Here is a 72,089-nt window from a genome sequence, read left to right on the forward strand (position 1 = left end):
TTGCATAAAAGCGGATATTTTATCTTGTGCGCACTGAAAGAGTAGCGGCCTTGAGTTTCTCTTGTCGTAAAAAAAAAGAAATGCTCACTCTCTAATAATAGTTATCTACTATTAATAAAATACACCCAAAATTATAAATTATTTCTTAATTTTATAAAGCGGATAATTATTAGTTCCACATTTTGTGCTAACAAAAAAAATAAAAATAGTGTCGGCAAGGTTTCAGTTTCAAGAATGATAGAGAGACGAGAAAGAAAGTGACAATTTAATGGAAAAAAGTTTCAATCTTTTTGGCGTTAAACATCATAAAAATCAATACTATCGGTTACTAGTAATAGTGCATTAAATGGGGAACCGTTTCTCTCACAGCAAACATCATCATCATAATCAACAAGGTCCCCCATTTTCCTTACCTACACAACAAACCCACAATACCCAGATGGGGTTGGCTTTGCCTTATGCTCATGTTGATTCCAACTTGCGTGGTCTTGCTGGTCAAGCTGAGGGTTTTGGTGCTTCTTCCATTGGTGGTCGTGATGGTCATGTTTATCAAGTTGTTAATCTTAATGGTTAGTTCAATTTTAATTTGATTTCTTGTTTTTGGGTATGGGGTGATAAGTTATTTTTGGGTTGAAATTGGTTGTTGTAATAGGGGTGTGTTTGGACCTTAAATGGAATACTGAGGATTCATATAGATGATTTTAATTTGTTTTGAATTGAGGTGTAGTTCTTGTAAGTTACACTATGATTTGGTGTTAAATGGAATAGTGATGGTTGATATAGCTGACCCCAACTTGTTTGAGGTTGAGGTGTAGTTGTCGTTGTTGTTAGTTACACTATGCTTGGCGTTAAATGGGATAGTGAGGATTTATATTGCTGACCTTAACTTGGTTGAGACTTATGCACAGTAGTAGTAGTTATTGTTGTTGTCCTAAGTTACACTATGCTTGGGTTAAATGGAATAGTGAGTATTCATATAGCTGACCTCAACTTGGTTGAGACTTATGCATAGTAGTAGTAATTGTTGTTGTTGTTGTAAGTTACACTATGCTTGGGTTAAATGGAATAGTGAGTATTCATATAGCTGATCTTAACTTGGTTGAGACTTATGCATAGTAGTAGTAATTGTTGTTGTTGTCCTAAGTTACACTATGCTTGGGTTAAATGGAATAGTGAGTATTCATATAGCTGACCTCAACTTGGTTGAGACTTATGCATAGTAGTAGTAATTGTTGTTGTTGTCGTAAGTTACACTATGCTTGGCATTAAATGGACTAGTGAGGATTTATATAGCTGATCTTAACATGGTTGAGACTGATGCGCAGTAGTAGTAGTTGTTGTTGTAAGTTACATATGCTTGGCGTTAAATGGAATAGTGAGGATTTATATAGCTGACCTTAACTTGGTTGAGACATATGCATAGTAGTAGTATTAGTCAGTGCCGGCTCTTGCCTATAAATTTTTAGGCCAATGCCAAATTGGGGGCCTCAAACTTTTATAAATAAAAAATCATGTTTAATTTTTTCATGAATTTTTTTTATTTATAATAAAAAGTACATATTTATATATATATATATATATATATATATTATATTTTCTTCGCTAACACTCACATTATTTATCCTTTTTAACTCCTTCTGCACTCTATTTCTTCAAATCTTTGATAGTTAGAGTAATATTCTGTCAAAAATATGAATCAATAACCGAAAAGTGTTGAACAAAGTAAATTACAAATATTCTCTTATTTCTTCGTAACTTTTCATATTAAAGTAGGGTATACTAAGTTATCAACTTTTTGAATCAGATTCTATGATTCTGACTCTTATCTTTATTTAAAATTTATCAACTTATTACTTATAGAACTATATTATCGATTCATATAATAATTGTCTCAATAATGATGTTTTTCAATGTTGAATTGAAAATCTTGTTTAAAAATAATAATTTAAAAAAGTATTTGAAAAAATCATTTATAAAAAAGATATTAAGTAATAATTTACATCTAAAAATTTAGAAAAATAAATAAATACAGATAAAATTTATTTAAATTTTAAGCCTCTAATTAAAATTTTGCTTTAGGCCTCGAATTATGTTGAGCCGCCCCTGGTATTAGTTGTTGTTGTTGTTGTTGTAAGTTACACTATGCTTGATGGAATAGTGAAAGATTTATATAGCTGACCCCAATTTGCTTAGGTTTGAGGCATAGTTATTGTTGTTTTTGTAAGTTACTCTATGCTTTGACCTTAAATGGAATAGTGAGGATTCATATAGCTGATCCCAACTTGTTTGGGACTGAAGTGTAGTTGTTGTTGTTGATATTGTTTACACTATGCTTGACCTTAAATGGAATAACGAAGACTCATATAGCTGACTCCAACTTGTTACTGAAGCTTAATTGTTGTTGTAAATTACGCTATGATATCTGAAGTTGGGAGGGACAGGTTCTTTCTTGCTTAATCGAAATATGCATCAGAAAGTATTCGATTTTGGATTTTGATGTTGTTCTTAAGTAGTTTGGTTGGTTGAGAGAAATATTTTGAATTGGTTTGACACAGCATGGACTAGCTTTCCATTTCTAAGTTATTCCCCTTGATAAAAACTTCAGCTGATCAACCAATTATATGTCTCGATCCTAAATTAGTTCTGATTACCTATTAGAATGCTCTCTATCACGGTATCACCATTTGTCTCTATTCATGTCCACTTCAGAAATGGTAAAAAATTTCCTTTTAAGGCAAATCAGGTGACTCTATATCTCAAACTTTTCCCGGAGAGTTGTTTAATCTGGTAGACCTTTTTGGTAGACTACAACATTGTCACATTAATCTCCAGGCAGCTGATAAGCTCAAATGGGGACACCAGAAAGGAGTTTATACAGTCAAGGAAGGGTATCAACAGTTGTGCTCTAGAAACCCCGTGATAGCTAACTGGCCCTGGAAACTCATTTGGAGGACCAAGCTACCACCTAAGGTAGTTTTTTTTGACCTGGATAGCTCTATATGAGTCATGTCTCACCCAAGACAACATAAAGAAAAGAAAAATCCAATTCCCAAACAGATGCTATATGTGCAAAAAAGAGGCTGGAACCCCCAGACACCTTCTTCTTCATTGTGAGGTGGCCTCAGAATTATGGAGCATGTTTTTTTGTCTCTCTGGCATCAATTGGACCACACCCCTCACTGTTAAGGATGCATATGAGAGTTGGAGTCCATGGAAAGTTGACAAAGCCATCAAGAAGATCTGGATTATGATACCTGCTTGTATTTTTTGGTGTATTTGGTTAGAGAGGAACAAGAGATGTTTTGATGGAGAGTCAACTGCTTTAGGCATTTTGAAGACTAGGTGCACTGAAAATTTGTTTAGTTGGACCAACTTGTATCCTGCTGTTAATGCAGAACAACTTCAGGATTTTACTAACTCATTAGCTCTGGCTTAGATAGTTAGTATAGTTAGCTAGAGATTTTTTGTAAGCTCAAATGCCATATCTTGTAAATTATGCATCTTCCTGATACTGTTATTAATACCACTTATCTTATCAAAAAAAAAAAAAGTCTGAACTTGTTGGTATGGTGGCCATTTTCTTTTATTGGGTTTTGTTCTTAGCTAAATATGCACTGTTTTTAAAAAGAAGTAGCTAAGTTTGCATTGAACCAATAGATTCATTTGAGGCAACTTCCCCATTTTCTTTTATTGGGTTTTGTTCTTAGCTAAATATGCACTGTTTTTAAAAAGAAGTAGCTAAGTTTGCATTGAACCAATAGATTCATTTGAGGCAACTTCCCATTTTAGATTATCTCATCCCTTTTTTCACCGTCAATCATCATATTATCATGCTTCTGGACTGGTGAATATGCACAATTCATATAAGGTCTTCTGAGACAACTTCAATTACTTATGCCTCATTATTGGACAAAATTTATATCCCTTCCTTTTCATTTGCTACATTAATTATTCCATCTGTGGTACTGTCTGAATAAGTTGTACTCTAGGTTGGATGTTTGCAGAACTGAACTCACTATCATCATCAAGCATTAGTGAAAAAACAATTAGAAGATCATCACAAGTTGGAATCACTCCATAAAGAAAGTTTTTTGGGCAAGACAAAAAAAGGAAATCGGCCTTTGACACCAAGGGATAAGAGCTGATTGTTGGCGATGACTTGCTGAAGGGAGTCTATAGAAAGCTAACAAGCTTTCTTAAACGGGAACCCTGATCTGGATATATTAGAAGCAATTGAATTAGCAAATCTAATGTGCGTACATGCATCTTAATACTTTTATTTCTGATCTTTCTAAAAAAAGATTCTTTCTTTTCATTAAAAATCGGAGGTAGCACCAGTGAGGATTAATTTTTCGATTCATCCCTAGCCTCATTCAAAGTATCACTATCCTTGCGCATGTGCAGTCAAAGTCAATTAAATAACTTTCTTGTCATTCTATACCAGTACTAGAAAAATAATGGATATGTAAGTAAGCTTTTGGCTTTCCCTTTGTTAGTTTGGTGTGTATTGGGATGTAATTTCTTTTTCGCAAAGCCAGCTAACAGCATTATTGCCTGCTTATGAACATGAGCAGCTTCTTCTATGCTTTTGCTCTTGGCTTTCTTATCTTTCATGTTTTCCGTTCCACATCTTCCCTTGAGCCGAGGGTCTATTGGAAACAACCTCTCTACCTCCCAAGGTAGGGGTAACGTCTGCATACACTCCCCCTCCCCAGACCCTACTTATGTGATTATCTTAGATTGTTCAGTGCCTCTCATAATACTATTGGACTTATCTTTCTCATATTATTGTAGATGATGGGCCAGGATCACTTCGAGATGGATGTCGTAAAAAAGAACCTTTGTGGATCGTCTTTGAAGTTTCAGGGACCATTGAGCTCCGTTCTCATTTGAGTGTGTCCTCTTTCAAAACTATTGACGGGCGAGGCCAAAAAATCAAACTCACAGGGAAAGGTTTGAGGTTGAAAGAATGTGAACATGTTATCATCTGCAATCTAGAGTTTGAGGGAGGTAGAGGACCTGATGTTGATGGCATTCAGATTAAACCAAAGTCAAGGCATATTTGGATAGATCGTTGTAGCCTTAGCGATTATGACGATGGTTTAATTGACATCACAAAAGAGAGCACAGATATTACTGTTTCTAGGTCAGTTGAATCAGCTTTATCAGATATCTTTGTTATGACATCTATTTTTTTTTATCTTGAATGTTGTTTTTGCAACCAGGTGTCACTTTTCAAAGCATGATAAAACAATGCTTATTGGAGGAGATTCTTCTAATTGTGGTGACAGATGTATGAGGGTCACCATTCACCATTGTTTTTTTGACGGAACTAGACAGCGGCATCCTCGTGTTAGGTTTGCCAAAGTACATTTGTACAATAATTACACCAGGAACTGGGGAATTTATGCTGTTTGCGCAAGTGTAGAATCACAGGTAGTACTGCTTTTTAGCAACATTTTCCTCTCTCTTTTCCTCTCGTCTTTTTGAAGGGCAGAGAAATAGGGTTGTGTAAATTCAGTAATATTTGTCTATGCTGTCGTTATTGATGACTTAAATCTCTCTCGTGTCAGATATATTCACAATGCAACATATATGAAGCTGGACAAAAAAAGGTGGCCTTCAAATATCTAACAGAGAAGGTAAATCTACTAACTAATACGTAGGAGTATTTATTTGCTTCCAAAAACTATGTAATAATCATCTATTCTTTTCTTTAATGTAAAAACTACCAATTCATTCTCTTAAACAGCAACTTGAATTGCACAATAGATTTGAGCAGTCTTAACCTTTAAATCCAAAACTGCAAATGAAATTTTATTAATTCTGCTTCATGTAAACTCTGCCAATATGGAGTCACAAAATATAGTCCGTGGTGTCAATCCTTGTTATTTGAGTGTTATGGTAAGAAAATGGGTTAACTTTAAATAAAACTATTCCATCTGTTCGTGATTATAATCAAAAGACAAAGATTCCGACAATGAGATTGAGGTCTCGTAGGTAAACCTTATTTGTCATTCAACAGGAGGTAACATGTGTGCGCTTCTTTGGGAATGAATTGTAATGATGAAGCGCCTTTGGTTCCAATGAGTCTTTGGGATGGCACAACTTTTTGAGATTTTCCTGCTCTTTATGCTACCCATCTTAGAGGTGCTTGATGTGCCTGGTCCGTTTGGGTGCAGTGCCTCTTAGACTTAGAGTGAAGAAGAGAGGGGATTTGTATAGACATTATTGAGCCATGTTCGTGCCCCTGGCTTACCATTATTTCATTTATAGAGGTAGTATTCATAGAGATAAATAGGTACCCTGTGGAATTAGTCGAGGTGCGCGCAAGCTGGCTTGGACACCTAATTCTTTAGTTATATTTTATATTAGTTATTGGACTGGCTCAGAACAAACTTGTCCCTCTTTCTTCTCCTTCATCACTGCTTCTTTTCTAGTGGACTTCTATGCTTATGGACTATGGTTGCTCGTCAAATTTGGAGAAAAAGAACTTGATGTAAGTAGAGCAAATCCAACGTCGAGTTCATTCCACACCCATTTTCTTGTTATATCTAAAAAGTGAACCAACGGCCTAATTAAAGGGTCAATTGCATGTCCTTTGTAAATCAAAATTTCTTCTGGCTTTTCCATTTGAGAGAATTAGTGATCAAACTGATGGAAAGTTATCTCTGTTTGAGCTGAAAACTTCCTGTTCCATATTAATCTCCCTTTAAATTTTTCTTTCGTAGTTCTGTATATGCATTTAGTTATACGTGTGTTTCCCTTCATTTCAATGCCTCCCTCCAAAATGTCAAAGTGGGGACAGTTAGAGAAAGAGGCATTTCATTCTCCCCCCCTTTCAATAAATGGCACATGGCTTTTTGGTGGTTATCCTGTCTCTATCAGCCAGTTGTATAGAACACCCTTTAGGGGCCCTTATTAGGGGCCTAGATGCTTCATATTTGTATCAACATTATTAATGGAAGTGGAAGTCATGTAAGGAAAGCTCACGGAACTTTTAAGCGTCTATTCTTTGATAACTGTTGTGTCTAAGCCAACTTGCGCGTACCTCGACTAATTCCACGGGACAATTGAGAAGAAATCATGTAGTGTTTTTTCTTTTTGTCTCTGCTCGTATTTAAACCTAAGATCTCATGGTTCTCACACACTTGATTGACCACTATGCCACACCCTTGGGTGCACTATTAAAGCGTCTTTGTCACATATATTCTAAACAACAACTTATTGATGTTTGAAATTTTCTTTGCTTATGTACCATCAACTCTTAAATTGCTAATCTTTAATGATCTCTTGAGCTGAAATAGTCTCTTTCACTACCTAACTGGCTCTTTATGTCATCCTACAGGCTGCTGACATGGAAGAAGCATGTACTGGTAGCATTAAATCTGAAGATGACTTGTTTGTTTGTGGAACTCAGGCTGGTTTATTGTCTACTTGCAGCGAAAATAACGTCTTCAATCCATCCGAGTTCTACCAAACCTGGATTGTTGAACGTCCCAGCGATGATCTCAAACACTACCTTCAACATTGTACAGGATGGCAGTGTATTCCGCGGCCAAATTGATCAGCCTTTCTCCAGATGTTTAGGATAACGTAAATGAATAGAGACGATTACTTAAATGTGTGAGCATATACTACTACAAGTCTACAACCTCATATATCGTCGATTTGTTGTTACTATCATCTCCTATCTTGCTTTGTAGTCTATTATTGTTGTCATTATATCTATGTATTATATATGTTAACATAAACTACAATCAGTGAAGTAAGATATTCCTACAATTTCTCATGCTTCTAGCCTCTTTTGGTATTATGAATCATTGCATATAAACCAATTCGTTTACTCAATGAAGTTGGTGATAAGACCAAAGTTCAAATCCCACAACTAACACCAGGTGATTTCTTCTCATCAGTTTAACCCTTGATGCTACTCATTACCATCACCTTGTATGTGTTTTTAAATAATACCAAATAAAAATAAAAAATATATAGATTTTAGACCTAGTACATCAAATGAGAAAAAATCTCATAAATAGTCCATTAACTATAGAAGTAAGTCTAAAATGGTCCTTTAACTATACTTTTGTTGGATTTAGTCCTTTAACTATTCAAAATTTTATCGACTTTGGTCCCTTAACTATATACTTACCGGTTTTAGTCCTTTAAGTATTCAAAAACTTATCACCTTTGGTCCCTTAACTATAGACTTAACAATTGTAGTCTTTTATGTATTCAAAAACTTATCAAGTTTAGTCTTTGTCCATTTTTTTTTTATACAAATAGCTTAGGTTTATATTAATGGAACTCTTCGTGAAATTAAATCTTTAACCTATTTTTAAAGTTATTTCTCTATCACTGCTATTTTACTTCAAATTACTCTTGTGAAAATAACAATAACCTCAAAGATTCAAAATAAAATTAATGAGGACAGAAGATATAAGTCCTAATTTTATTCAATTGAGGATAAAATGAAGCATACAAAATTTTATTTTATTGAATCGTTGAGGTTAAGGTTCTTTGCATAAAGGTAATTTCAAGTAAAAGTGGTAGGGACCAGGGAGAGAGAAACAACTGAAAAAATGGCTTAAAGATTTAATGTCTAAAGACATGAATTCCATAATATAAACCTAAATTATTTGTATAAAAAATGGACAAAGACCAAACGTGATAAGTTTTAAAAAAAACTTAAAGGACTAAAACTGATAAATGTATAGTTAGGGGACTAAAATTAATAAATGTATAGTTAAAGGACCAAATCTGATAAGTTTTTTTGAATAGTTGAAGGACTAAATTAGACAATAATATAATTAAGGGATCATTTTAGACCTACTCCTATAGTTGAGGGGCTATTTATGACATTTTCTCCATCAAATGAGATGTGGTATAATCTCAAACTTGAAGCCATAGTCTATAATGCGCCTTTGTGTGTTAGTGGGAGACAACATATATGTTATGAAATAGTCAAGCTGTGCGTAAGGTGATTCAGACATCGCCGTTTTACTTGCATGACTTAAGAGAAAAGTTACCTAGAGTTTTGATTGTTGGTCCAATATGGTTACATAGTATTTTGAGTTGTTCACGCTTTATAGTGTTGCACAATGCATTGGAATGCTTGTACATTACATGATTCATGATTCCCATGATTAAATGGTTGCATTAAATAGTTGACAATTTCACAATGCATGTGCACAATTTACCTCTTGGTAAGGTCTTTTGCAAGGAAAGTTCAAATGTCTAAACTCAAAACCAAATAATTGAACAAATCTTATCAAATGACTTTTGCCAAAAAACATGAAGTTTTCAATATACAATCCTCAAGTGGTGTAGGAATTAATTGAGTTAGGGAAATAACACATTAAATGGTTGACTGACTTGTTCTTGAATTCCTCCATAGGTAGGGTACCCTTTAAATGAGTTGTGATACTTTAAATGATCATAATAAAATGCTAGGTGTTGTTTTTTTTTTCTTTTTTAAATTTTAGAAACAATGAAAAAATTAGCTCATGAAAATATGATCTCGTTAACTTATTCATTTGTTAGTCCAACTTATTGTAAAACTACTCGATGGGGCAAGTGCATAGATACTCGATTTGGGTATTATCATGTAGCTATAACATAGTGCGCAAAAAGAAAGTTTGTCATTTGCTAGTAAAAGAAAACTTTGAACTACGATTTTTTTCTGAAGTTTCGTTTGAGAGTCTTATACTTCAAACCAAAAAGTCTAACTAAAGTTTGGCTTGGAGGGTAGGCGCAAATTTTGAAAAGGCGAGTTCGAATTTTAAATTTTAAAATTGATTTTTATGAGAAATTCGAAGCGAATACTGTTGTTTAGGTTTAATGAAAATATCTTTGAAGAAGATTGTTTACAAAAAGTTGGAGCGAGTACATTTTTTTCACCGATTTGTTTGACCGGCACTGCTAAATACTCTATTTAAAACAAAAAAAAAAGTCTCTTCTAATTTATGGCCAATAATACTCATAAATTGACATGCCATGTTCCAAATTCACAAATTTAATGACCAAAGTCATGAAATAATTTTTTGACGGATTTAATCTTTATCATATTAAATATTTTATCATGGATTAGTAGAATTCATTTGATAAATATTTGTTAGCTTATGTACCTCTTTAAAGCGATAATTTTTTATTCATCATATATATCTATTACAATTTTTGATGATCATCGTGAATCCATTAATACAGGACCTGTGATGATTGATAATAAGATAGATAAAACAATTGATGTAAGAAGGATACCTGTGTTTATCCCATTCACACACCAAACAACCTCTAAAAGTCTATATGATATTGAATTTGTTATCGAATCCGTAATTTGTGTTAGAATGTTAAATACTAATGTGATCAAATATTTATACGTGAATATTTTTGTGTAGATATAAGGTTATTTAATCAAATTTGTTCAAATCTATACCTAATATTGATGCTCCGCTCTTGTCCACAAGTGCTACTATACATATATTTTATACGAAAAATAAGGGTAAATCTAAAAGGTTGCATTTGGAGTCAATCGAATTTAATAATTTTAGTTTAAACTTTGAATTTGTATTAAAAAGCCAACTAAATATATACAACAATTAAATTCTGAATTCAATTACTAATTCATATTTACTATCCTAAAATTTGAGACACTAAAGTTTAAATCATTGCTCCGCTCTTATGAGATTCATATTTTTTATATATACGATTAGCAATATAATTTTTTTTTGAATTATAATAGTATAATTTAACTTCTCATAGTAAGTTAGTACTTATCTTTTTTTCCACTTTAAATCCTTATCAGACAAAATTATCTATCACCATTTTATAATCATGGGTGGATCTACAATTTCAAGTTAATACTTAAATGATCTGATTTGAGCAAAAACTATTAATTTACGTGAATTTATAATGAAAGTCTCTTAATCTGCCTATGTTTATAATGATCTAGTTATGTAGATAATATCTACAATAATAATAGTTTCAGTATAATTTTACAAATAAACTTTAAAAAATAAAGGGAAAAAGATCAAAAATACCCTTCAACTTTCATTTATTAATTGACTTTACCCTTACCGTTAAAATAAAGTTATTTTTACCCTCGTCATCTACAAACTTGTCACTAGTACCCCTCAATTGGATGGAAACACCTAAATCAACAAAAATAACACATTTATTTAAATTACCTAATTTTAGCCTGATCCGACCCATCTAATAATATAACCCACATTCCTCAGAATTTAGTCAATGTTCATGACTTCTTAATAAAGAAAAAAGAACAAATAATTTTGTATTGACTTAGATATTGGCTTACGCTGGGGACGGTCAGTTATATTGACTTTTCCTTTTTCAGAATTAAAAGACAAAATAAGATTAACAAATCTTTCTGTTCCATCAAAAGTAACTAATCATATGTTTAACAAATTCACATAATTAGGCTTATTTATTACTACTCATTATTATTAGGAAAAAAAGCCTGATATCTCCCTCAATTTTGCTATTTTGATCTGATATATCCCTCGTTATGAAAATGACTCATATATACCCAATACTCCTACTGTTATACAACTGACACACATATACCATTTTCTTCTAACGGGAGTGAAAAAAAATAATTTTAATTTTAATTTTTAAATATTTTTTTAAAAAAAAATATAATCCATATGAGATATATTTGATCTTCCTCACACGTATTTTTTGACTTTTTTTTCAACAACTAATTTAAATTTATTATTTTGATGGTCAAATTTATTTGTGTTTCACTGGTTTTCTTGTAAAATTTTATTATAGATGTCCCAGTTTTTTTTTTACAAATAGAAAAACTAAATTAAATATAGTTGCAAAAATATTAGTTTTAATTTTTTTTCTTTACACTAAAGAATGAAAGAAAAAAAAGAATACGAAACTCAAATAATAATAATCAGAGTAAAAAGATTATTTATGTACGAAAAAATTAAAATATACCTTGAACTCTGTTAGAAGGATCATATATACCCAACATTAATTTTTTTAAAATTTAAAGTTAAAAAATAAATTTAAAACTATTTTTTTCACTTCCGTTAGATTAAGGGTATATGTGAGTTCCTAATGTAACGGTAGGGGTATATGTAATCGAGCCCATTTGTATAACGATAAAGGCATATATATATGAGTCACTTTTATAACGAGGGATATATCAACTCTAAATGACAAAATTAAAAAGTATATCAAACATTTTCCCCATATTATTATTATTATTATTATTACGGTCTTTCTTAATATAAAATATTGAAGAGAGTAATACTCAAAATAACTTATCCATAGAAAATTGCATAAAATTTGACACATGTGTTTTGGTGTGATAGGTTATCTTTTTTAATTATTTATTCGATATTATTTACATTAAGATCCTATCAATCAAGATTAAGGGTATCCTTTTATAACCGTTGCTTGCAGAGGTTATTTTAATTAAATATACCTAAAGGTAAAAACTCCATTATTTCATTGATATTATAACAACGTCAACAACGTAACAATATACTTCGTAAATTTTTAGAAATAGAGTCGGGACATAATGAGATATACGTGTACTATATCTTTATTCTTGTGAGGTAGAGAGAAACTGTTTCTGCTAAATCCTTCACTTATTATTTTTTTCCAGAAAATGATTTAAAAGAAAAACAAAACTAAAAACCTAAAATGAAAATATGGAAGAAAGAAATATAGACGGTAAAAATATCAAAGATAACCAAAATGAAAGAAAAAAACAATAATAATAAAATCAAAGCATAAGATAATATAAGCATAATAGCAAATCTCCCGAGTAGAACCCTCTCTACCATTCTATACAGAAAAATGCTCTAATATTTACTAACTATCTACTCTAATCCTTGACTTATTCCATTACTTCATTGATAAATATGTAGAGTAATTAAATCATATTCCAATTGTAAAAAAATTGAATTTTGAACGTCTATTGCATGAGTTTAATGTTTTAATAAATGGCATCATGATCACAACCATTAATTCAATGGGATATTATTCTTATTTCTCTCTGACAATGTGAAAATAAAAAGAATATATTTTGTAATTAAATATTGTCCTATATATATATATATATATATATATATATTATTTAATCAAAATATTGACCATGTGACAAAATTGAATCTCAATTAATGAGATGTACGTCTATCATCCAATTTATCAAATATATTGAAAAAGTCAAGCCGAGTATAAGGGATAATAGCCTCATACTTTTTCAATGAAAAAATATTTTACATACATTTTTTTTAATTATTATTTAAAACAGAAAAGAAAAAAGATAATAACTCCACCTCTAAACTACGTTTCTAATCATATTATATTCTCTCGTTCCCACAACTTGACTTTACCCTAAATTATTTTAAAAAAAAATAAGATAACTCATTTAAAATGTCAGAAAAATATATTAGGTATATAAGTTAAATATTATTTTGTATATATAATATATAGTTAATAATAGTTAATGTATACTTTTTTCTATCGCTATCTCTAATTTTAAACACTTTTAATAAAAATTTAAATTTCATTACTAAGCTGATATGATAAAATAACATTTAAGGTGGATAAGTGGGATATGAATAATTCAAATACTTGTTAAACAAGACACATGATCATTTAGCGTGTGAGTGTGATTTTTTTAATCACATTCCAAGAGAGCAGCACGTAAAATTAGTAAAATAAATATAGTATTAATTGTTTGAATTAGGTCTAAGTTCTTCTTATAAATTTCCTCGTTATTATTAGAAAATAATTAGTTATTCAATTATGTTGACCTTTAAGAGTCCGTTATTTCACAGTAATTCTATATGCCTAACACGTGTCAGCTATGCGGTCCATTGTGGACTCCAAAGTCCCAAGGCCCCTGCAATTTGTCTTTTCTATTATTATATTCAATAAAATCCCAATTAATGCCAAACAATTTGATCCCATATGGATTATTTTTTGAATTGATTTGATTCAATATAGTTTCAAAGATTAATCAATGCCTTCTGAGTAGACTCTGTCGCATAAGACTTGCCTAGTGCAATTTATATTCCTTGTGTGATTTGCATGCTATTACATAGTGGAATATTTACCCAATGTGCACAAAATGCTCACCCAAAGGATAAAAATTACTACCGAGGTTGTAATAACTTGCGGGTTATCCTGAAGTTTTCAAAAAAAATAAAATCAATTAGATAATAACATTTTGATCCTTTTAAGTATTATAAGTCATGAATGAATTTTGATTTTGGTTCTCTGTAATATATATGATTCAATATATTTATCCTTCAACAAATTAAAATGTGTTTTAGATTCCTTTATAAGAGAAATACGTTATATTTGAACTATTTCTAGAAGTATATTATTCTCAAACATGAAATAATAGTATTAGCCTATCATAATACACAGATAAATTTGTGAATGTTCACGAGGAAAGGGATCAAAAATGTATATTTTTAGAAATGAAGATTAAATATGCTTAATCAAATATAATAAAAATTAAAATTAAATTTTTTTAATATATGTGTAAAGAGTGTTACGTAAATTGAGATAATGCATGTGAATGGAATCAACAATAACTATATGAGAAACTTTTTTTGTTTTACCCGTATCATCAAAATGTACGGCTTGCTATTTTCTCTTTCTATATATATCTTCTCTGAGTCTCCATTGAAACATTTAAAATCTCTATTGAACTCTTCTTTCTTCATTCCAAAAAAAATTAAAAAATCATACATACCTTGACGATCGATCGATGGCGCGGCGGCGAATAGGGATGAGAGAAATTTGTTGTTCACCAAAAAGTTCATCAAAATCTGATAGTCCTAATTCTCCATCTACTTCACTATTCTCTTCCCCTTCGCGTTTCTCGTTTTCGCCATCTCGTCCGAGTTTTTCCGATTCAGTTATGAATCGGACACTCGAGATGGCGGAACCGATGATCATGAAATGGGACCCTAACACTACTAACTATGCTAAAGTAACTTCTCTTTTCTACGAGAGTAGAGGAGAAGCTAATGATTTCATCAAGTGTGTGTATAATTTACAGAAGGCGATGCACTTTCATTCCATGGAAAATTCAAAATCAGATAAGCTTGTTCGTGCTCAATCGTTGATGCAAGTTGCTGTGAAGAGACTCCAGAAGGAGTTTTACCAGATTCTATCGATGAATCGAGCTCATTTGGATCCTGAATCAATAACTACAGTTTCTTCTCGAACTTCAGCTCGTTCGAGTTTGTCTGAGTTTGAAGATGAGGAAGAGGATGATCGTATTGTTGTTGTTGCTGGTGAGTCGATTTCTGAAGTAGAGGATGTATCGAATGTTGCAATGGCGGATTTGAGATTGATTGCTGAGTGTATGATTTCTTCTGGATATGCGAAGGAGTGTGTGAAGATTTACAAAGTTATACGTAAATCGATTATCGATGAAGCGATTTATAGACTCAATGTTGAGAAATTGAGTTCTTCGCAAGTTCATAAAATGGATTGGGAAGTTTTGGATCTGAAGATTAAGGATTGGCTTCGAGCAGCAGATGTAGCTGTGAAAATATTGTTCAATGGAGAGAGAATTCTCTGCGATCACGTTTTTTTGTCCAACGATTCAATAAGAGAATCATGCTTTACTGAAATTTCAAAAGACGGATCCATGATTCTGTTTAGCTTCCCGGAAATTGTAGCGAAAAATTGTAAGAAATCGCCGGAAAAAGTGTTCCGTCTCCTCGATATGTACACCGCCATCTCTGAACACTGGCCGGAAATTGAAGCTATTTTTTCTTCCGATTCAGAATCTGTTATCCGATCTCAAGTGTTAACGTCACACGACAAGCTCGGCGAGTCTATAAGGACGGCGTTAGCTGAGTTTGAGACAGTTCTCCAGAAGGAATCCTCAAAAACACCGATCGCCGGCGGTGGAATCCACCATCTCACCGTCGATGTAATGGATTACGTTACTCTACTTGCCGATTACAGCAACGTCCTCTCCGATATCCTCGCTGAATCTCCTCCTCCGGCCAAAGGTTCGTTGCCGGAATCATACTTCGGTATAGCCGATACCGATGAATCTCCGGCACCGGCAATCTCACTCCGATTCGCTTGGCTGATTCTCATTCTTCTCTGCAAACTCGACGGCAAAGCAAAGCACTACAAGGACGTTTCCTTCGCGTACCTCTTCTTAGCCAACAATCTCCGGTACATCATCGTAAAAGTCCGTTCATCGAATCTCAAATACTTGCTAGGTGAAAATTGGATATCAAAACACGATGAAAAGGTGAAGCAGTTCGCGTCAAACTACGAACGGTTAGGATGGAGCCACGTCATTGAATCTCTCCCGCGAGAACCAAATGCATCAATGGCTCCCCAACAAGTGAAGGAAATTTTCAAGAGATTCAATTCATCATTCGAGCAAGCTCACCGAAAGCATTCAATGTGTGTGGTAAGTGATAGTTATCTCCGCGATGAATTAAAAATATCCATCACGGAGAAAATACTACCAGCTTATAGAGAGTTTTACAATAAACATAGAAATACAATAATAAAAGAGAGACATTCAGCTCATGTGGTTAGATTTTCTCCGGAGGAGGTAGGACATCAGTTATCCGATTTATTTTTCGGACCGATTGAATTAGAAAGATGTTTATCATTCGAGTTTTCTCCATCGAGATAAATAAAGAAAAAATATTTTATTTGTTTTTTCATGCTATGATCTTATATATTAAGTTGTAGTATATATACATGAAGATCATATTACAGATGTATAGATTGCACAACATTTGTTGATGTGTTCAGAATAAAACAGTAAGTACATTTGATGAATGATGATTTCTTTTTCTTTTCCATGAACTGGCAAGCCAGAATGAAGAGCGAATCTAGCATGAAAAGTACAGTTTCAGGTAGAATCAAAAGTCGAGTCAATTAAATTTCTTAAAATATACAAATATAGAATTCGATTCAAAGCTATTAGGTTTTGTGACTTTATCAAACCGTTAGCTATTCGTCCCTAGTGCTAACCTCCCTGGGATGGAACTCAATATATAATTATAAAGTTCAAAATTCATAAAACTTTATTCTATCTCGAAGTGATGATGCTGTCTTGGACTGATATTTTATGTTTGTTATAGTCATATTTCAACAAGTCTAAAATCATGTTTTAATATTAGATAAACAAAAGAAGCTACACATAAGATACAAATTTTTTAATCATATTGTTGGAGAGGCAAATCTTGTTAATATCTTTATATATTTAGAAACAATGTATTGAACTTATACTATGGTGTATATTTAAGTGAAAAAAATACTAGTTATTAAAGCAAATCATGCAACTATATATCACGTTTTGTTTCACCAATTATTAAGAATTAATAATCCCCTTTGTCCATAATCTAGAAATCTTTTCTACAAGATGCAAGGGTATTCTGTATGTGAACTCTACCCGTTATTTTATATGGAAAAAAATTATATTTTTCAACGCTCATAATGATGTCTTGTTACACTAAGGATTAGGATTTAGAAGGACAAACTAACAGACTAACAAACTTATTAGTGGATCGGACCCGAAAGCTATTTCGATCCATTTTGCTTTACGATTAGCTCTTGTATCCCTTTTTCTTGCCTTTTATCAGCTCGCTAGAAGGATAAATATAATTCTTTACGAAGTGAAAAATGAACACTCTTTCTTATCAACGAGGGACACTCCTTAATGAAATAACTAGTAATTTCTCCAATATTTACGTAGTATACTTTTTTAATAAAAAGAAATTTCAATTGAATCTCGTTTTACTAAGCTAGCTCCGCCCATGCATCCATCTGTCAATACTCAATGCCCACAAGGTCCACAAACGTCTAACCTTTTTTCTATTTTCCTTCTTGGAAATTTTCTAAAAGTTATAGAAAAATTCGTGGAAAATTTATGACAAACAATGACATATATATGTTTAAATTCATGAATTTTGAGATTACGTGATATGAAAGTAGAGTGTAAATATAAAGTTCTTCATCATTGAATTTTAATTTCTTCGTCATGATTGAGAATAATAAAATTTTCTTCATAAATTTTGGTATATTCTAGAACGTAACTTAAAGTTAAATTAAGAAAAGTATAATAATTCTATGTAGACACATAATTATATTCCGAAATACAATTCTAAAAGAAAAGTGAAAATTATTCGTGATAAAACGAACCTAAGTTTTTGACCCCATTGCATGATTTTTTGAGATTACGTTATATGAAAGAAGAGTGTTTGTATGAATTCACATTAAATATAAGTTGATATTATTATTACATATATAAAGAGAAGTCATCATATTATTATTAGTTTGGTTTGACCTAATAAAAGTCATCATAATTTTATTTGTGGGATCTTTAATTTTTGAGACAAAAAAGCCTTTACAAAAGTCCCATTTGGAGAAAGTTCTTTTTTGAACTTTTGTTAATGTCTTAGATTGCCATAAGTACAAGATTGAAAGCTCTAATTTTCCTTTTTTTTTTTTTAGTTAAATAGAGTATCATATTTTATTTGTAAAATTATAAGTTCAAACATACTACTTGGGAATTAATTTTATAGGTGTTCACATATATGTTATAAACAGCGCTAGATCCACCAACTTGAATTAGAGGGGATCAAATTATTATGATGGTGAATTTTCTTTTTCTTTTTTTGAGAGTTTACTCCTTTATATTTTGAATTCACTTAATGAAAATTATGAATCTGATTTCTTTAGTTTGTTTTGTATAACAATTACACTATTACCAGTTGAAGAATTCAGCAATGTCCATATTGATGATACTTAATAGTAAAACTAAACTTAAGTCTTGTCCACAACAATAAGGTCAATAACAATTTGAATTTTGTGGTATTAATGATAGCAACTATACATTAACAAAGTAAACAAAATAATTTAATATACATATGATAAATAGCCACAATTTTGGTTATTTAAACCTACAAGTGAAAGAAAGAGTTGATATTCATTTCTTCATGTATATTATATTTGAGTCTAAAAAAGAAGGGACCAACCTAGTTGTGGTTATTAGAAAATACATCTCATCGTTCACCTCTAATGTAACACGTTTCTTCTCATTTTATAATATTTACAATAAGTATATGCATTGCTCGAATAATTAATTAGAAAAAAAAAGTGTTATTTTTAGTTTGTTCAATATTTCATTTTGATCAATCAATTTGTGATAGAAACTTGAAAGTGTCACATGACCCAATTAGAGGTCAATTTTAGCAAAGACAAACAATGTTAGTTCAGACTTAGGAACGGAGATGACATTTTAAATTTATGAGTTATGAATTTTAGAAAATGACGATTTACTAGATTTTAAAATACAAATATAGAATCAGACCTAAAATTATTTGATTTTACCAAATCGATATTCTGATCACTATCGTTATTAACTTATTATTAAAAGAAAGAAAAAGACTACTCCTACTTTATATGAGTATTACAAGTCAGTCAACTAATAAATGTACTCAATTAATTTCATTTCAAGTAATAACTAAACGACTTGGGCATTCTATTGAGAAATTTGGTATACTAGGTCTTTGATTTGATTATGTATTCCCAAAAGTTGTTAGATTAAGATTCAGTCTCCACAATACACATACGACTATGTAATAAGTCACTATTTTTCGAGCCTCGAGAAATGAAAAAAATTATGTTGAAAACACTGCTTAGTTTCAGATATGAGTTCTGTAAAGCGCAAATTTAAATTTAATCGAATTACAATACGAATATCAAACATCGAATGAAAAACTAAAAGAGAAAAATCACGTTTTTCTAAGTTAATATTATTACGTACTAGCTAAATATTTGAACTAATCATACAAATGATTATTCAATCGTACTTAGAGGTGGACCCACCTTTATCACTGGGGGTGCACGTGCACCTGTTAACTTCGGGAAAATTTTTGTTGTATATATGTATATCTATGTTGAGAAACTGGCAGAAACTAGGATATAATTAACAGTGCACCCATGATGAGTATAGGAGTGTTCTTGGTGTCGTTGGTACAAGGTAGAGGAACCACTCGCGAGACCAAGGTTCAAACCTAGCTAGAGCACTATTTCATTATTTTATTTTAAGTTTAACTTAGAAATCATATTTGGTGCATGCACCCTAAGTCTTCAAATCCTAGTTCGCCTCTAATTCGTACTTAGGAAGAGATACGTGGTGGTAGGATCTTTGAACATCTGCGAAACATAAGGAGAGAATTCAGTGACGTGCACAAAGAGACAAATTAAAGAGAAGAAAAGCACAAACGAGGTTGTACGAATCACTTGATCATGACAAAAATATTAGCTGACACCACTAACGACATTAACAGGTGACCCACTGTCATTGGTCATAGTATAGAGGTAAAACATCAATCAATAGAAAAGCTCTACTAGAGCCCTAAAGTACCATTAGCATGGATTGTTGGTTCTACATGTCTGGTGGCCAATTTTTTTTTCTCTCAAACTTCACATTTATATTATCATTATTATCATCATCATCATCATCATTATTATTATTATTATTATTATTATTATTATTCAATAAATAAATAAAAATGATTCAAAATTCATAAGTTAAATATCACCTTCATCGACTTTGACAAAATTCAATATTTTCATGGTCGTGAAAAGGAACCGCACTAATAGATATTTGGGGAAAGATAAAAGCTAATCTGTAGGGTCTCCTGACCAAATGGAGACCTAAATCTTGTATTTGTTTTCAAAATATTTATTTAGTATATGTAAATAAATATTTAAAATTTAATAATTTTATTTTTAAAATTCATAAATTCAAAATTCTATTCAAATACGCAGATTGCTAAAATAGTCCAATGCGAGAAAGGGAAGGAGAAGAAGATTCGTTAAATAGACTTTTACTTTTTCTAGAATGAGATTTTTCAAAGGCTTTATTTTTTATTTATATTATTATCTTAAAAAAAAAAAAAAAAAAAAAAGGACCACAGAAATAAGTGTACATCCCTGACCTACACATATATACATATCAAAATAATTATTTTCTTGTTTTTATGTAATTTGATGATTGAGTACAAAATTTATAAAATTTAAGAAGATTTTGTAATATTTTGAGGAAGTTTCGCAAATAGCTTATATTAACTAATTAATTAGTATATATTTGTTTATCCGCACAATTTCTCTATTTTTAAATTATTCTAATAATAAATAAATCTCTAAATAGAAAAATATACATTTGTTGACTTTTTTGTCAAAAAATAAGTGATATCGACAAAATATTAAATATTATTAATAATGTCATTAAATGTTTGTAAATAAAAAATAAAAAATACGTCATTCTTGTGAACTAATTTAAAAAACATATTACACACACTGGAAGTCTGGAACAGAAGAAATAGTAGTTTAAAACGTGTTTTTTTTTTAAATCATATTATACCATCTCAAAAAATTACATATTCAAGAATATGATGTATATCAATTGAAAGTTGTTTTCATTATTTCATACGTATATATATTCTAGAATAAGTAAGAAAAAACAGAAGAGATTTTTTATTTTATTTTATTTGGGAGGAAAAAAAAAGCAAGAGAGCAACTTAATTCAATTTTAAATAATTTGTGGATAGTCGACAAATATCAATCAATATAAGTTATAACCATAGGCTTACATTAAAAAAAAATACTAAGTATTAATTTTAGCACAAATGAACCCCTTCTGTAACATATTCCACCCTAACCGAAACCCTCATCATAAGCCTAAAAACTTGTCCTCGGTAAGTGGATCGAGGAAGCATGGAGTGTGATATATATTTTTGACCGATAAAAAATATTTTCGGAGATTATGAGCGTTAGAGAAATCTTTATTTGAGTCGAAAGTTTAATCATTCGACTTTTCATAAATGATATTGTGATCAATAAGGTCATCCTCAAAATCAGAAAAGAAAAGAGACATAGAACAAAATTACTTTATTTCATTAACCTAATTATTAAGTAGTACCTTAATTGTCTCTTAAGAAACAAAAACTAAAATTAAAATATATATCACTACCAATTCCCTTCCATTTTCATTTTGGATAATTCACAAATTTGAATAAGTGTAATTTTTTGGTTTATGACTTTTATATATATATCACTACCAATTCCCTTCCTTTTTCATTTTGGATAATACACTATTTAACATACACAAATTTGAATAAGTGTAATTTTTGGTTTATGACTTTTATATATATATCACTACCAATTCCCTTCCTTTTTCATTTTGGATAATTCACAAATTTGAATAAGTGTAATTTTTGGTTTATGACTTTTATATATATATCACTACCAATTCCCTTCCTTTTTCATTTTGGATAATACACTATTTAACATACACAAATTTGAATAAGTGTAATTTTTGGTTTATGACTTTTTTTTTTGGTTAAATAACTAATTTCCTTTTAATACAAAATTGTCACTTACTATAGTCACAGTGACATGTACAAAATATGACTTTGTACCGTTTTTAGTTATTTAGTAAATGAGCTACAATCCCAATTTTAATTATATATATATAAAAAGTTATAGTGAAATTTTGAAATCAATATGGACTCCACGGAAGTCCATGATTGCAGAGTGCTTCTCCAACTAGGGAACACCCTCATCTAACATAAGATTCAAGAAGAAAATCAGTTGAACACACAATAGCTAAAGAGAGATCTAAAATGCAACAAGCAAACTTTTTTGTGCAAGGGACAGTTTCACCTTTGTTTGTATTTAATGAGGTGAAATCAGATAAAGTATGAACTCTTTTTGTTAGGTTGAAAAGTTGTCATGTCATTCCCTTGTAATAATACATATTAATTTGTATTAATATGTTATCTCCGTTTAACCCAAAAAAATTTACAAAACAACTTCTAATTAAATCTATTATTGTATTTGTATACCTGATTAATATTATTTTTGGATCTACAGTAATAATTTGCTACCGGAAAAGTGGCTTGTTGAAAATATTTTTGATAGACTTCCCTGGAGAGATTTCATTTTTGGCAGCCTGGGTGCCATATCTACTTTGATTGATAAAATACTTCTTTTTTTTTTCTTTTTGTCTAGACCTCGATGAATTGAAGTTGTGTTATGTCATGTAATTACACCTCTGCCTACTCCACAATAAGGCATTATGAGCTCCTATTCTTTATATGTCTAAACCATATCAATCTCGCGGCTTCTCTCATCTTGTCCATCATTGAGATCACTCACGTACATCGTTTCTATTCTTATCTCTCCTAGTATATTCACACATTCATCTAAACATTATCATACATATTCTTATCTCTCCTAGTATATTTACACGTTCATCTAAACATTATCATACGTAACATTCATAATCGTTTCCATTCTTATTTCTCCTAGTATATTCACACATTCATCTAAACATCATCATCTCTGCAACATTCACCTCGTTAAAGAAAGGGGAAAGAAAGGGAGACTAGGGAAGTAACATTACAAGCCAAATAACAATACAAGAATATAATTTCAATAATTAACACTTGAAACGAGCATAACTCTTTAACTTCTAATTAATGTGCTTATAGATTGGTTAAAGTAATTAATTAAAAAAAACATGAATTAATAATTTAAATTAAGTACATGCATCACCAATCTAATAGAAAAAAAATTCGATCTATCTCAGTTCGGATCATCATTGCCAAATCTTCTCTATCGACTTCCACGTGCTCATTTTCCGAAATAAACTTGAAAGCTTTTAATTGACTCGAATTCTTTAAACGGTCCATAAAGCATGTAATTGTTTCAACCGCAGAGAGTAGGTTAAGTCTCTTGGGATGACAACTCCATAGCAAAGCATCCACAAAATTAGGGCACGTCCTTACATCATTAAATCTCATATCTATATCTAAAACAAGCACTTGAGGAATAGGGTGCAATCCCAAATCTTTCATGTTAATTAATGTCATTGCATTTGCCAATATGAAGGGAAACTTGAGACCAAGAGGTCAAGTTTGATAGAAACTTTCTCAACTTACAAAACCATTCCTCATCATTGTAACAACTAAGATATGTTTGTGAGTTCTTCAATTGATTAGACACATTTGTAATTTTAAGCTCAGGAATTTCATATCCCACATAATCAAATGATACCAAATTCGAAGCATCAATCTCCCCTATGTCCTTACAACCATCAATCCTCAAAACCTTTAGGGATTGACTCTTACAAATGTTAAATCTTTCATGCAACTATCCATAAACGAAATCTAATATCAAGCTCTCAAGGTTTTGGGATGTAGAAATAAGGTGCTCGAGAAATCCTTGAGATATGGACATATGTGATAGTTTTAAAGATTTTAGATTCTGACATTCAATAATAACAAGTGCAACAATACTCTTAGAAATTGACAAGTGTTCTAGAGTTGGTGTTTGAATTTCAACACTCGAGATTTGGCAAGTTGCTGAAATATAAATTACCGACTTGATGTTTTGAAGATTCCTCAACTCAATCTTTGTCAATAAAGAACACTTCTCAATCATCAAATCAACAATCAAGGGACAACAATTAACCAGAGTTTGAAGCACGTTGTGGTCTAAACGAACATTACTCAAAGAACGACAATTCATCCGTTGATGATCACTAGATAACGAAAGACTCATTATATCACAACCCGTTAGAACCAATTCTCTTAAAGATTTTGATGCCAAGAATGCGGAAATAGGGAAAGGGTATGAAGGAACCTTACATACCACATCTTTTACACCATTCTGCAAAGCAATGTCAAGCCAATTATCAATTCGAGGAAAAGCAAGAGCATGATGATAATGAGAAGACGTAATATCAAGTTCAAACTTGTCTATAGGATATTTTTCTTCCTTATATCTCTCCATAATTTTGTCCACTATTTTTCTATTATTATTGCCTTTGCCATACTCAACTTTGAACTTCAAACTAGGTTGAGTCAACCATGCTTGTTGCCATGTTTTAGATAAAAGGCTTGAATTGGCTGCATCTTCATTACTTAGGTAGGAAAATATTTTGTGAATGAGAGATTCAGAAAAATTGTCACCTATTGTCATGATGTAAAATTGTTATTACGCAAATATTCTCTAGAAGGATAAATTTATAGAATACGGATTTTTGTAATCACATTCCCATTAGGAGATAACTAGATTAAACCTTTTCCTACTCGATATCTGTTATTTGTATTAATTTATTTGTATTAATTTGGATTCGACCGAAAAGTTTCTTTATTTTTTTATTAGATACATGACAAATATTAGGCACTTTATTTATTTGAAAAGTTGATTCATTGGTCCCACAAACTTTTTAGAAAAAAACATAATTATAAAAAAGGCAATATTAAAAACGTGTTTTTTTTTCCTAATTAGTTGGGTGGCTTAGCTAGAGAAGAATAAAAGAAAAGAAATTAAAAGTAAAAAAAGATCTTAATAATAGGCTATTGTGAGAAATGCGATTGAATCTCACGCGTGACACGTAGGATTAATGAGGAGTTTGAATTATTTTAAAAGGCTTATTATTCACACGTGCTTTTAATAATATTGAGTTAAATTATTCATATATTTGCAGTTATTATATTTATATTATAATATAATAGTGTTTTCTTATAAGTTATAATAATGTCTTAATTCAATGTATTTAAGTTTAAGATATTGAAATGATCTAGCAATTACCTCAACTTGTAATATATTTAAAATACTTTGTGTGCTTTGACTTTTTGGTATTTATTTCTAGTCTATGTGAGATATACGTGCATACAAGTTGCTTATGAGATTATTAAAAAATGTGGTGCAGTGAAAATAGTTATTTCTTTATTAATCAAAAGTTTTGATTTCAAATTTTGGTTATAATTTTTTTTTGATAGATAGTGTTTTCTTATAATAAAACTTTTATAACGTAAATCTAAATTAATCAGACTTCAATACAAATACGCTATTTATCAAAATAATAGTAAAATTGATTTTGACACATGATAAAAAAACAAATGAATACTGTAAAAGTCAAAGTGTAAGCACAAAATTCATATGTTATTGCTTACCTCATCTTTTTAGCACCTTGCTTATTAGCCACCATCATATTCTAGTAGTTATTTTCTCCCTTCTTTCTTTTTGTTAATGATGATGGCTCATGTGAAATTAGTTCATAAGGCAATATCACATCGTTGAGAAGTTTCACGTTGGAGGTAAAAAAAAATTAATAATAAAAATAATTTTATATTTAAGAGGATTCGAATGTGAAAATTTTGATCTTTAAAACTCTTATGTATTAAAGATAAAAAAATACTTATCACTCTATCACAACTCTTAATCCGACGTATAACACTACCCCAATAAAGATATTTCTTTTCTTATAGTTAGTATTTGTTTTTTCTTCACGACTATTATAGTATTATTATTCATATATATATATATATATATATATATATATATATGTATGTATGTATTATAAACACTACATTCCTAGTTTTTTCCTGAAATTTTCTGAGTTGGTTCGTTTTATTACATAGTTATTTTTTATTTTAATCATTGTCCTTAAGGGTTTTTTGGGTTGATGTCATCATCGTGATTAGTTTGCTTCTAGCAACTCCTAATAATGCTTGCTTTGCTTTGTTCATCTATTGTCCCTCTCTCCGTTTAAAAAAAAAAAGTGATTTAATTTGTTTTGATACGGAGTGTGAAAAAATTAAAGAAGACTTTTCAATCTTATGGTTCTAAATTAAAGTTATTTCAAATGTATCAAAATATTCTTTAATTTTGTGGTCTTAAACATATAAGTGGAAAGTTGAAATTAAAGTGTTGCCAAAAGAAAGAGATATTTCTTTTTTAAACATACTAAAAAAAAAATAGGTCATTCTTTTTTTATCGGGAGACCGGATAAGAGCTTACTCTTTATAATCCCCCGAAACTAATGGATAAATTATCTCAATCTAAAACGTTGAATTTTTATGTTATTTTAGTGCAACTTGACTTGTAATTAAGTAATTATGAAAAAAGAGCAAGTTGAGCATATCGTTGGTTTGAACATTCTAAATAAGCAGATCATAATATATATATATTTTTATTTTATTTTTTATTTTTATTTATTTTTATTTTTTTCTTTGATTTTCTAACTTTTCAATGTAAAACTAAAACACTTGTTCACATGTACGTCAAATTTTCTTATTCATGATTTTACTTTTATAAATTTATTTCTAGGAACATTTTGAAATTCAAATATAACTCTAATACTTATTGAATACACAATTAAATATTTAGCAAAATTTTTAATGTATGTATAATCTTTTCATGAACATTATTAGGAATAGAAATATTTCTGAATTTAAAATGAATGATAGAAACGCCTTCCATCTCATATGAATTTATTAGGACCACAATTATTTTTAAAGCCTTACTTTCCGTTCGAAATTGACATTTAGTTTATATTACTCTAAAACAAGGCTACCTATTTGGACACTACCCAAAAAATTAGTGATTCCTTATATGGATATGTTGGAGATTTGGAGTACAACAATAATTTATCTTAAATCTTTTATATATATATATATATATATATATATATATATATATATATTTATATGAAAAAGTCAATAGCAATTTATAATTATATGCAACCGATGAAAAAGAGAAAGTTACCATTGAAATTTAGAAAGTCTTATTAAGATTAATAATAAGTAATCTTTAATATGTCAATTGACAATGAATTTAGAATTTGAAAATTGAAGGTATGATGCCACGTCTTTAATTATATAAATACAATGCACTAGCTCTAAAAATAATAATAAGAAGGACCGGATCAATCATTTTTTGGTTAATTCCTTTAAATCTATTAGTATTATATATATATATATATAATTTCTTTGATTTCCTAGAAGTGGATTATATGGACATAATTTTTCAATACTCTAATAAATATTGAATACACAATTAAATATTTAGCAAAATTCTTAATGTATATATAATCTTTTCATGAATATTAATAGGAATAAAAATATTTCTGAATTTAAAATTAACGATAAAAACATCTTCTATCTCGTATGAATTTATTAGGACCACAATTATTTTTAAAGCCTTACTTTCCGTTCGAAATTGATATCTAGTTTTTATTACTCTAAAACAAGGCCACCTATTTGGAAACTACCAAAAAAACAAAAGTGATTGTTTATCATGGATAAGCGTGTTGGAGCTTTGGAGTACAACAATAATATATCTTCAATCTTATATTTGTTTATGTTTTTATTTTAAAAATATATATATGAAAAAGTCAATAACAAATTATGGTTTCCACGTAAGACGATATGTAATCGAGAAAAAGAGATGAAGTTACCATTGAAATCTAGAAAGTCTTAAGACTAATAATAAGTAATCTTTAATATGTCATTTAGTCATGAATTTTCTCTTATAAATAAGGCATGACAAAAATATATTTGCGAAAGTACAATATTGGCGCAGGGGAATTCCATATTGGTAAAGCATTCTCTAACAAAGGCAATTTCGTATCAAGGGGGTACGAACCCGAGACCTCTTGGTTAAGATTGAAAGAGTACTTACCACTTCACCACAACCCTTTTTGATAATAATTGTGATTTTGAATGTCAAAACCTTTGCTTTTGCGGGCATAAAATTAAAGATATGTGTCACTTACCAAGTGTATGGCTCATATTCTCTTCTTCCAAACAGCCTCCATCAAAACTCAAAGTTTTTCTTACTATATAGGCGGCTAAACGATTTCTCATTCATTATTTGTGACTCTAACCCCATATTAGTAGCCGAAGTAAAGGTCAGTATGAGATCAAAGTTACTTGTCGTCCATTTGCTCTCTGTTGAACAAATTAAAGGCCATCAATATTCTCTTCTAAAATTTTAAATTTTATGAGCCCTCGATTGTATCTCATAATCAAATCTCTCTAATAAATATCTTAATGATGATTCGATTTTCACATATTATGTACTTCTTTCTTCATTCGCACACTATGAAATCCAATGCGTAAACTGGAAAAAATTATACTTAATTCTTCAAGAAAATCTTACAATACTCATTAAATTTAAATTCTAAATTTGAGAATATTATATAAATTCCATTATTAAAAGTTCATAGTATAAATTTCAAGGTTAGTCTTAAATTTATTATATTTTAACTGAGTTTATATATACAATTTTTGTAATTTTTTAACCATAAATTAATATTCCACGTCAAATATATCAAATTTAAATAAACCCAATATGGTATTGGATCCACCCTCTCTGGTTTAAGGGTGGATATTAACCTATCAAAATTATACCAAGAAGCAAAAAAAAAAATTTTTTATGGAATATTCTTATATGTCATCTGTTTTAAGCACACCAAAAATCCTTTTATTCAAATGTACACTTTTTAATATGAATCATATATATCATACTTATAAATTACACATGAGATAACAAAAGAAGAATAAACAAATACTCTATTTTTTTTTCTTCACTGCAATTGTGATGGTATTGTACGTGATGGGGATGACTCAACTGACGATGAACTTCCCGATTCGATCGGTCCGAAAAATAAATCGGACAAATAATGTGCTAAATCTTCCGGAGAATATTTGATCACATGACTCGAATGTCTCTCTTTTGCTATCGTATCTCTATGTATATTGTAAAACTCCATATACATAGGAAGTATTTTCCTTGCAATTGATACTTTCAAACAATCTCGGAGTTTACTATTTGGTACGACGTAGAGAGATTGCTTCCGATGAACTTGCTCGAATGATGAATTGAATCTCTTGAATATCTCTTTCACTTGTTGTGGAGAGATCGAGGCATTTGGTTCTCGCGGGAGAGATTGGATGACGTGGCTCCATCCTAGCTGTTCATAATTGGAGGCAAACTTTTTGATTTTTCCCTCTTGTTTTGATATCCAATTTTCACCTAGCAAGTACTTGAGATTCGATGAACGGACTTTTACGACGATGTACCGGAGATTGTTGGCTAAGAAGAGGTACGCGAGGGAAACGTCTTTGTAGTGCTTTGCTTTGCCGTCGAGTTTGCAGAGAAGAATGAGAATCAACCAAGCAAATCGGAGTGAGATTACCGGTGCTGGAGACTCATCGGAATCAGCCATACCGAAATATGATTCAGGCAATGAACTTTTAGCCGGAGGAGGAGACTCGCCGAGGATGTCAGAGAGTACGTAGCTGTAATCGGCAAGTAGAATGATGTAATTCATTGCGTCAATGGTGAGAGGATGGATTCCACCGCCGGCAACCGTCGTCTTTGACGATTCCTTTTGAAGAGCAGTTTCAAAATTCAGCCAAAGCCATCCTTATAGACTCGCCAAGCTTAACGAGAGACGTCATAGCTTGAGATCGGATAGCAGATTCTGAATCGAAGGAAAATGTAGTTTCAATCTCCGTCCAGTGTTCGACGATTGAAGTGTACATATCGAGCATACGGAACACTTTTTCCGGCGACTTCTTACTGTTTTTTCGCCACAATTTCCGGGAAGCTAAACAGAATCATAGCTCCATCTTTTGAAATTTCAGTAAAACACGATTCTCTAATTGCATCACTGGAAGCAAAAACGTGATCGCAGAGAATCCTCTCACCGTCGAACAATGTTTTCATAGCTACATTCACTGCATTAAGCCAATCATTAATCTTCAGATCCATAACTTCCCAATCCATTTTATGAACTTGCGAAGAACTCAATTTCTCAACACCGAGTCTATAAATCCCTTCATCGATAATCGATTTACGTATAACTTTGTAAATCTGCAAGCACTCTTTCGTATATCCAGAAGAAATCATACACTCTGCAATCAATCTCAAATCCGCCATTACAACATTAGAAATATCCTCAACTTCAGAAATAGATTCACCAGCAATTGCAACACGATTATCAATATCATCATCCTCAATGTTGAACTCAGAGGTACTCGATCGAGTACTTATCGAAGTACGTGAAGACACAGTGGATATAGATTCTGGATCCAAAAGTGCTCTGTTAATTGATAGAATCTGATAAAACTCCTTCTGCAGTCGTTTCATCGCGATTTGCATCAATGATTGAGCACGAACAAGCTTATCGGATCTGGAATTCTCACTAGCATGAAAATGCATCGCCTTATGTAAATTATTCACATATTTGATGAAATCCTTAGCTTCTTTTCGATTCTCATAGAACAGAGAAGTCACCTTAGCGAAGGTAGTAGTATCAGGATCCCATTTCGTGATCATCTGCTCAGCCATCTCGATCGTCCGATCAATCACTGCTTCAGAAAAACTCGGCCTGGATGGCGAAAAGGCAAAACGGGAAGGAGAAGAGAATGGTGAAGTAGATGGAGAATTCATATCACTTGCTGAACTGTGTTTTGGAGAAAACCAATTCAGAGTTTTCATTCCTTTTCTTGGCATGATTTTGTCTTATGTTTTGAGAAATAATTGATAAATTTTGTTATCGCAATAGCGAAATAATCAAAAAAATTTGGATATATAGTTTTTGGATGAATAAATGAAGAGTAAAGTAATATGATTGATGTTTTTTTGATGGGTTTTGATGGGTGTTAAATGGGGTATTTATAGAGCTCGCAAAATTGTATTGGACTTTTAGGAGTCAATAATAGATGCAAAATTGAGTATTCAAAAGGTGTTTACTACTATTATTCACACGTTCCTTCAATAACAAGAAGTTTTGAATTATTCCAATTTTACACTATGGTTTTTATGTTGCTTAGGAAACCAAAAGTGTGTAACAATGTTCGATTTGACACCTAGACCATGGTATATAAATCTACCCCAATGATTTTTTTTATTATTACTTCCTCTGTCTCGATATATATAATACTGTTTGACTTGACATAAAGTTTCAGAAAGAAATAATCTCTCGAAAATTGTGGTCTAAAATACTTATTTCATTAGGGTAAAATGAAAAATAATAAGTATAAATTAGGTCCAAATTATTGCCAATTATAAAAAAGATGATTTTTTTTTTTATTGATTAAAAAGAAAAGTGTGTCACCACACAAAACCAATATAGTATATTTGACTTTCTAAAGAGTGTGTATCTTTATTATTATTAGAGGCAAGTATTGAAAACACACATGAACGTAGCATGAATAATTAGTTTCTTCCCCGACGTATTGACAGCCTTAAAAATACTCGTCTACTTAACTAACTGAACTTAAAACACCCCCGGTTTGCCACATGACATAGCAAGTTGTCTCAAATTGTATTATAGGAGCATAAAACTCTTAATAAAAAACTGAGAGAAATGTTGAAAACACCCCTAAACTTGGCGAGAATTTAGGAATGTATTTCACTAATGTGGCAAGATTAGGGGTATATTTAAATGTAGTTGGTCAAATAAATTAGTGTTTTTTTAAAGTTGTCAATATTTCAAAAATAAAACTAATAATTCGTACCAAATTTAAGAATATTTTCAATATTTAGCTTCTCCCTTATACTTATTATGTTTAATATTCTTCCCTAAATAGGACCTAACACAAAATATATGTGTCATGGAAAGTGAAAGCACAACTAAACTTCATATGAAATTGCTTACCTCATTACTTAATTAGCGCACCCTTCTAGTTATTTCCTTAAATTTTCTCAGTTGTTTCCTTTTGTTACATAATTATTATATTTAATTGGTCATTAAGGGTGTTTAATTAGGTTAGTGATGGGAGTGGTGATCTCATCATTAATATATATTCTCAATTATTGACTTTTTAATTAGCATATTTATAAAGACACAATATTTAATTAGCATATTTTATATAGACACAATAGTTTAAAATTAAAATTTAAATAATTTCAAAAATTATACAAAAAGCATAATACGTTGCAATTTTTTCCAGATAAAAAAAAACACATCTTAAAATATTAATCAATAATTGTGACAAGTAAAAATGAACGGAGAAAGTACTAATATACTAATATTTTCTTCTGAGTCATAATTAGGTTGGAGTCGTAATCATTTAACAATGCATTACTTGTACATCATTCTACTAAAATCATTTTAATCCCTCCGTAATTATTCTATGTACATACCTTTTTTACTTTTTAATTTCTTAAGAGGTTATTAATCATGCTCCCATTGTGTACTTCTAGAAATAGTAATTTCAATTCTCAGTTATATTGCTCCGATTCTCTAAAATGTTGTAGCATCTTTATCGGATTCTCAAATATGCATTGTGTTGACACCCAATTTTGACCCTCCACAATATAAATTAATCATTTCGAGCTTCTTCAATTTCAAATGATTTAAAATAATTAGTTTTATAAAATTTCCAAAAAAAAATAATAATAGTTTGCAAGATTTTTAAATAGTTTGGTCACTTTTCGTAATTTTTAGATGATATATACGTTTTACATAATTATGTATATAATTAGTATATTTTATGATTATTCAAAAATCGTCTCAGAAAGATTTTATATTTTAAATATTAGGGATGGTTATAATTTTGAATTAATAAGTTTTATGAAATTCAAAATACTTTCAAGTTATTTTGAAGTAATTTTATCATTTTTATTAATAAATATGTATATTTTTGCAATCACTTTATTTTATAAATATTTGAAAAAATCATCACAAAAGATTTTACATTTTTAGTTAAATATTTTATTAATTTGATTTAAGTTATAGCTATAATTTCGAGTTAATTAGTTTTGTATTTGAATTAATTAGTTTATAATTAAATTCATTATTTATTTATTTTCGTTGAGATTAAGAAGTTCATTAATTAATTTATATTAACTCATCTTATTTAAATTTTAGTTGAATTCACAATTAAATTCTATTAGGCTATAATTGAAATCCATTATTTAATAACAATTCATCCCATCTTTTAAGATTAATTTTGGGCCCTTTTGTTTCACTCCAGCAGGCCCAACTTCCATTTCCAATCACAAATAAATTCCCAGCCCATTATACTCCCTCCAGCAGCCCAAAACAATTACCCCCAGCCCACTTCTTTTCCAATTCTTTTCCATTCCAGCCGACCCAACCCAATAATCCCCTCAACCCGGCCCAAATCCATTTCTCCTTCACAAAAAGAACCCAGATTTCCAGAGACATCTCCAGCAGCCCAAACAAATGACCCTGCGTCCTCTCTCTTCTTCACCAACACGTGAGTACACTGCAAAAACCCAGAAAACGTCAACTCCCACAGCTTCCTCTGCAATTGCCGCCCCTTGATCTTTTCATCCGGATTTTAGGGGGATTTTGTTTGAAATTTTTGTACAAAGAACAGTTCTTCCCATCCTTGGGAAGAAAAAATTTGAATTTGGGGGAGTCGATTGGAATTCCTATTCTACCCTTACCCTTTCCGATTTCCACCCCTCCAAGAATCGAATCCCAATTTTTCCCATCTATAAAAACCTCTTTATTTCACTGGAAGAAAAAAGGAGGAAGGAGAAAGAAAAAAAAAAAAGATTTTCACTATCTAAAAAAAATATATATATAGAGGTTTCATACATTGAAAGGACGAAAAATAAAGAGCTAATTTTCTTGTGTATCGATTCTCTGCTTGTCCGGGTTAAGCTCACAGTGGTGGAATCACTCTTCTCGTTGTCCAGGAACGCTGCTTCGGAAAAGGTAAATTAACATCGTTTTATTTAACTCATTGTTTATTTTCAATGTACTGATCAATTTGATATTATTAGTGGATTACTCTGTTTTACTTTCTGTTGAAAAATTATATTTTTTTTTATATAAAGTTTGATTCCCTTTTTTTTTAGTATGTGAATCTTCATGGGATTAGCTTTGTCTCTATTTTGGGCATTTAAAGGATTGGTATTCGTATGTTATTTGTGGTTTTCTTGTATAAAAGTTGCTATTGTGTTGAGCTTATTTGTTGTGTCTGTTATTATGCTGAAGTTTGAGTCCTTGTCTTGGTTTTTAGTCACCCATTTCATAGAATCTATTTACATACCTTCATGTGCAAAGATTTATTTATTTTTCTTTTTTTTTATTTTTGTGTCTAATCCGATCCCATTAACTTAATTATTTTTATGTTTGGAAAAGAAGATTTCTAATGTGAGCATTGTTATCTCAAATTTGCTTTCCAAAATGTTAAGTTGGAGTCATATTCCCAACTAAGGCAAAATTATTATTTCCTCACTGTTCCACTCCCCTAAACCACATTAGAGATCTTTGTTTTTGTTACTTTTTCAGTAGTATGTTTTGGTGCTTAAGTCCCCATCCATTCCTTTACACATACCTCTATGCAAGTGTTAAAGTTCGTTTGTATATATGTTGCTTGATTGAGTTGTTTTATTATTGTTTTTTTTTGTTTAAAAAGGTGATGAATTAAAGTGGGAATTTCGAATGTATTTTCAGTTGATTTGGCATCATTGTTCTACCATAACCATAGCATTAGTATGATTCTCTGTCACAAATATGTCCAACTTATGTACTAGTCTTTATCCTTGCTCAGCTAATTTCATCTCATCAAGACATTGTTTCTTTCACATGTGATTAATTTGTTTTTCTATGATTAATCTTACTATCTCATTTACACATAGTTAATCATCCACATAGTCCTTTATATATGCTAATCTTCTTCTTCTTTTATTTTCTGTTTTTTTTTATGCATGGACTCCCTTGGATCGAGTCCATTGGACTCCCCTTTGTCCCCTGCATTTCTTCGAGTCGACCCTCCTCGCTGTTCGAATTTCAGAAGCTGAAACAGACCTCAGAATGATGAAAAGTCGGCTGATATTCAGCCTGTATACATTCAGTATACGTTGTATTTCAATATACATCTATATACAGGTCAAAAAATGCAGGAATACAGGGCTAAGGTGAAATATAGGTGTTCGGAAGCAAGAGATACATAAAAAGAGCCTACGCATACGCTGATATACACTGATATACACCAGCTGTATACAAAAACGGGATTGGTTTGAAGGCAAAAAATTTCAGCGAATTTAGGCCCAAGAGAGGCCCAAATTCAATTTCTCCTACCTAACTTATTTAATTATGTGATTATTCATTTATCTACTTTTTTTTTATTTTTTTTTATTGCAACTTAATTTAATTAAATTCCCGAAAAGATGAACCATATTCTCTATGTTAGTCCTTCTTTAAAAATAATTCATTCTTATCAACTCTCATACTTGTTCAAATATTTTTTTTAAGTCAAAACTTTCACGTATCTTTAATTAGATTAAGATAATTTTTTGGTTTATCTACCAAGTTGGTTCGAATTATTATTTCTAAAAAATGACGTAAATAAATCTTAATTAATCTAGTTTTGTTAAAGTCCTAATTGACCAAGTTGTTTCAATTAAGATCCAATTTTTCAAAAAAATTAAAAAAATTATTCTTTATTTAACTATTTTTATCAATGTTAATCGAATATCGTAAAATATTATATATTTTATGTCAAATTATTTTCCTAAATATTTTTTTTAAAGATATGTTTTTTTTAAGGGTTTTCTTCATTTAAATCATTTTTTTTTTCACTCATTTCAAAATTGTTCTAAGTTGAAGTATTTTTTTTTATTCTTTTTAATTTTAATAAACTTTGAAAATGTGTTAGTCAAAATCTTTTCAATTGATTAATAATAATAAATAATAGTAAAAAATAAAAATAAAATATACTTACTTAAGTCATTTTCTTAAAAAAAAAAAAAAAAAAGGAGGTTAATCAATTAATAAGAAATGGTTTTCATGTTTTAATTTATCAAATTGGTCCAAAAATGAATTAATCTAATTTTATTAATATTCCAATGACTTGTATTTCGAGTCGAATATTTTATTTTTGGGATCCCTTTTCTCTAAATAATAAAATAATATAAAATGCATCTATTTAATTATTTTCTCAAAGTTAATCAAATATTGTAAGTTATTATTTTTTATGTTAAATCGTTATTTTCCTAAATATAGTCAAATATATTTTAGTCAAGTCGCAGGTCATCCGCATGTTAGCGGACACTTCGAATGCTTAAACCCTTCTCGAAGTGTAAATTGAACCCCGAACCCCCTTTGGTATTTTCAAATGATTTTTTCTGTTTAAATCTTTGAAAATTATAAGTTTTCTTAATTTCTTTAAAAAATTAAGTGGCGACTCTTTCTAAGTATTTTTCTTAAAATGTTTTATACTTAGAACATTTCAAAAAAAAGTAATTTTTCTAAAGATAGGACAATTACGACACAACACATTGCTTATATAGGATCATTCAAACACACCCCTTTTGATATTTTCCCCGCCTAATCAGTGGAACATTCACTGGGATAGAAGGTTGGTCCCAACCCGTCTACAAAATGGGGTTAATGTTCATTCTTGGTTAGTAGTTCCACCTCTTTGCAGGGTGATGACACAAATAGTTATGGAGCACATATGATCATTTCTATCACTATTGAATTCCAACTTTGAAGAATCTAAATATTATAAATTTCAATCATATCTGCAAATTATTCAATAGTTAATTTTATACTTTAGATAACAGGTAAAAGTATCAAATATATTCCTGAACAATTCAAAATTAGTCAGTTTTATCTTTTGTTACGTCTTTTTGCTAAAAAAATACACTTCTTTCAACCGATTGCTCCAAAAAAAAAAAAAAACTTGGTTCTACTTTAATTCTTCTTCGTTAGTTTATTGCTTTATAAGGCCTTTTCTTTCTTGTAATTTGTCTTTGAAACCGTGTTCTTCTGGATCGAATTTTTTATTATTTTATTATATGTTCTAAAGTTGTTAAAAGCATAAGAAAAAAAAGATGTGTTATATAATCACCAGAAATTAATGGATAAATTATCTTAATCTAAAACGCTGAATTTAAAGTTACTTTAATTCTACATGTAATTAACTAATAAAAAAAGAGCAAGTTGATCTCATATATGTTTGAATATTCTGAATAATAAGCAGATCATAATATATCTCACAAATAAGGATAATTAATGTGAACATGCATGCTGCATTTGAGGAATAATCACACTTTTATGCATTTGTAGACTTAGAAAAAAAATTTGTTCGAGTGTTATTTATTAAAAACACGTATAATAATAAATTCAGTGTAATTCTATCGATAAAATTGAACTAGGAGGACACAATGTATGCGAACAATGAAAAATGATAGACCTTCGATTGAATGAACAAAAAACACGTATATTTCATAAACAATTAATGAAAATGAAAGAATAATATAATTATAGTCCATCTTAAATTATTTCCTATTTTAAAAAAATAATAATTAAAAAAAATAACTATAAAACATCTATACATATATTTTGAGCACCCAAAAATGGACCATGGGTTTGAAAAACTTGCAAATGAGTAAATGAGTATTGTAGACAAGTCTATTTTTTTTATTCCCAAAAAGTGTATTATATGGACATATTCTTTCAGCGTAAAACTATAGCACCTGTTCACATTGAAATCTTTATTCTTTTAGGTCAAAGGCTTATCAAGAATTTCACGTTTATGAATTTTTTATAATAATTTTAAATTAAAATATAACGCAAATTTATATATAAATGCGTTATTGACTTCAAATGAACTCGTAGATTCGAATGATGCACACAAGATTTTATGCAAATAATTAATCACCAGTCTTTTGTCATAATATTGGCTCATAACTCATTAGTATATATAGTTAATTAGTAAGTATGAATTTAGGACCAAAGTTACTTTTAAAGCTTTACTTTCTGTTCCTAATTGACATTTAGTTTATATTACTTTCAAATCGTATCTGTCTAACGCGTGCGTATATATATACGTGTAAATATTCATTAATAAAGAGTGTTAAACTTCTATCAATATTACTGTTTTTAGTGACATTTATAAAGAGTGCAAAAATGTAATTGTTACCAATAATTGTCTCTAATGAAACATATTTGGCAATAATTAAGCTATTATCATTAATTAATTGCCGCTAAAAAATATTTTTGATATAGTGTCATATTATTTTCTTTAAAAAATATCTTTAACATATGAGAAAAATATACAACAGAACAACATTTTATTACTTATTAATTAGAATATTGATTTGGTCACATGGTCAAAACTTAAATAACATACTTTGAAGTCAAAGAAATTTATAGAATGGTTTAATTGGTGAATTAATAATATAGGTTGATATTTAATACTATAATGTTTTCAAACTAAATAAACATTTGACTAACATTTTTAATTGTATTATTCTTTTTCCCATTTTTTTTTGTGGTTTCTGAATTTCTATATTTTAATTAGATACTGAATTTATGTAGGCCTTATTTCACTAAGAATTGGTCAAGTTGATCTTCAATAAGGATAATGTGAGCCAAATAAACCGAAACAAATAAATATTTATATATTCACAAATCACAAACATATTTAAATCAAGATGCATATTCTTAATTTTATTATAAATTCAACTATACTGATTTTCTGATAAACAATTTATAATTTTCAGGATTCTTTTCCTTTATTGCTGATTTTACAGGTAATCCTTTTTAAAAATTTTCTTTTATCGAGTGAGTTATATCACTTTGATAGGAATAAAAACAAAGAAAAAAGTTGATACAACAGACAAGGCTAATTATTTGAAAATGACATTTAAAAAATTGTTCATGGATAAGGGTGTTGGAGTTTTATGGAGTACAACAATATTTCTTCAGTCTTTTATTTTATTATTTTAAAAAAAAATATATATGAAAAAGTCAATAGCAATTTGTTTTTTTTTTTTTAGACGTAAGCCGATATTTAAGAGAGAGAAAAAATTTAAATTTAGAAGTTTCAAATAATGATAGAGAATACGCAAAGGTAGAATGTTATAGAAATTTCGCTAACTTTATCATCAATTTTAATTCAACACAAAAACCAAGAATAGCAAAAATATGTTTATGCCTGTATTTTAAGTGTGCGATATATATCTTTGCAAAAGTAGAACATTATGAAAATTTTACTGACTTTATCATTAATTTTAATTTTACTACGCTCAATAAAAACCTAAAATAGCATAAATGGGTTTGTGTCCTCTTACAAAGTCATTTGACTGCAATCACACTTGGAAAAACTATATAGAAAAATCGATAAGTCGAAAATTCAGATAGTAATAAATTAATTAAGTTACTAAAATTTTCGTGGTATGCAAATACATTGCTTTATATATCATGCATCTTCTGTTGACTACCAAATTTCATTACTATGATATTATTATTATTATTATTCAATTGAATAGGACCCAAATACTGTCTCATGTAAAGTGTAAGAACAAAATTCATATGAAATGGCTTACCTCATGTCTCTTTTACTGTCTTGCTTATCAGCCACCATTCTATTTATTTTCTGATATTTTCTTAGTTGTTTCCTTTTGTTTAATTACATAATTAATATTTAATTAATTAGATTGTATTTTAAAAAATATTAATTTAGGGTGTTTGTATGAAGAAAAAATATTTGATCAAAAATATATAAAAACATTTTGTACCATTTAGGTAAATATTATGAGAGCTATATAGGGTGAAAGATTGAAAGGTAGAAAGTTTTCTAAAATATTTTGACCAACGAAACATGAAAAAATAGAAAAATGTTCTACGAGAATACATATCCCTTGGTATTTTCCTGTTTCATATCATTGAGAACTTTATAATTAAAACATTACGATAAACACATTTTTAAGTAGTTGAAACTATTTATTCTTGAGAAAATCTCGTTGCTAACCAACTTATTCCTTCATTCTATTTTTATTTATTTTTTGGTTATTTAATTTGTTCCCTTCTTCTTGTTCATTAGGACTATTATTTACCCCTTCATTGCAATTTATTTGTTCTTGACATATAAAGTACACAAACCCCAATAATTTGGATATTAATTACATCTAGTAATGGTAAATGGACGAATTAGGTAAAATTTGGGCGGGCTAAAAATGTGTTACAGTTCAATCAGCTCATTTTAATATGGATAAAATATGAATTGAATAAAATACTAGTTATACCCATTTGAAGAGTATCAATTCTCCAATTGTTCTCTCATCTCCGAGAAAATGAGTTGAAACAGTTTCATAACTCTGTTTCTACTCTATAGTTAATGCATCTGCTCTGCTCTCCATGCTTTAGTTGATTAAAATGGACCCCAAAGTAAAGAAAATCACTTAGCAAAGTACAAGTATAATGTAAAAAACAAAAAAAAATTGTAACAAAAGAGACAAGTATTATCAGAAAGCAACTTACATAAACTATTATACAATTACACCAATTTCCTTTCTTTTCAACACAGAAATATACAAAAACACTTCATACCCATATATGACATGTAGTTTATCCATAAAATATCCATATTTTAATCGGTTAAATATGGATATAAACCATATTCTCTATATTTAAAAGTTACTCTCTCAACCCATATTTAATGGGCGGGTCAGTGAAAAATGACCTAAATTGCCAACACTAATTACATCATATTTTGAAAGTTTTCCAAATTACATTAATCTCAGATTTTTTCTGGATACATTGCTCCTTTGTCCAATATATAGAAATGATACATACCTTATGTATTAGATATATAAGTTATGTATCAGATACATAACTATAAATCAGATTCCAACTGATTTAGGTTTGAAATAATTGGGGTTATGTATCAACAATAACATGTGTACCAGATATATTGTATATAAACAAAGTTGTAATGTATCAAGGTGAAGTGATGTATCCGGATGTTAAGAAAGAGAAGGAAAAAGAGGATATTTGTAATTAATTCAAATCGTGTAATTACGTCATTTTCCCTATAATTTAATGTTGTAATCTTAAACATGTTATGTGAAAAGCTAAAATTAAAGAGCTCTAAAAAAAAGGAAAACAGTGTTCTTTTTAAATGAAAATAGGACAAAACAAATTGAAACGGAGGAGTAATATTATATTCCCTCCTTTAATTTCTTTTGATCTTGTCTTTGAAACCGTGTTGATCTGATCTCCATTCCAGAAAAGTTGGTTGACTTATAAGTATCATAAGAAAAGAGATGTGTCATCTCCACAAATTAATGGATAAGTTATACCCTAGTCTTAAACTATGAAGATTTATTTAATTAGCGGTAAAATCAGAATTTTTATTTAAAAATTTAAAGTATGAACAAATAAATATACGACGAAGTTAAATGGATTCAATATCAATATATATTAAAATAATTTTAATCATATATATATAATTGAAATTTTCTTATCATAAAAAATGCAAATGAATGTCCTGCTCGATTATACTTGACTCTGCCTCTATTTATGCTATTTTAATGCTACTTGTAACTTTAGAAAAAGAGAGAAGAAAGTTGATAATAATATATATTTGAATTTTCTTAAAAAGCAGATCAATTCATTATATTGTAATATATATTTCTCTAAAGTCTTTGATAAGGATATATGATGTGAACATACAAGATGCAATTATTTGAGGGAAATCATATATAACTTCATGCATTTATAGACTTAGAAAAAATATGGTTGATCAAGTGCTACTTGTTAAAACACTAGGTCCTATATCTCATTGGACTTCTTCCTTTTTAGTGAACATGAAATGGATGTCCTAATGAAAAAAATATTAATACGGTGATTAAAAATTTTCCTTCTTTATAGCTTTATTTTACTGTCAATTGATTGGTGCACTAATAAAATTGTGATGAATTATGTATGTGATAATTACATTTTATACACCATTGAGTCATTCAAATGACATATATCAATAGGTAAATTTATTTAGATTTTGAATTTTAAATATAAAATATATTATTTATTATAATGGGCAGAAATGACTTGATAGTACAAAAAGATTACAAGTAACAGTGTAAAATTTAATTTTTAACCCAATATGGTATTGGATCCACCCGCTCTGGTTTAAGGGTGGATATTAACCTATCAAAATTATACCAAGAAGCAAAAACTTTTTTTTTTAATGAAATATTCTTATATATCATCTGTTTTAAGCACACCAAAAATCCTTTTATTCAAATGTACACTTTTTTATATGAATCATATATATCATTCATATAAATTACACATGAGATAACAAAAGAAGAATAAACAATTACTCTATTTTTTTTTCTTCACTGCAATTGTGATGGTATTGTACGTGATGGGGATGACTCAACTGACGATGAACTTCCCGATTCAATCGGTCCGAAAAATAAATCGGACAAATAATGTGCTAAATCCTCCGGAGAATATTTGATCACATGATTCGAATGTCTCTCTTTTGCTATCGTATCTCTATGTATATTGTAAAACTCTCTATAAGCTGGTAGTATTTTCCTTGCAATCGATACTTTCAAATCATCTCGGAGCTTACTATTTGGTACGACGTAGAGAGATTGCTTCCGATGAGCTTGCTCGAATGATGAATTGAATCTCTTGAATATCTCTTTCACTTGTTGTGGAGAGATCGAGGCTTTTGGATCTCGCGGGAGAGATTGGATGACGTGGCTCCATCCTAGCTGTTCATAATTGGAGGCAAACTTTTTGATTTTTCCCTCTTGTTTTGATATCCAATTTTCACCTAGCAAGTACTTGAGATTCGATGAACGGACTTTTACGACGATGTACCGGAGATTGTTGGCTAAGAAGAGGTACGCGAGGGAAACGTCTTTGTAGTGCTTTGCTTTGCCGTCGAGTTTGCAGAGAAGAATGAGAATCAACCAAGCAAATCGGAGTGAGATTACCGGTGCTGGAGACTCATCGGAATCAGCCATACCGAAATATGATTCAGGCAATGAACTTTTAGCCGGAGGAGGAGACTCGCCGAGGATGTCAGAGAGTACGTAGCTGTAATCGGCAAGTAGAATGATGTAATTCATTGCGTCAATGGTGAGAGGATGGATTCCACCGCCGGCAACCGTCGTCTTTGACGATTCCTTTTGAAGAGCAGTTTCAAATTCAGCCAAAGCCATCCTTATAGACTCGCCAAGCTTAACGAGAGACGTCATAGCTTGAGATCGGATAGCAGATTCTGAATCGAAGGAAAATGTAGTTTCAATCTCCGTCCAGTGTTCGACGATTGAAGTGTACATATCGAGCATACGGAACACTTTTTCCGGCGACTTCTTACTGTTTTTCGCCACAATTTCCGGGAAGCTAAACAGAATCATAGCTCCATCTTTTGAAATTTCAGTAAAACACGATTCTCTAATTGCATCACTGGAAGCAAAAACGTGATCGCAGAGAATCCTCTCACCGTCGAACAATGTTTTCATAGCTACATTCACTGCATTAAGCCAATCATTAATCTTCAGATCCATAACTTCCCAATCCATTTTATGAACTTGCGAAGAACTCAATTTCTCAACACCGAGTCTATAAATCCCTTCATCGATAATCGATTTACGTATAACTTTGTAAATCTGCAAGCACTCTTTCGTATATCCAGAAGAAATCATACACTCTGCAATCAATCTCAAATCCGCCATTACAACATTAGAAATATCCTCAACTTCAGAAATAGATTCACCAGCAATTGCAACACGATTATCAATATCATCATCCTCAATGTTGAACTCAGAGGTACTCGATCGAGTACTTATCGAAGTACGTGAAGACACAGTGGATATAGATTCTGGATCCAAAAGTGCTCTGTTAATTGATAGAATCTGATAAAACTCCTTCTGCAGTCGTTTCATCGCGATTTGCATCAATGATTGAGCACGAACAAGCTTATCGGATCTGGAATTCTCACTAGCATGAAAATGCATCGCCTTATGTAAATTATTCACATATTTGATGAAATCCTTAGCTTCTTTTCGATTCTCATAGAACAGAGAAGTCACCTTAGCGAAGGTAGTAGTATCAGGATCCCATTTCGTGATCATCTGCTCAGCCATCTCGATCGTCCGATCAATCACTGCTTCAGAAAAACTCGGCCTGGATGGCGAAAAGGCAAAACGGGAAGGAGAAGAGAATGGTGAAGTAGATGGAGAATTCATATCACTTGCTGAACTGTGTTTTGGAGAAAACCAATTCAGAGTTTTCATTCCTTTTCTTGGCATGATTTTGTCTTATGTTTTGAGAAATAATTGATAAATTTTGTTATCGCGATAGCGAAATAATCAAAAAAATTTGAATATATAGTTTTTGGATGAATAAATGAAGAGTAAAGTAATATGATTGATGTTTTTTTGATGGGTTTTGATGGGTGTTAAATGGGGTATTTATAGAGCTCGCAAAATTGTATTGGACTTTTAGGAGTCAATAATAGATGCAAAATTGAGTATTCAAAAGGTGTTTACTACTATTATTCACACGTTCCTTCAATAACAAGAAGTTTTGAATTATTCCAATTTTACACTATGGTTTTTATGTTGCTTAAGAAACCAAAAGTGTGTAACAATGTTCGATTTGACACCTAGACCATGGTATATAAATCTACCCCAATGATTTTTTTTATTATTACTTCCTCTGTCTCGATATATATAATATTGTTTGACTTGACATAAAGTTTCAGAAAGAAATAATCTTTCGAAAATTGTGGTCTAAAATACTTATTTCATTAGGGTAAAATGAAAAATAATAAGTATAAATTAGGTCCAAATTATTGCCAATTATAAAAAAGATGATTTTTTTTTTAATTGATTAAAAAGAAAAGTGTGTCAGCAGACAAAAACAATATAGTATATTTGACTTTCTAAAGAGTGTCATATCTTTATTATTATTAGAGGCAAGTATTGAAAAAACACATGAACTTAGCATGAATAGTTAGTTACTTAGTTTCTTCCCCGAATTATTGACAACCTTAAAATTACTCTTCTACTTAACTAATTGAACTTAAAGACACCCTCGGTCTGCCATATGACATAGCAAGTGATCCCAAATTGTTATAGGAGTGTGAAACTCTTAATAAAAACTGAGAGAAATGTTGAAAACACCCCTAAACTTGACGAGAATTTAGGAATGTATTTCACCAATGTGGCAAGATTAGGGGTATATTTAAATTCAGATGGTCAAGTAATTTAGTATTTTAAAAGTTGTCATAAAACTAATAGTTTGCACTAAATTTAAAAATGTTTTCAATATTTAACTTCTCCCTTATGTAATTATTATGTTTAAATTCTTCCATAAATAGGACCTAACACAAAATATATGTGTCATGGAAAGTGAAAGCACAACTAAACTTCATATGAAATTGCTTAACTCATTACTTAATTAGCGCACCCTTCTAGTTATTTCCTAAAATTTTCTCAATTGTTTCCTTTTGTTACATAATTATTATATTTAATTGGTCATTAAGGGTGCTTAATTAGGTTAGTGATGGAAGTGGTGATCTCATCATTAATATATATTCTCAATTATTGACTATTAATTAGCTTATTTTGTTATATAGACACAATAGTTATACCTTATTACTCCATAGTTCAAACATATCATTTTCAAGAATTCATCAGACCAAATAAAATACTTCACAATTAAACTAACTACTATTTCCTTTGTTTCAAAGTAGTTGTCAATTACGTTTCATTTTTTGAGAATTAATTTGACTAAACTTTTATAGTTAAAAATTTGATAAGATTTATTCAATAGTTTAAAATTAAAATTTAGATATTCTAAAACTATATAAAAAGTATAATACATTGCAATTTTTTTCAAATGAAAAAAAAATATCGTAAAGTATTATTCAATAATTGTGATAAATAAAAATGGGAGTACTAATATACTATCATTTTCTTGAGTCATATTAGGTTGGAGTCGTAATCATTTAACTAAGCATTACTTGTACATCATTCTACTAAAATCATTTTAATCCCTCCGTAATTATTCTATGTACATACCTTTTTTACTTTTTAATTTCTTAAGAGGTTATCAATCATGCTCCCATTGTGTACTTCTAGAAATAGTAATTTCAATTCTCAGTTATATTGTTCCGATTCTCTAAAATATTGTAGCATCTTTATCGGATTCTCAAATATGCATTGCTTATAGAGGATCATTCAAACACACTCCTTTTGATATTTTCCCCGCCTAATCAGTGGAACATTCACTGGGATAGAAGGTCGGTCCCAACCCGTCTACAAAATGGGGTTAATGTTCATTCTTGGTTAGTAGTTCCACCTCTTTGCAGGGTGATGACACAAATAGTTATGGAGCACATATGATCATTTCTATCACTATTGAATTCCAACTTTGAAGAATCTAAATATTATAAATTTCAATCATATCTGCAAAATATTGAATAGTTAATTTTATACTTTAGATAACAGGTAAAAGTATCAAATATATTCCTGAACAATTCAAAATTAGTCAGTTTTATCTTTTATTACGTCGTTTTGCTAAAAAAATACACTTCTTTCAACCGATTGCTCCAAAAAAAAAAAAAACTTGGTTCTACTTTAATTCTTCTTCGTTAGTTTATTGCTTTATAAGGCCTTTTCTTTCTTGTAATTTGTCTTTGAAACCGTGTTCTTCTGGATCGAATTTTTTATTATTTTATTATATGTTCTAAAGTTGTTAAAAGCATAAGAAAAAAAAGATGTGTTATATAATCACCAGAAATTAATGGATAACTTATCTTAATCTAAAACGCTGAATTTTAAGTTACTTTAATTCTACTTGTAATTAACTAATCAAAAAAAGAGCAAGTTGATCTCATATATGTTTGAATATTCTGAATAATAAGCAGATCATAATATATCTCACAAATAAGGATAATTAATGTGAACATGCATGCTGCATTTGAGGAATAATCACACTTTTATGCATTTGTAGACTTAGAAAAAAAATTTGGTTCGAGTGTTATATATTAAAAACACGTATAATAATAAATTTAGTGTAATTCTATCGATGAAATTGAACTAGGAGGACATAATGTATGCGAACAATGAAAAATGATAGACCTTCGATTGAATGAACAAAATACACGTACATTTCATAAACAATTAATGAAAAATGAAAGAATAATACAATTAAAGTCCATCTTAAATTATTTCCTATTTTTTAAAAATAATAATTAAAAAAAATAACTATAAAACATCTATATATATATTTTGAGCACCCAATAATGGACCATGGATTTGAAAAACTTGCAAATGAGTAAATGAGTATTTGTAGACAAGTCTTTTTTTTTTATTCCCAAAAAGTGTATTATATGGACATATTCTTTCAGCGTAAAACTATAGCACCTGTTCACATTGAAATCTTTATTCTTTTAGGTCAAAGGCTTATCAAGAATTTCACGTTTATGAATTTTAATAATAATTTTAAATTAAAATATAACGCAAATTTATATATAAATGCGTTATTGACTTCAGATGAACTCGTAGATTTGAATGATACACACAAGATTTTATGCAAATAATTAATCACCAGTCTTTTGTCATAATATTGGCTCATAACTCATTAGTATATATAGTTCATTAGTAAATATGAATTTAGGACCAAAATTACTTTTAAAGCTTTACTTTCTGTTCCTAATTGACATTTAGTTTATATTACTTTCAAATCGTATTTGTCTAACGCGTGCGTATATATATATATATATATATATACGTATAAATATTCATTAATAAAGAGTGTTAAACTTTCTATTAATATTACTGTTTTTAGTAACATTTATAAAGAGTGCAAAAATGTAATTGTTATCAATAATTATCTTTAAAGAAACATATTTGGCAATAATTAAGCTATTATCATTAATTAATTGCCGCTAAAAAATATTTTTGATATAGTGTTCATATTATTTTCTTTAAAAAATATATTTAACATATGAGAAAAATATACAACAGAACAACATTTTATTACTTATTAATTAGATTATTGATTTGGTCACATGGTCAAAACTTAAATAACATACTTTGAAGTCAAAGAAATTTATAGAATAGTTTAATTAATGTAGGCCTTATTTCACTAAGAATTGGTCAAGTTGATCTTCAATAAGGATAATGTGAGCCAAATAAACCGAAACAAATAAATATTTATATATTCACAAATCACAAACATATTTAAATCAAGATGCATATTCTTAATTTTATTATAAATTCAACTATACTGTTTTTCTGATAAACAATTTATAATTTTCAGGATTCTTTTCCTTTATTGCTGATTTTACAGGTAATCCTTTTTTTAATTTTTTTTTTTATCGAGTGAGTTATATCACTTTGATAGGAATAAAAACAAAGAAAAAAGTTGATACAACAGACAAGGCTAATTATTTGAAAATGACATTTAAAAAAATTGTTCATGGATAAGGGTGTTGGAGTTTTATGGAGTAGAACAATATTTCTTCAGTCTTTTGTTTTATTATTTTTTTAAAAATACATATGAAAAAGTCAATAGCAATTTGTTTTTTTTTAGACGTAAGCCGATATTTAAGAGAGAGAAAAAATTTAAATTTAGAAGTTTCAAATAATGATAGAGAATACGCAAAGGTAGAATATTATAGAAACTTCGCTAACTTTATCATCAATTTTAATTCAACATAAAAACTTAAAATAGCAAAAATATGTTTATGCCTGTTTTTTAAGTGTGCGATATATATCTTTGCAAAAGTAGAACATTATGAAAATTTTACTAACTTTATCATTAATTTTAATTTTGCTACGCTCAATAAAAACCTAAAATAGCATAAATGGGTTTGTGTCCTCTTACAAAGTCATTTGACTGCAATCACACTAGGAAAAAATACATTACTTTATATATCATATGCATCTTCTGTTGACTACCAAATTTCATTACTATGATATTATTAATTATTATTATTATTATTATTATTATTCAATCAAATAGGACCCAAATACTGTCTCATGTAAAGTGTAAGAACAAAATTCATATGAAATGGCTTACCTCATGTCTCTTTTACTGTCTTGCTTATCAGCCACCATTCTATTTATTTTCTGATATTTTTCTTAGTTGTTTCCTTTTGTTTAATTACATAATTAATATTTAATTAATTAGATTGTATTTTAAAATATATTAATTTAGGGTGTTTGTAGGAAGAAAAAATATTTGATCAAAAATATATAAAAACATTTTGTACCATTTAGGTAAATATTATGAGAGCTATATAGAGTGAAAGATTGAAATGTAGAAAGTTTTCTAAAATATTTTGACCAACGAAACATGAAAAAATAGGAAAATGTTCTACGAGAATACATATCCCTTGGTATTTTCCTATTTCATATCATTGAGAAACTTTATAATTAAAACATTACGATAAACATATTTTTAAGTAGTTGAAACTATTTATTCTTGAGAAAATCTCGTTGCTAACCAACCTATTCCTTCATTCTATTTTTATTTATTTTTTGGTTATTTAATTTGTTCCCTTCTTCTTTGTTCATTAGGACTATTATTTACCCCTTCATTGCAATTTATTTGTTCTTGACATATAAAGTACACAAACTCCAATAATTTGGATATTAATTACATCTAGTAATGGTAAATGGACGGATTGGGTAAAATTTGAATGGGTTAAAAATGGATTACAATTCAACCAATTCATTTTAATATGAATAAAATATGGATTGAATAAAATACTAGTTATACCCATTTGAGTTGAAACAGTTTCATAACTCTGTTTCCACTCTATAGTTAATGCATGTGCTCTGCTCTCCATGCTTTAGTTGATTAAAATGGACCCCAAAATAAAGAAAATCACTTAGCAAAGTACAAGTATAATGTAAAAAAAAAAAAAAAAAAAAGTAACAAAAGAAACAAGTATTATCAGTAAGCAACTTACATAAACTATTATACAATTACATCAATTTCCTTTCTTTTCAACACACTAGCAGAAATATACAAAAACACTTCATACCCATATATGACATGTAGTTTATCCATAAAATATCCATATTTAAATAGGTTAAATATGGATATAAGCCCAAATATTACCTATATTTAAAAATTACTCTCTCAACCCATATTTAATGGGCGGGTTGGGCGGATCAGTGAAAAATGACCTAAATTACCGACACTAATTACATCATATTTTGAATGTTTTCCAAATTACATTAATCTCAGATTTTTTGCGGATACATTGCTCCTTTGTCCGATATATAGAAACGATACATACCTTATGTATTAGATATATAAGTTATGTATCAGATACATAACTATAAATCAGATTCCAACTTATTTAGGTTTGAAATAATTGGGGTTATGTCAACAATAACATGTGTACCAGATAAATTGTACGTAAACAAAGTTGTAATGTATCAAGGTGAAGTGATGTATCCGGATGTTAAGAAAGAGAAGGAAAACGAGGATTTTTGTAATTAATTCAAATCGTGTAATTACGTCATTTTCCCTATAATTTAATGTTGTGATCTTAAACATGTTATGTGAAAAGCTAAAATTAAAGAGCTCTAAAAAAAAGGAAAACAATGTTCTTTTTAAATGAAAATAGGACAAAACAAATTGAAACGGAGGAGTAATATTATATTCCCTCCTTTAATTTCTTTTGATCTTGTCTTTGAAACCGTGTTGATCTGATCTCCATTCCAGAAAAGTTGGTTGATTTATAAGTAGCATAAGAAAAGAGATGTGTCATCTCCACAAATTAATGGATAAGTTATTTCCTAGTATTAAACTATGAAGATTTATTTAATTAGCGGTAAAATCAGATTTTTTATTTAGAAATTTAAAGTATGAACAAATAAATATAATATGAGGTTAAATGGATTTAATATCTACAATATATATTAAAATAATTTTAATTATATATAAATAATATAATTTTTTATTATAAAAAATGTGACTGAATATCCTTCTCGATCCTACTTGGCTCCGCCTCTATTTATGTTATTTTAATGCTACTTGTAACTTTTGATAAAAGAGAGAAGAAAGTTGATAATAATATATATTTGAACATTCTTAAAAAGCAGATCAATTCATTATATTGTAATATATATTTCTCTAAAGTCTTTGATAAGGATATATGATGCAATTTGAGGGAAATCATATATAACTTCATGCATTTATAGACTTAGAAAAAATATGGTTGATCAAGTGCTACTTTGTTAAAAACACTAGGTCCTATATCTCATTGGACTTCTTCCTTTTTATTGAAAATGAAATGGATGTCCTAATAAAAAAAAAATATTAATACGGTGATCAAAATTTTTCCTTCTTTATAGCTTTATTTTAATTACTGTCAATTGATTGGTGCACTAATAAAATTGTGATGAATTATATATGTGATAATTAAATTTTATACACCATTGAGTCATTCAAATGACATATATCAATAGGTAAATTTATTTAGATTTTGAATTTTAAATATAAAATATATTATTTATTATAATGGGCAGAAATGACTTGATAGTACAAAAAGATTACAAGTAACAGTGTAAAATTTAATTTTTAACCCAAAATTAGTATTAAGGCCAATTGAAGTTCAATAGGCAAAATGAGGAGAATTTTAAACTATTTTTAGTTTGTTTGGGAGTTTTTTTTTTTTTTTACCTTTTCTTGGTAAAAGAATTGTTGGATCATATATTATATCACTCGATCTGAAATTAGTTTGGGGGCTGATATATGAGTCATCTATTAGCATTTAACTATTTTCAGGTCCATTATACTTTTTTCACCTTTCCATAGGAACTTCGATCATTTTTCTCCCTTAATGACGTAAATCCATAACTGTAGAGTTTGAGGTGAAGAGTGCTTACTATTCGAGCAGTTTTTCTTCTTATCAGTCCATAAAAAAATCTATTCTTGTTTTTTTTTTTAAAAAAAAAACTAAAATAAAATTATATATATATATGAGCATCCAAAAATAGACTAGGTACTTAACTTTTAAAGAAAGCCATTAGATTTTTGTTTGAGACATAAAATAACACATCTTGACTAAAATCTGAGATAAGGTATGAAAACAGTTTAATTTATTAGGATAGTACTTCGAACTGTTTGAATATTCAGAAGCAGATCCTAAAATTTATACAATATTGATACTTAAATGTGAACATGCTACATTTGAGGAATCAAAGTGCGTGCATGCATGAATTTATAGACTTAGAAATTTGAGAGAGAGGAAAGTACAGCACCCAAAATAGGCCATGGACTTAATTTATTAAGACTTTTAAAAATATATATATAAAATTGGACTATTTTTCGATTTGTGTGTGTCATCCTTACGCATGATGGCAGGAGTCATGCTAATTTTTTCTGTATTGTTCCAATTTTATCGGATGTCCCCGAAGGAACATTTATTAAGACTTGAAATAAACATAATATTACGAATAAGACACTTTTCAAACGGATCCGGCTCCCCTCCATTATCCTCTTCTCTCCATTTCGTCAAGTGCACGTCTAGATTAGAGACATGTGTCATATTTAAAGTTTAAAGGTTAAGATTATATCATATGAACAAATATCATAACCATAGTTAAGTCAACTAATTTTAGAAAACTACTCTCCAAATTTGGTAAGGATTACAATATATTCTATACCAAATTTGATATTTATTAATATCATTAATTTCATATTATATTTTTGTATTTAAATATTAAATTGTAAATTTTTAGTTTTAAACTAATTATTTTTAAATGATAAAAGATTGCTATTATGCGTTCTTTTGATTACTTCTGATCAATTCCAATGTTCTCCTTTTTTTTGGATCATTTTTCAGCTTATTTAATTCTACTAAACAATTGCTAGAACGGAAAATGATTTTTTTTGTCTATTGCTACAGTACGTTTTTCAAAAAAAAATATAATTAAATAATTGGAGTGGATTAGTAAGATAAATAAAATAGATATCTTCATATTTCTTATAAAAATAGTTTAAAATAAAATTAGATTTCAACAAAATTTAATGTAAAATATATATTTAAATTGATTGGGTGACTTTTTAAGCGAAATATTAATAGTTGAGTGACTTTCTAAGTAAAATATCAATAGTTGTGTGACTTTTGAGTTATAATCATTAATTTCATATTATATTTTTGTATTTACATATTAAATTGTAAATTAAAAATATAAAATGAAATTAAAGATATTAATAAATATCAAATTTTGTATGGAATATATTGTAATTCTTACCTAATTTGGAGAGTAGTTTTTTAAAATTAGTTGACTTAACTATGATTATGATATTTGTTAATATAATATAATCTTGACCTTTAAACTTTAAATATGACACATGTCTCTAATTTAGACGTGCACTTAACGAAATGGATGGAAAAGGTAATGGAGTAACTAATTAGTCCGAAGCATATTTTTTCATCGAAAGTTTCAAGTTTAGTTGTTTACATAAAAACTATACTTAATTAATTAATATATATATATATATATATATATATATATATATATCCAAAGCAAATTATTGTGTTTGATTTCCCTTTTCAAATATATAGGAGTCCATGAATATGGGGAGTTAATTGTCTCAATTGAATTACTGGAAAAACTCTCTCTTTTTTCCCTTTTTTTTTGGGGGGGGGAGGGGGGGGGGGGGAGCCAAGTGATATACTCGACATAAAGTTCTTTTTGTGGTTATAAACAAAAAATTCCTAAATTATGTTCTGTCCTTTTTTATAATTAATTCGTATGTATATACATGTGAAAATGAATTTAAGTTCTAATTCTAAATCAAAAGTTAATTAGGTGAAGATTCTTTTACACTTAACTAATGTAAGACTTGAACACTTCTGTATGTTCAAGATCAAATATTTCAAGCGTACATATAAATAACAATGTATAATATATATATAAACATGGGAGCGCAATATTAAATAAATAAAAAAAAGAACTTGTTTATGATATTATGTAAAAAAGGTAAATCTTGAATTTAAAAATTATAATATATATAACAATTATCTCGCGATGTGAAATTCACATCAAGGATAAAATTGGTCTATTTAGTTTTTTAATTCTCTCCGCTTTAAATGAATTTGTGGTTTATATTCTGAGATTACTTAAAATATATTTGATGATTGTGACGCCTTATAACTAATTAGTCCAAAACACATTTTTTTCATCGAAGATTTCATGTGCACTCTGCGTTCACATAAAACTAATTAGTAATTGTATGACATGAATTTCTTTATGTGGTTATAAACAAAAATTTCCTAAATTATGTTCTGTCCTTTCTTATTAATTCCTGTATCTATAATTGTGAAAACGAATTTAAGCTCCAAGTTTAAATCAAAAGTTAATTAGGCGAAGATTATTCAAAATCATATATATGAAAACATGAATAGTTGTACGCTTAACTAATGTAAAACTTGAACACCTCTCTACACGTTCAAGACTAAATATTTCAAGCGTATAACGTATAATATAAATATGGGAGCGCAATATTAGATAAATATAAATAAAGAAAAAGAGTTTGTTTCTGATACTATATATAAAAAAAAATGAATCTTGAATCTAAAATAAAATTTCAAAATAAATAGTAGCAATTAGCTTGTGATGTGAAATTCACCTAAAGTCAACCTGAGATTCTAGCATATTAAAAACTTAAAATAGTTTTCTTTTTCTTCGAGACATATTCTTAATGTCCTTGCATCTTCCTATCAACATACTCTACTCAGTCATCTGTCGATTTAAATTTTCCTCATTGGTACAAGAGGCAGGGCTTTGTAGGAAGAGGTCACCAGGTTCACATGAATCTATGATTTTTTTCCAGAGAGTTATATATAGTAGTGTTATATTTATAAAAAAAATATTTAAATATATGTCATGAATTCACATTCGAAGTATCATAAAATGCAATGATGATTGAGTGCATCTCTCTAAGTGACGTTAAAAATTTAATCTTATAGCTATCTAGTTTTATTTTCCTAGCTCAAATTGGGTAACACCCCCCCCCCCCCCCCAAGTGGTTATTGGCATTACTTTCAAAATTTTCAAGTTTGTCACATTGGAAATTCCTAATTAAAAATTTGTAGTAATTTTTTGGGATAAGGGTCTGAAAAATATCCAACTTTGGTCGAATTTGTTGTTGCGATACTAAACTTTCATGAGGATCTATTACCTTCCTAGACTATTTAATACCGTATTTTAAACATATATATTTATCCACGTGGACATAAAAAATAATGCAAAATTATAAATAGTAATATGTCCACGTGAGCACATATATACATTTAAAATACACTATTAAATAGTTCAGGGGGTAAAAAAATACGGTATTAAATAGTCTAGGGAGGTAATAGGTCCTCATGAAAGTTTAGTATCGCAACAACAAATCCGACCAATGTTGGAGTATTTTTCAAACCCTTATCCCTAATTTTTTTTATTTAATTAATGTGTATATTAAAACTAGTAGTACTAATTAATATAACATACAATCAATGGGTTCAGTTGATCTCAATATATATATATATATACACTATTTGAATAGATAAGAATTAATTTCGACCTATAATTTTAATGATTCTAGTGATAAGAACCTAAACCGATCAAATTTATATCTTAGATCCACTTTTTTGTAATAATACAACCATCATCTCGAAATTCTGAATACTCCTTTTACCATAGAAATCAACCATCCTCTTTTAATTGATAGGAACTAAGCAATCAAACGACGTAATCTGACGAATATTTCGAATCCATTTGAAAGTGATGAACTAATATATATTATTTATTAAATTGTGCGTCATGAACATTGACAAATAATGCAAATAATTAGTGGTTTGGAAAATTATTGAATTTAATTTTAGCTAGATTTTCAAAAATCTTGAAAATAAGCAAGAAAAAAGGAAAGCAAAGTAATATACGTAAACATAAACCACGACAATATATAGAAAGTGATTGGTCAAAACTTAAAAAGGCAATATTGGACCATAGTTGAATTATTTTACTGGCTACCCTATGTTCAAATATCAACATACAATATATCTATATTCTATATTCAACATTTTCTTTAATGATATGGTTTATTATAACAAATAACAACAAAAAATAATTGATCAATGATGTGCTACATTTTTCATTTTCTTGAAAGTAACATTTGCATTTTTAATTCTTGTTCTTTTCTTTCCTTTCTCATTAGGGTTTGTAATTGTACTCTCATTTTTAAAGTGAAAAAGACGAACTATATGTTTAATTCAATCCTAAAATTACCTCGTAAAATCATTATGCAAAGATCGCATATAAGAAGCTAATACCTTAATAATTAATCAACATGAGAGTACTCAAACACCACTTTGTATGCCTAAGACGGAACAAATGAACATGATCAGCGCCGCTAGTTCAAGAATAAATTTGTTTCTGATACAGTGTGTGAAAGAAAGAAGGTAATTGTAAGACTAATTAACTGGTTGATTTTTATACATCAGTTCACTCAATCGTTTGTCGATTTGAATTTGAATTATTTCCTTGACTCGAAAGGAATATCTATTGTCACTTTTAATTGTTAGGAAGTCCAATCAAACAACCTTAGACATATATATTTGAAATTACTGGAAGATGAATTATTATATATTAATGGTACGTAATGAATTCATTGATAAATAATGCAAATATTGGTGAGCATAATGGGTCTGTTTTGTTGTCTTAATAAAAAAGGGATTATAACATAAAGTCTAAAACATCGTTATCGTGGAATGGGAATTATAACTCCAAGAGACCGTAAGAATTAACTATAGTCCTCGGATAATTTATCACGTAGTTTTTAGTTTATTTTCATTATTAATATAGTCATTTTTTAATATTTTTTTCAAAGCATTGAATTTATTATGTTGAAAGGATGAGACGATAAATATATTAATCTATTTATTATTCCTTAAAAAGTGTATCAAATCAATACTGATCAACAAATAAAAACAAGTATAAATTTTAGGAATCACATAGTTTTAATATGAAATTACAATTTATCCCTATTTAGTTTGCCATTACATTAATCCCTGAAAAAGTAAAACAAATCGGATACATAATATGTAGCTCGAATACATTATAAAATAAACCGGATACATAATATGTAGCTCGGATACATTAAAAACTAGCTCGGATATATTAAAACTAGTTCGGATACATTAAATACTAGTTCGGATACATTAAATACTAGTTCGGATACATTAAAAACTAGTTCGAATACATTATAAAATAATTTAGAATTAGGAGAGAAATAAGGGATATATTTTAGAGGTTTTTAGAAATAGAAGGGAATATTAGAAATAAGGAAACATAAGACGTGTATTTCAGTAATTTTCCTTAAAAATAAACAAAGGGAATATTTCTAATGATGTTATCATTAGTACTATGAAAAATGCTTTTACAATTCACTTATTTTAAAATGGAGGGGTATTTTTTAAGTAATGAAAACTTGTTCAATGGTGTTGTAATAATATGCTTATAAAACTATTATTTTTCTTAATATTACTCCCTTCATGTCAAATTAATTGAATTGTTGAGGTGTTTTACACCCTTTAAAAAAAGAAGATTAAGACATAAATTAGGTGTAACTTTCCATTTTTATCCTTATTAATTATTATCAAATTTATGATTAAAATAACTAAATATTAATTAATAACTAATTCCAATACTAACTAGTGAAGGGTAAAATTGGAAGAACATTCTAAAAGTAGTCTTGAAAATTGAACAATTAAGTTAATTTGAAAAATGAAAAATATCTCAACAATTTAATTAATTTGAAACGGAGAGAGTATCAAGTTTCATCTTTGATTTGTTTATTTGTTCACTTATTCGGATGTCGACTCAATTTCACAAATTATTCTGCATATGCCATTGATACTATCCTTGTCTTAATAAATTTTATAGTCTCAATCTCAATTAAAATATTTTGATCCAGGAGGCGAATGCACAATTTAATTATGATCATTTCATTCTAATCAAGTAGTTTTGATCTGAACTTTGTATATATCTGTTACAAATAAGTTATAGTAAGGTTTTCAAACTCAAATCCATAATGTTCAAGTATCGTATATATTCATTTAATCTTTTTTTATCAATATTTCCTTTAGCATAAATATATTTATTAGGATAGAGATATCAAATCAAATTTGGAAACAAAAATATACCAATGCTAAAATGTTGAGAGAATTATATTAAAGTATTTTAATATTTTATGTAAGGTTTGAATAGCAATTCGACCGCATAGCGCAGTGGATTAGCGCGTCTGACTTCGGATCAGAAGGTCGTGGGTTCGACTCCCACTGTGGTCGTTTTTAAGTTTTTCATCTACGATTAAGGCGTTCGAATATATAAATGTATAAAATACTAAATTAATCTTATATTGTATCCAAAATAAAATATATTTTTTTATTAAGAATGATGGTTGTACATGTTGATTTAGGAAGATGTTGACTAACGATGTTATTGTGTGTAATAACTAACAGTAGAAGTTGATGATATAATGGTGGTGTTAGCTGTGGTGGATGATAGTAATAACTAATGATGATGATTATTGATAATAAATTATATTAATTGTTATTGTAACGATTGATAGTTAGTGATGATGATTGTAAATAGTGAATATTGATGGTAACGACTAATGGTAGGGAATAACAACTAAAGTGATTGTGGGTGATATGTAGTTGTAGCAGCAATTGATAATATATGGGTGATGACCATAGCTGTGAATGGACGAAATCAGTAAATCTTTATAGAAATCATTTAAATGAACATCTTAATGTTGATAAAATTTGTTCTATATCTTAATTATTTGAGCTCATTAAGTGATTGTAAGTTTGTAACATTAAAAAATATGCACTTAATAGTTAAGATTTGAATGATTAAAATTTATATATTAAAAAAAAAAACAATCAAACTTATTAAATCTGATATTTTATGTAAGTGTAAATAAATAAGACCCAAAAACAAATTTATCATTATTAAGCCTCGATGCAAGACTTTTTTCACATGTTTTTTTGTTTAATTATTTATCTTTAGAGAGAAGCAAAGGAGGCTTGATGGTTTCCACTTCCTGGCTCTTGCCATTTATAAATTTCTAACTAACTCAAAATACAATCATTAGATTAGCCCAAAATGGCCCATTTTGAAAAGATAACTCTAATATTTATTTAGAGAAAATTTTAGAAATAACAAACATAATAGACATAATAAAGCTTTATAGCTATAGTTTTGATAATTGCGCTTCATAGTTATAGTCTCGTTTGCTATGGAGCTTGCGGTTTATTTTTATCCGTTTGTATATTTCGCTTGCAAATATACAAATTCTATATTTATACATTTAGAAATTTTTCAGAAATCCGTTTGTATATTTTGCTAGCAATATACAAACTGGGTAATTTATTATGAAGTTTTCATAAATCGTATACAAATTGTTAGGGTAAGCATATACAAATTTTGGATTTTACAATCAGGAATCGAACTATAGAAATATTGAATTTATACAAATCAAGCGAATTATACAAATTAGGGGAACAACAAGAATTTGAGAAACTATAATCGCGAATTACAATTTTCTTAAACTATACCTATAGTACCTAATATATGCTAAATGTTTGTTATCATCCATAATTTTCCCTATTTATTTTGTACAAAACTATTTAAAAATATATTTAGAGCAAACTGAAAAATTATGAAAACTCATTAGATTATAATCTAAAATTTTTTGTAAGTTATTACAAAATTTAGGCACTAATAGTGTTTTGTATCTAAAATTGAATAATATATAGACAAATAGTAGACGCAAGTCTATTGTTATCCGAAAGAACAATTCTCGAAGGGCTACATGTAAATTTTTTAAAAATAGGGACCAAATTTAAATAGTGGTCTAAAGAGGGACATTAACATAAAATCAACCAGATTATGATGAGGTGATAATTACTCTAAAGTTTTTAGTTAGAGATTTCAGAGTAGAATCATGAAAATGAAGCCCACGACTTTCATCATCTCCACACATCCAACACTGTTCTAGCCCTCTTTGAGCTAGATTCTAAGTTGAATTAGATCCAAAATCCATCATTTAACATAATTTGGAGCACTTTACTCAAAGAGTATGATTATTTGACACGCAAAATGAGTACTCTTCCATTCTTAACTAGAGATTTAAGAATAGAAACATGATAAAGAAGTTCCATTTGGCATATGGAAAACCAAGACTTTCATCACATCCACTCACCCGACACTGTCCGGTTCCTCTCTGAGTTAGATTTTGAAGTTGAGTTAGACTTGAGATTCATTTAATATGGTAGGGAGCACTTCACTCCAAAAGTAAGAGTTTTGGCACGACTCGATTATTGGGCCCCAATATGGATATCGGGTCGGAAACAAATAAAACTCATCTTCCCAATTGGGCCTACATATGAAATTGGACTTAAATCCATGTGGAAGGGAGCCCAATCCATTTAATAAGCTATTGGCTGTTGCTCTTTCTTTGTCTCTCATGAATGATCATCACTGACTCTTCAAATTCTCTGCAACATCATTTTCATCTTCTTACATTAATAATCAAACAATTCTTTGACCTTAAAACACTCAAAAATCATACAAATACACAAACTTACAGTTACAAATCTTGAATCTTTTTCCACTTTACCATCACCCCATTTCCCATATAGATCATTCTTGATTTGCAAAAGCTATGAAATTGCACAAACAGTCAAGTAGAAGAGATGAGGAATTACCCAATTCCCAACCATACTCACCAAAGACCTTGAAATACCCAAACAGATCTCTTCCCAGATCCATCAATTATCTCCTCAAAGAACAAAGACTTTTGTTCATTCTTGTTGGTATTCTAATTGGTTCAACTTTTTTCATCATTCAACCCAGTCTTTCTCATCTTAGCACGTCTTCTGAACCACATTCTTCAATACCCAGATCATATAATGCTTTAAATCATGAATCTTTGTCAACATTGTCTTCATATAATGATAAAGATTTCAGCTTTAGGGTAAATGGAGGTACTGGGAGGGTGCCAGTTGGGGTTGGGAGGAAAAGGATGAGGATTGTGGTGACTGGTGGTGCTGGATTTGTGGGGAGTCATTTAGTGGATAAGTTAATTAAGAGAGGTGATGATGTTATTGTGATTGATAATTTCTTTACTGGTAGGAAAGAAAATGTGAAACATCATTTTGGGAATCCAAGATTTGAGCTTATTAGGCATGATGTTGTTGAGCCTATTTTGTTGGAAGTGGATCAGATTTACCATTTGGCTTGTCCTGCTTCTCCAGTTCACTACAAGTATAATCCTGTCAAAACTATTATATCCTTTTTTACTTAAATCATTTCTTGTCTTATTTTTCAGATTCATCAGATTTATGTATAAACACCTCTTTTGTTTTTGTGTATGTCTGTGCCTACATGATACTTAGTTCAATCTTACTGACTTGACTGCTATGTTGCTCGAACTCTCCAAAAATGCTGCTGCACCCATGCTGGATCCTCTAAAAATGCACTACTTTTGATGGATCCGACACGCACCCAGAGGCATATTTGAAGAGTCCGAGCAATAAAGGAAATGAATGCTTGTTGATTTGCTTATTTAATTTGTATAATCCTGTCAGAACTGGTAGTTCAATTTCTAGATCATGTATTGGCTAATTGTAATTAAATTTATTGGCTTTATGTATAAATATCTCTTTTGGTTTCATTAGTTAATGCTATGGAAATGAGAGTTCTTTGACTAGTTTGTTGGATTTCGATTCATTTGAGATCCTTAACTGTGATTACAAGACAAATGTGATGGGCACCCTTAACATGTTGGGGCTTGCCAAGAGAATTGGCGCTAAGTTCTTGCTTACTAGTACAAGTGAGGTTTATGGTGATCCGCTTGAGCATCCTCAAAAGGAAACATATTGGGGTCATGTGAATCCAATAGGTGGGCAACAACTAACAAATCCTGTTCTCTTTTTTCCTTTTTTTGAAACAATAAAAAGTATTTTTTGAGCTGATTTTTAATGATTTTTGAGCGTTTTGAAACACCTAGGTGTTAGGAGCTGCTATGACGAGGGAAAGCGGACTGCGGAAACCTTGACTATGGATTACCATCGGGGTGCAAATGTCGAGGTAATGAAGATTTGCCTTTTTAGAAATAAGTATAACATGTGATGGAGCTCAGTGCTTCTGTGCAAAATTATCTGCTTAGTTGTGTGCTGTAAAAACTAAATGCAGCCTCTTTCGCCTGAAATGCTGTGTGAAAATGCACTATGAATTACTTTACTTTTGGTGATTTACTAGAATAGTAGAATGCATGTTATTATCTCCTCTTCACCTCTATTTTTTATGCTTTTATGCCCACAAAGCATTATAATGACCAGGTTTTGAATACTAGAGGTTGTATATACCTATAATGAGGAGATTAAGTGACCCTTTTATTCCGTTAGAAATGTCTGAACTTAGTATTTGGGGAGCAGGAGTAGTTATTTAATTCCCTTCTTGAGATTGAGCAGAAACATTCTTGAAACATAGAAAGCAATGGCAAGTGATGCAGATTCATAAGGAAATTCAAAGAATTAACAGCTAAGAAGAGAAAAGAAAATGCGAAGAAGCAAATAGCTAATGCTTTCCTTCATACTTTTCCCAAATCTCGTTACAGCTAATATACCCAAAGACTGAAAAAGACTTGAATGCAACTAAATAAAGTAATAACAAAACTATAAGGGACTAAACAACAGTCCCCTCTACACAGTAATAATAACTAACTCAGCAACCTTTGTACTACTCTGTGAGCCCACTCTACAACTCTAGTAAACGTGTATGTATCAGTAACAGAAGATAAATTTTTCTATGATGAATATGGTGTAAAATTTTTCTATGATGAATGGTACTTTCTTTAATGAAAAGTTCAAGTTGGAGGGAAGTAATACGTACAGGTAAAATGGCTTATTCTAAAACTAGGTCCTAAGAAGCTGCCTACACTTAAATCAGAATCATATGTTAAGATGTGATATGCTTGCTAGCATTTATGATATAAAATGAAGGTGTGTAGCTATCCATCCAAATTAATTGTAGTGTTTCTCTAGGAAAATTTGGAAAGTTCAACTTGAAACCTATTTTGTTGCTAGTTCTTGATTTCGAGAAGTTGAACAAACTCCAGAATATTATGATGATGAGAGAGCATGGAATATAGACAGCGAAGTAGCAAGTCATTTCTTTCTTTTCAATTAGATTCAGTATGATTTCAAATTATGTATTTTGCTCTCCCCCTTTCCACTTGCAAAAGTCAAACAGAGTTTTAAGTGGTATAGTAAGTGGTAACGTCCACTTGCATGTTTCACATGGATTACCTAGAATTTTACAGCTCAGAATCTTTGTATGCAGGTTCGTATTGCTCGGATTTTCAATACATATGGACCTCGTATGTGTCTAGATGATGGACGTGTTGTCAGCAACTTTGTTGCCCAGGTTTGTTCTATTAGCCCGAGATATCATTTAGTTTAACTTGAGCTTGTTTTGGTATTTGTTATTATTCTAAAACCATGTTTGCAGGCCATCCGCAAGCAACCGATGACAGTATATGGTGATGGAAAGCAAACTCGAAGTTTTCAATTTGTCTCTGATCTGGTACTTCATCTTAATGAGTTCTCTTCCTCATTCCCCATCTCTGCCTTAGCATGTTATTTTTACCTATGTATATATGGACATCAGATGGCAATAGATGTTATTGGTTGAAGGTGGTCAAGGTTTGCTATAGCCTATAGCAGGTGTTAGTTTCTTGAAGTGATTTGTTCATTGGTGGTACGGATGGTAGTGAAACTAGCCTTGAGTTCTTTAAGACCTAAATGTATATTGCCTGTGTTTTGAATTTCATAGGAAAAGCTTCCAGTCGTTTAGATGACAAATAACTGTAGAAGTTGTAATCCATGTTATGAGCAACTCGCTATGCTCTCCTTAATGGAACCTACTTCCTTTTCTAGCTCTAAACATCTTGTTTTCTGTTAAGTTTGCATCACAATACTGTGAAGTAAAATTCTAAAACTGGGCTAGAGGTCAACTTTATGGAGTCTCTTCCTCAAAAATTTGAAGTTCAGTGAATAGAGATAATGTGTTGCTAGATTTTAAAAGATGTATGTTCTCCCTACCAATGAACTTCAAAATCTTAGTGGTTAATGCACTTCAAATCTTAGTGGGCACCCAAGGATGTTACCTAGTGGTTAATGAAGTGGGTTGCGCACCATGAGATCTCAGGCTCAAATTCCAGCAGAGACAAAGGACTAGGTGATTTCTTCTCATATGTTCTAGCCTTGGTGGACGGAGTTACCTGGTACCTGTTGCCGGTGGGAGGTGGCTGGTATCCCATATAATTGGTGGTGGGAAGTGGAACCATGGAATTAGTCGAGGTGTGTGCATACTGGCCTAGACACCATGGTAATAAAATAAATAAATCGTGGCAAATATTCTTTGGATGAGAGATGGTCTTTAATCATATGTTTGGGAAATACTAGTCAAAATCCTAAAAATGTTTTGAATGATCCTCCCAACTTGATATGATGCTTACTAAATATAAAGGGGTTGTTTCGAGATGGAATATCCTGTGAATGAAACTATAAAGTTAACTCTAGAGAATATACAATGTAGAATAATGTAACTTCAGCTTCACTAGAAAAAATAAAGGTGAAGTGAGATATATGAGGTTTGGTGCCTAAATGCAGATTGTATATCTAGGCGCAGTGATCGCAGAAAATGGCACAATAGTTGCATATGTAACACACAATCAAAATAAAAGGCCAGCGATGTTATGGGAGTGAAATGTTGAGCTTAAAAGCAATGTTATATTAGAGCAAATGCTGGACCTCTAAACTCCAATATCCACAAGATAAATGTCAAATGCTTAAGATAGAAATGCAGTTCAAGATTGGATAAGATTTGAAATAATAACACTCCACATTTGGTGAAAGTTGCATACACGAAGGATAAAATGACCGAAGTTCGCCTGAGACGGTTTGGCTTATCATGCATACTATATGCTTGGTCAGTAGATATGACTATATGATAATTGGAGGCAACAAAAGGGGAATGAGATAGCCCCCCAAGGCCTAGCTCAAGTGGCAAAAGGTGGAGGATTTGTGGCTTAGGTCGCAGGTTCAAGCCCCACACCATGCAAAGCGAAGCCCGGTATTTAAGTGGAGAAGGGTAGAGGGGCGGGCCCATTATCCACCGAGTTTAGAAGGCTGTGATTGATCCAAAGGGCGGGTCACAGACGGATTTCTTGGTTATCAAAAAATAAGAAAGAAAGGGGAATGAGATAGACCTAAAATCGCGTCGTGGGACTTGTCTCAGCAGGCTTACGATCTATCAAAACTAACGTGGACTCTTCTAACTGAAGCACACATTGGAAGAAAATAATTCATGTAGGCCATTCCAGATAGTTTTTGAGATTAAGTTCGTTCTTACACTTACAATAGCTCGAACGTTTGTCAAAAGCTTTTTCTGTTTCTTATTTATTGTGATTGGAGAGTTGTATGTGTGTATGATAAAATGTGAGATTTAAAGAACTTCTAGTTTGCAAAACCCATATGTTTTCTTAAAAGACATATTATTTAGTATTAGAATAAAATTGACCTAAATCAAGCAGAATGAACAAGGTAGACTCATATAGTCGATCCCACTAAGTTGTGACTAAGATTTGGTTGGTTGATTGATTGATCGATGTGTTATTCAAAAACTTCACTATATAAACTTGATAGGGAATCTTGATATCTATAAGATAGGCTTCTTTGTATTGAATTCTGAACATATTAAAGATAGTTAACTTTGTTTTGATGAAAGGTTGATGGATTGGTGGCCCTCATGGAGGGTGAGCACATTGGCCCTTTCAACTTGGGAAATCCAGGAGAATTCACCATGTTGGAGCTTGCTGGGGTAAGTCATGCACGTATACATGTCTACAAATACTATTTGTAGTGGTGAATGTTGCTCATTGATAAATAAAAATCTCGGTACTTGGTGGAATGGTTGAGGTGTGCACCAACTCTTCAAATAAAATTACAGTTGATGGAATGTGTAATGTAAAAAAAAAATCAAATTGTTAATATGTTTACTTCATGTGGTTTATCTTAGAGCATGAAACATGTAATGAACAGGTGGTGAAAGAAGTGATTGATCCGAGTGCCACTATTGAGTTCAAAGCCAACACCGCGGATGATCCTCACAAGAGGAAACCTGATATTAGCAAAGCAAAGGAGCTACTAAACTGGGAACCAAAAATATCGTTGCAAGAGGGGCTTCCTCTCATGGTCAATGATTTCCGCAATCGTATCTTGAATGAAGATGAAGGCAAAGGGAACTAAACAAGGAAGAAAAATAGTATGTATAGCTCAAAACTTATTTTTATTGTTTATTACACTCGAAGTTGATATGATATGCATTCTTTTTCTCCGTCATTTTTGTTGTAATAGCAGATGGATCTTTAGTCTCATATATGTATGTTCTTTTCCCTTTGATTTTTTTCCCATTCCACTTCCTGGAACTCCAACAAACAATGTTTGGATTTGGCTTCTAAACTGCCCTGTGATGTTTTAAAGATCAAGTGTTTTTGTTATGATGATCAATAGGTCAAATCTCCATATGTTTTCTATGTGAACGAACATTCATGTGACTTGTTATTGTTACTTCAACTACTATAATTTGATTGTTGCTTAAAATTGTTGTTATATAACGATTTATTATTGATAAGTGAACAAGAAAAGGACTAACACAACATCTTTATCATTGTACAAAAGCCATTACGGTGGAACCCCTCTCATATTGGGCCCTTTCTGGCCTAATTTGATTGGATAAGAAAATAAATTTATGTACGGTACAACACAACTCATTTGAAGAAAGCTCTTTCAATTGTGAATTTTCATCTTTGTCTCCTGCAACTCAGACTCTCTCAAGATTGAAATTGGAAAGTATTTTCACCTTCTTTTCTCCGTCTCTGTTTCTTCATTCTTTTTTTTTCCGTTGTATTTTTATTGATAATTAATTAATTAAATAAATAAATATACACACATGTCAATAATTAGAATGACACATGTCTAAACCAGAAAAAACAACATTTTTAATTCTTAAAATTAATTAAAATTAAAAGAAAAGAAAAAGAACGGAAAACTGTACATAATGGAAACATTTTCCATTCATCCAAATAGTAATACATATTTAGATTAATTAATAAATAGTTATTAGTTATCATTTAATATTCACAATTTTTTATTTTTAAAAAATCAATATTAATAAATTGTTTTTATTGATTTCAAATGAAAATTTAAGATAGGTGGATTGTGCAACAAGAGAAATATGGGGAGTTGTTAAAAAAAAATCTAATACTAAGCCAAAATAAAATAAACTACATTATTAGGTTTTAAAAAATAATACAAAATAATTGTCAAATAAAATTGCCAAAACATGTGTATTCCGTTTTCAGATTTTTAAAATCATAAACTTATTAATAAAAAATTAACTTTAACTTCAGTTACTGCAACACGTAGCCCACTTTCCTCTCCCCACGTCAATTAATTTGCAGACTTTTAACTGTTTAAATTTATCAATAAAACAACAAAAAATAATCAAAATTTTAAATTCAAAAATTGATTTTTTTTTTTAAAATAAGGTGGTTACAACTTACTTTGTCAATCTCAACATTAAATATATATATCCTCACCTTCTGATATTTGTGGAGAACTGATGAGAGAACAAGAGAGAAAATAGCAAAAAATAAAGTGCAATCCAAGAGTATTCTTATTCGGCATTAAGAGAAGAAACTTATTTCATGGTACTATCAAACGAGCGGCATATATTGATGAATCACTTGATCAGGTTTAAATACTATGAATTTTAGGTTATTTGCGAGAATTATGAAGATTGTGATAGAAAATTAATCCGAGCATTCCGTAAAAAATATGATTATTCTAATAGTCACTTGAATTTTATACTTCAAAGTTACGTTTTGCGTATATCCAGACAGTCGATTGACTTTTTCACTCCTTCTGTTTGGTATTGCTATATTAGCAAAAGATAATTGGATTTTTTTTTAAGTTTTTGTTTTTGCTTAAAATAATGGCTACTCCTTTTCTTTGTTCTTTAAATAAGTGATAAATAATTTATGATGATTTCACAATGAATTGACTCTATTTGATGAAACTTAATATCTGATTGATTTGTTTTTCATGTTTTTGCAGGGATAAATTCATTGGATAATTTATATTGGCATGGCACAAATTATATCCCATCTTAAAATCATATAATAAATTAAGAAAAAAAATCAATCTTTTGAAAGATATTCTAAGGGTGCTAAATTTAATTTGTCCATCTTGCAATTGTATCCCATCTTCTTCTTCTTCTTCTTGTTCCAACGTCACATATGTAAAGGAGGAATACGAAGCTTTTATAGATGCAATAAATATGAATTTCTCCTAAATACGTAATGAATATTTGAAATATAAATAAAATTATCAAATAACTTAAGGAATGACCATGAATATACAAGAGTGTTTTTATTTGATATTATTTACTATTTGTGTAAATAAAATATTGTGTTGTGTCATATATGTTATTTTTTTTTAAAATAAAATAAAATTATTGGTATATTAACTTATATATGGCTAATTGGCTATTATCTTTTTCTTTTGTTGGCAGAAAAATGTATTCATTATTTTGAAATATGCATGCATATCAAATTAATAAATAAATAATAAAAATATGATTAGATACCATTGAAATATATGTGATATGACAATACTTAAATTTCTTTCTGCATCTACTTTTAAATTTATAACAATGTCAAGTAATTTTATTTTTCTCCACTTGAAATAAATAGTTTTTAATATATATGAAATAGTGATTTTTAATTAAAAAAGTCTTCCGGAATGATAGTTCAAGTAATGTTTCTATTTTAAAAACTAAAATTTGCATATTCTCCCTACAAATATTCATTATTTTGAAATATGCATGTAGATCAAATTAATAAATAAATAACGAAAAGATGATTGGATACCATTAAAATATATGTGATATGACAATACTTAAATTTCTTCCTGCATCTACTTTCAAATTTATAACAATGTCAAGTAATTTTATTTTTCTCCACTTTAAAAAGAAATATTTTTTAATAAAAAAAATCTTCCTGACTGATAGTTCAAGTAATGTTTCTATTTTAAAAACTAAAATTTGCATATTCTCCCTACAAACACAATGTTAATTTATTCAAAAAGGTACTTTGTTAGTATTAGAGAAAAGAATAGTTTTCGTGTAATAATATTTTTCTAAAAAAGTATTTTAATATACACAAAATCTAAACCAAATTGTTAGTATTAGAGAAAGGGATATTTTGTTTTTAATAATATTTTTCTAACAAAATATTTTAATATACACAAAAGCTAAACCAAATAAGTCATAATTTATATGCAGTATAATTAAAAAAAATCGTATCATAATATGTAATATAAAAAATAGACAAAATGAAATAAAAGTAGAAGAAATATCAAATGATAATATTTATTTTAATTAATCTTAAAAATATTGCTAGAAGATGTACAAAATAATGATTAAAAAAAATATTGTTTACACTTCATACGAACTCAATTCACAAATTTTAGTCTGATATTTTAAGTTTTAAATGGCACAATAAAAATGAAAAGCTAATTACAGTATCAGTGTATCACAAAGGAAAATAAAATACATGCAAAAGATGACAAAAAATTTATACAAAAAAATTATTAAAATATTTATATAATTTTCAGTTTGGATATTTGTTTAAAAAAGTATCTCCAAAATAATATAATTTTAATTTGATAAATAATTATATCAAAACTGTCACATAAAACTGCCAAAACCAAAAATTGATAGTTATATATTATTAATATTTGCAGATTTTCAAAAAAAAAAAAACAATTTATTAATTACAAAAATACTAAGAAATTAAAAACATGCGTAGTCCTTATTAACTTTCCTTTTTTTTTTTTTTTAACTATCCTTATTAATCTCCACAACATTCTTTATAGTGACAAGATAATTTGCAACTATTCTTATTAATCTTAACATCAAAATAATGTATACTGAATTTTTTATATATGGTTAATAATTTTGAAATTAAAATATTTTGATCTCAATTTGTGGTGTAGTTATTATAATAATTCTATAATGTATTAACAATAATGTGCGAAAATCATTTTTCCGGTTGATAATATTCAAAAGTTATGCACATAACATTAAACAAAAATATTATTATAATTAGTAATGATGATTTCAAAAAATTATAAAATGGTTATTCTCTTCTAAGTGTCAATCTAATATCAAGTCACTTGATAGTTTTATAACAAAGTATAAACGGATAAAAAACATATAAACAATAAAAACAATTACGAAAAAAGAAGAAAAAATAAAACTATAATAAAGGAATAGTTAAAAAAATGTAGGTAAAATATTTTTTTAAAAATAAGTTAAAGATAAAAAAAAGAACTAACCTAAATCATCCCTAAAATTCCCTATATATATATATATATATATATATATATATATATATATATTAATCTTCTACTTATACAATAGGAAAGACAAAATAAATGTTTCAAATTAGTATTTTGTAAATAAGAAAAATATGTCATCAACAAAATGTTTTCAAATTATCATTTCTTAAAAAGAATAAATTGAAAATATTATAAATCTGTATTTTACAAAATATGTCACATGTCATCATTAAAATAATTATCAAATTTTTTGTATTTTTTTTTAAATTATCTCCAAGAAATATTAATTTTAATTTGATAAATAATAAATACTAATAGTTATATATTATTAATAATTTTCAGACTTTTTAAAAAATAATAATTTATTAATTAAAAAAAACTAAGAAATTACATATCAACTAAATGCACGTAGTCTACTCTCCTATTTCTCTCCCACTTCATCTAAACTTTATTTATTAATTAATTTATAGATTTTTAAATCTTTTAAACTTATCAATAAAAATAATAATTTTAACTTTTTTTTTTGTTATATAAAGATAAGATGAGTGCTAAAAAGGTTGCAAGATGCTTTGTAAATTATATTTAGATTTTAGCTAAAAGTAGAGACAAAAATTTTAATACAAGATTTTAGATTGATCTATGAATTTGTAAATTTAATTACTTAACACAATTTTCAATTGAACACACACCAGATATGCTATATATTCATCTTCATTATACTAGAAGAATATATTATTATTATTATTATTATTATTTTTTATTATTATTATTATATATATATATATTTTTAATTATTATTATTATTATTATTATTATTATTGCTATTATTATTATTATTATTATTATTATTATTATTCTTATTGTTATTATTATTATTGTTGTTGTTGTTGTTGTTATTATTATTATTATTATTATTATTATTATTGGTTATCTCCT

General features: G+C 29.4%; 4 protein-coding genes, 1 non-coding gene and 3 pseudogenes across 5 annotated transcripts; 4 read left to right on the plus strand and 4 right to left on the minus strand.

Moving 5' to 3' along the window:
* Window positions 1-204: 204 nt before the first annotated feature.
* On the plus strand, window positions 205-7,867 carry LOC125833405 (probable pectate lyase 4). Its single transcript, XM_049512549.1, has 5 exons — window positions 205-569; window positions 4,795-5,146; window positions 5,226-5,436; window positions 5,574-5,642; window positions 7,349-7,867. Exons 1-5 carry the CDS (start codon window positions 347-349, stop codon window positions 7,565-7,567), a joined length of 1,074 nt encoding a protein of 357 aa, XP_049368506.1. The 5' UTR covers window positions 205-346; the 3' UTR covers window positions 7,568-7,867.
* A 6,890-nt stretch (window positions 7,868-14,757) lies between these two features.
* LOC125833395 (exocyst complex component EXO70H1-like) lies at window positions 14,758-16,669 on the plus strand. Its single transcript, XM_049512536.1, has one exon. The coding sequence runs from the start codon at window positions 14,762-14,764 to the stop codon at window positions 16,667-16,669; it is 1,908 nt and encodes a 635-aa protein (XP_049368493.1). The 5' UTR covers window positions 14,758-14,761.
* Window positions 16,670-23,606: 6,937 nt separating this feature from the next.
* On the minus strand, window positions 23,607-25,038 carry LOC125833399 (F-box/LRR-repeat protein At3g26922-like; annotated as a pseudogene).
* Window positions 25,039-29,434: 4,396 nt separating this feature from the next.
* On the minus strand, window positions 29,435-31,368 carry LOC125833394 (exocyst complex component EXO70H1-like; annotated as a pseudogene).
* An 11,536-nt stretch (window positions 31,369-42,904) lies between these two features.
* On the minus strand, window positions 42,905-44,901 carry LOC125833393 (exocyst complex component EXO70H1-like). Its single transcript, XM_049512535.1, has one exon. The coding sequence runs from the start codon at window positions 44,899-44,901 to the stop codon at window positions 42,970-42,972; it is 1,932 nt and encodes a 643-aa protein (XP_049368492.1). The 3' UTR covers window positions 42,905-42,969.
* An 8,032-nt stretch (window positions 44,902-52,933) lies between these two features.
* LOC125833480 (U6 spliceosomal RNA) lies at window positions 52,934-53,044 on the minus strand (annotated as a pseudogene).
* A 5,846-nt stretch (window positions 53,045-58,890) lies between these two features.
* On the plus strand, window positions 58,891-58,964 carry TRNAR-UCG (transfer RNA arginine (anticodon UCG)). The gene has a single exon. It is a non-coding gene; the product is annotated as a tRNA-Arg (tRNA).
* Window positions 58,965-61,171: 2,207 nt separating this feature from the next.
* LOC125833400 (UDP-glucuronic acid decarboxylase 1) lies at window positions 61,172-67,148 on the plus strand. The gene is made up of 7 exons (XM_049512540.1): window positions 61,172-61,977; window positions 62,445-62,587; window positions 62,696-62,775; window positions 64,030-64,113; window positions 64,198-64,272; window positions 66,478-66,570; window positions 66,792-67,148. The coding sequence occupies exons 1-7, from the start codon at window positions 61,349-61,351 to the stop codon at window positions 66,996-66,998; spliced, it is 1,311 nt and encodes a 436-aa protein (XP_049368497.1). The 5' UTR covers window positions 61,172-61,348; the 3' UTR covers window positions 66,999-67,148.
* Window positions 67,149-72,089: the final 4,941 nt, after the last annotated feature.

The sequence above is a fragment of the Solanum verrucosum genome, unplaced genomic scaffold (assembly GCF_900185275.1).
Source record: "Solanum verrucosum unplaced genomic scaffold, falcon-dt-bn FXZP01000142.1, whole genome shotgun sequence".
NCBI classification, from domain to species: Eukaryota; Viridiplantae; Streptophyta; class Magnoliopsida; order Solanales; family Solanaceae; genus Solanum; species Solanum verrucosum.

Bases quoted from the DNA above. Each gene is read 5' to 3' on its own strand.
- LOC125833393 (XM_049512535.1), bottom strand. From the start codon at position 44,901: ATGCCAAGAAAAGGAATGAAAACTCTGAATTGGTTTTCTCCAAAACAC.
- LOC125833395 (XM_049512536.1), top strand. From the start codon at position 14,762: ATGGCGCGGCGGCGAATAGGGATGAGAGAAATTTGTTGTTCACCAAAA.
- LOC125833405 (XM_049512549.1), top strand. From the start codon at position 347: ATGGGGAACCGTTTCTCTCACAGCAAACATCATCATCATAATCAACAA. The intron at 570-4,794 runs GTTAGTTCAATT...ATATTATTGTAG, and splicing joins TCAAGTTGTTAATCTTAATG to ATGATGGGCCAGGATCACTT. The intron at 5,437-5,573 runs GTAGTACTGCTT...CTCTCGTGTCAG, and splicing joins GCGCAAGTGTAGAATCACAG to ATATATTCACAATGCAACAT.
- LOC125833400 (XM_049512540.1), top strand. From the start codon at position 61,349: ATGAAATTGCACAAACAGTCAAGTAGAAGAGATGAGGAATTACCCAAT. The intron at 64,114-64,197 runs GTTTGTTCTATT...CCATGTTTGCAG, and splicing joins TCAGCAACTTTGTTGCCCAG to GCCATCCGCAAGCAACCGAT. The intron at 66,571-66,791 runs GTAAGTCATGCA...TGTAATGAACAG, and splicing joins CCATGTTGGAGCTTGCTGGG to GTGGTGAAAGAAGTGATTGA.